Raw genomic sequence first — 72,089 nt, forward strand, 5'->3', positions numbered from 1 at the left:
GTTATTTCTTATCACTTTCTTTGTTGCAGTTATTTCTTTTCACTTTCATTGTTGCAGATATTTCTTACACTTTGTTGTAGTTTCTTGTCAGTTTCTTTGTCGTGATTGCTCGTTGCATGTTTCTGTATTGTTTTTGTTCAAGTTCAGTGCTAATTTGTTTACTGAAGAGGCTTCTAAGAAATCTGAGATTATCCGGTGACTTATATGTTTTTGTGAGGAATTTGCCAGTCGACACAGCTGCAGCGTATTTTGTGAAAAGGACTGTCTGAAATGTCTTCTGACTGAGGCCACAGGAGAGTGAAGTGTGCTGACTATCCATAAAAGAGTGATATATAAAACAAACAAAAAAAAAAACAGACTTTGTTCAGGTTGTAAATAATTGTTTTCATTTGAAGACTCTGTTTCAAGGTGATGACTTTTTGTGTTCTAAATGTTTTGCCAGGATAACAAAAATGATAGTATTCGAACAAGGTGAAGCCTTCCATGGTGCATATGATGCAGATTTTGCATCAATAGAGGAAGAATTAAATACCCTGAATCAGTCAACTACATAGGTAGGTGTTAGTCCTATTAAAAACTGTGGTCAGTGAAGTCGAATCGTAAGCTCTATGTGTGAAGTAAGCGCAGAGAAATTACTAAAGCTATGGATGAATACACTACAACAAAACTGACCACACTCTTCAAAGTAGAAATTCCATCTTCAGAAGAAAATGAACTGAAGCACTCTTGCACCTCTTGCCAGGAATTTTTCCCAAATATCAATTCAGATGTTGAATATTGTGCATCCTACAGTGAAAAGGTGCATCTTTTAACTATTATTCCAGAGACATTTTCGAAGAAAACAGTTTTGAACCATGTTCCATCAGTATTTCCTAGCAGATGGCGGCTAGTGTTAAAGTAAATCGTGTATCTCCGCAAAAAAAAAGTAAAATTCGATGGAAAAAAGAAATCGTGTATGAGTTGTAAGGACGAGATATCAAAGCTAAATGAATGTATAAAAAGTCTACAATTCATAATCGGTACTCTAAAACAGGATATAAAAGAACTTCAATCGGGAAAATATGGGAAGCAAGAAGACACGGCCTCCACAGGAAAATGGGAATCAGTGACCAAAGAAAACTCTATCCAGGAAGATAAATCTCAAAGAAGCAGTGTAACTTTAATACAAAAAAACAGTGTGCAAAAATCGAGTGTAGTAAATCATGGAATACAGCCATCTGAAGAAAAACTGTTGCAAGGAACTGAAAGTAAACAAAAACGTGTGCAAACAAACAACTCTAGCATGGTAGCAGAAAAGCATGTAAACAGATCAAACTTTCCTCGAAATCGCGAACTTCCAAACATACCGGTAGTGAAAAGTAAACTGTCAAATTCTCAAAGAAAGTTATTGACTGATTCTAATATCATGTGCAAAAACATATTCAGTGTGCTATCAGAAAAAATGAACAGACAAAGTGAAGCAAATATACAAACGAAAGTTTCGGAACCGAAAACAGTCAACGTAAAAAACAAGATGCTGGCATTATTTATTTATTTTCTGATAGTCATGGAAAAGGACTGGCAAAGATCATGAACGAAAAACTAATAAATGAAAGTGTTATTGGATTTGTGAAGCCTGGTGCTCCACTGCGAGAAGTTACTCAGCATATTGACACACACAGTAACCATGGAAGTTGTAACTCTTGCATTATTTTAGCTGGTGCAAACGATGTCTACAAGAACGAGGCAAAATTCGCTTTGCAATCTTTAAGGGAAACATTGGCAACAGTTATGGACATGAAAGTTTTAGTAATAAGCATCCCTATAAGACATGACCTCATCAAAACATGGTGTGTGAATGCAGAAATCGAAGCAACTAACCGAAAGTTCGAGAAAATATGTAAGCTCTTCAGCAATGTGACATATATTAATGCAGACAGTCAAAAAAGAGAAGATTTCACTACCCATGGATTGCACAGAAACATGAAAGGGAATGTAGCACTGTGCGATACAATCATGGAATAATTAAACCAAAATCAGCCAGGCTTATTGCAGCCTCCAATTGTAGCAGCAGCAGCAATGGAATCACCAATTTCAAATGAAGAGCATATTACTCCAATGACTTCAGGAATTGTTGAAGCGGCAAGAAGAGGATCCTCATCTAGCCTAGTTGCAGTTCCTCAAATTACAACTCCAAAAATTACAGCAGAAACGCCATCACACTACAAGTCAACTCGCCCAACACGAAACAGGAAAGAACCATAACGTTTTTTATGGCAAGTGATTCCAGAGAAATGTTGATTTCATCTTCTAAAACATCGCTCTGGAAAGAAAACTTCAATTGTAAAAGTGTTAGAAATGATATGTCATGTGCAGCTGTCGAACATAAGGGTAGGGCAAAACAACCTAGTAAATAAGTCATCGTTGAAATTAATGCTCCTGCACCAAAATGTACAATCCTTATCAAATAAAGTTAGTGAGATAGAAATATTGTTATCAGATGAACTAAAAGAAGTGTCTGTTATATGTGTTAGTGAGCACTGGTTATCCGAAAATATGTTACATCACACAAAGATAGAGGGCTTTACCCTTTCATCTTTTTTTTGTAGGAAAACCTCCATGCATGGAGGAACATGCATATATGTTAGAGAGGACATCAAACACGAAAATTTAAAGTTCACTAACCAGAGCAAAACTTCGAAATTTCTGCTACACAACTGACAAATTTAAATATAATTGTTATTTGCATATATAGAAGCCCAGATGGAAACGTAACTACTTTCATTGAAAATCTTGAGAAGGCACTTAACAGTATAAAAATAGTTAGTAAAACAACCATCATATGTGGTGACTTTAATATAGATTTCAACAAGAACTCAAAAGACAGATTAAACCTTGAGGCCTTATTAAAAACCTACAATATACATACAACTATCAAATCCCCCACCAGAGTCACCAAATCGTCAAGCAGTGCTATAGATCAGATACTAATAAATACAGATAAATATTTATACAAATCTGGAAATATGAATACAGGTTTCAGTGATCATTATGCACAGTTTATTGAATTCCCAGTAGAGACTGCAGGAAATACTGAACAACAAATGACAAGAAACGGTAGAAATTTTAGCAAGCACAACCTAGAACACTTCAGGCACTTACTGAAAAAAGAAACATGGAATGATATAGACAACTATGAGGACATATGTAAAAAGTTTGACATGTTCATGGAAATATTCTCCCATTATTTCAATATTTCTTTTCCAGTTGAAAACCAAATGTTAAAAACTAAAAAAAGAAATGTTACATGGCTGACGAAAGGCATTAAAATATCATGTGCTGAAAAGAGGAGACTTTATGAAATCTCAAAAACACAAAATGTTACAGAAGAATTTCTGGTGCATTTCAAGAATTATAAGAGAGTGCTTCACAAAGTCATAAAAGAAGCTAAAAAAACAACAAATGATCACCATATAAAAATGGCCAGGAACAAAATGAAAGCCATGTGGAAGATAGTCAGAGAACAAGTAGGAAATGAGACCTCCCAAAATGTAAATCTCCGGGTAATCCAAGATGGCAAAAAATTACAAATCCAGAAGAAGTAGCCAATGCTTTTAATACATACTTTGCAAATATTAGTGAAAAATTACTATCTGACATCAAATCTTCAAATAAAAATCCTGCTACAACACCATCAAATCAAAATAGAAACGGCAACTCCCTATTTCTTACTCCAACCAACCCTAAGGAAATTATACTATCGATTAGAGAGTTAAAACAAAATTTTCAACAGGTGTGGATGAGATTCCAGATTATGTCATTAAAAATGTGGGGGACCTCATTGCGATACCATTAGCCCACATTTTCAACAGTTCATTAACAAATGGAGTCTTTCCTTCCTGCTTAAAGACAGTGAAACTAAAACCACTGTTCAAAAAGGGTAAGAAAGAAGACATAGCCAATTATAGACCTATTGCCTTGCTATCTACATTTTCGAAAATACTAGAAAAATTTTTTTATAAGAGGTTGCTAGATTTTCTAGAAAAGTGCAAAATATTATCCACAACCCAACATGGCTTCCGGAAAGGCCAATCAACAGAAACAGCACTATATGAATTTCTGGGTGAAGTACTCGAAAAAATTGATAGAGGGCAAAAAGTAACTGGCATATGCCTTGATCTGTCTAAGTCTTTTGACATCATAGACCACACTCTATTGCTGCAGAAGCTTGAAAGAATTGGTATCGGAGGTATGCCTAACAGCTGGCTTAGATCATTCTTACTGACCGCAAGCAAGTGGTAGAAATACATTTTCACAAAGAAAATAAATCAACAAGACACTATTCTGATTATAAAGCAGTAAAATATGGAGTACCGCAGGGCTCGGTACTGGGCCCCATCCTATTTTTGATATATATAAATGACCTAACATCAACCAACCAGTACCATAGCACTATCCAGTTTGCAGATGACACAAGAATATTAGTCAGCGGGAAGACTGCAGAGATACTACAGACAAGACTGTCTGAGGCATTAACAAATGTTGTAAACTGGTTCAACCAAAACAAACTAATAATAAATAAAAGCAAAACAGTAGCATTAAATTTTCATAATGTCAAGAGAAACATTGAAGAGGATATAAGAATTCAGATGTCAGACACAGATATTGCAAGTGTGCCTAATACAAAATTTCTGAGGGTCTGGCTACAGGATAATCTTAGATGGGAAACTCACATTGACAACATATGAAAGAAGCTAAGTACCATGTGTTATTTAATGAGAGTGCTAGAAAACTGCTGTCATAAGGACTGTCTAATGACAGTTTACTATTCTAATATACATTCTGTCCTAAAATATGGGATCACTTTTTGGGGTAACTCGCCATCCTGCCTAAAACTCTTCAGGATGCAAAAAAGAATAGTGAGAATCATGGCTGGAATAAAAAGTAACAAACCATGTAGACCATTATTTAAAAGGATGAGGATTCTTCCCCTTCCATGTATTTTCCTATTTGAAAGTGCAATGTTTATAAAGAAATATACAATAACAAATCCTAGTATCCTCCCCAAAAATGAAAATGTTCATCATCATAATACAAGACAGAAAACTGACTTTCATGTACTCCATACAAAAACCAGTTTGTGCCCAAAAGGAAGATTACACAATGGAAAAATTATCTACAATAACTTGCCAAGAGAAATTAAAGTAAAGACTGATGTAAAAAATTTTAAAGCAGCATTAAAAGAATATCTGTTGACACATTGCTTTTATAGTGTGGAAGAGTTCCTCCAAAATCCTAGAGAGTCTAAGTGATGATTATGCAAATACTGTAACCATTAATGTTGGCCTATAAATACATTCAGATGTAATTCTCAAGTTTCTAATGGGGTTCAAGTATAAGTTGTATACCGACTTGCCCAGTATATGAAGTAAAATTCTGTGAATGTAATTCTCTAGTGTACATGTCAATTCATAGTGTAGAAGAGTTCCTCAAAAATCCTTAGAACTTAAGTGAGGATCATGCAAATACTGTAATCGTTAATATTGGCTTATACATGTATTCAGTTGTAAACTTCAAGTTTGTAATGTGGTTTAATTATAACTTACACATTGACTTTCCCAGTGTATGAAGTGCTGTAAAATTTTGTGAACATAATTTTCTAGTTTCTAAAGTGTTTTAATTGTAAGATATACTTTGACCTGTCCAATATCTGATGTGCTGTACTGTACATGTAAGATTTACTGGACTAATAAATACAACACAATACAATATTAAAAGTACATGGTAGACAACTCAAGAAATGTGAGGTCTGTCAAAGGAGTCCCTATTATGGTCACCCTGTAGAAGCAGCTTGTATTGTTATGTTAGATGCTGATGATGTTTACTATAGTGTTAAGACATTTTGTAAGAAATACACACCCAAAAGTGAACAATCTGTCAACGGAACTGGAAGAACTAGAGAATTTATTGAAACTTGTTTCTGCAAGAAAGAAAAGAATTATTTTCATTAGATACATTGTGGCGGTGCAGATCATCTAACATATATCCATCATACCTAATGGAAATAAAAATAGGACAGCTTAATAACATGAGAAGACCCAGCATATCACATGAAACTAGGAAAGTGACAGAAGAGTTTAATTTATATGTATTGTGTTTCCAAGAACAGCAGTCTAAGGCAAGAATGGTCCCCAGTATGCCAATAACTGCCCAGATAATCAGGTAATGGCAATGTACCATCACGGCAATAATAGTATTTAACAAGGCAATTACAGTGATGAAAATAACACAGTATTAGTTCAGAACATTGTGGAAATATTTGCTGGAAAGGAGAGTTGCATCCTGGTTTCTGTGCGTTTTAAATTTAGTGATTAGATAGATGAGGTTGTGCTAAGACAAAGATATTAAACACCTATGATGAATTAAGCTCTTCTTTATGCCACTGATTAAACACAAAGTAAATATTGTGGTATAGCTGCTTGATGGATGACACTTGGAAGGGAACTAGAAGAAGCTATCTTGGAACTCAGCCTACAGGTATTGAAAGAACCTTGCAGTCTACCAACCTATGATGGGAGAATCAGAGCAACATCAAACACAGACATCACTCCAACAAATATGCTTGCAGCATGCCATTAAAAATGCCGGAAAGTTGAAAGTGGAATAACATCAAGTGATCCAAATATCATATACTGCTCCATCACTGGAAGGAAAATCCAAGACATCACAGAAAAAAATGTGCTTAAGGCCCAAATACAACATCGAGGAGGCTAACTGGGAGAAAATGAGAAGGGTGAGTCCAGGAAGTCCATCATTGAGTGATAATACAGATGTTAAAGTGCAAGTAACCGACAGTGGCTATACATAGAGCAATGGAGGCATCAATACCTATCAGAAGAGGTACTTCTAGAGGAGTACCTTGCATGTGGACCGAAGTGCTACAGAAGACGTGGGAAGAAGAGCCAGGAAGATATACTATTGTTGCATGACACAAGAAGAAAGAATTCAAAGACTGCTTTGATACATGCATGTTAAACGTTTTAAGTAAAAGCTATGAAGGAAGAGGGGAAAAAAACAGAACAATGGAAAGAATTCGTGGACACTTACTAAGAAACTGATCCCTGGGGAATGCTGTATGGAATAATCTAAGAGAAAATGCTATTACCAATAGTCTTTGTCCTCTTTGATTCCACAATGTTGTGCACAATGGCCATAGATTAATTAAGGAAGGATAGGAACACAGCAATCAGTCACAGTCCCACGTTCTTCTTCTTTTTTTTTTTTTGCTTATCAAGAATTCAGCTATAAATAGCCATCTTCAGTGCTAAAATACAAGTAAATATAACTATAAGTAAAACACTGTGTTATCCAATAGCAATGATCCATTCTAGATAACTAACCATTAGTGTGAGTTACCATCCAGCAAGTTTGCAGCTGTACATGTCGTCATATGACTTTCGTGGTGTATAGGCTGATGGTTTTATATTAATTATTTAGTGTATCACTTAACTACTATGATATGAGTGACTCTGCTATATTTTAGATTTTGACAAAATTCAAATCTGTACGGAACTATATTTTATCAAGACCATCTTCAAAGGAATTTTTAATTTATTTTTTATTTTTAATGTGATGTAGCAGTTCTGTTTTAGACTGTTGTATGAACCCTTTAATGATCTTTTGCATAAGATTTGGTGGATTGCTTCACCATTAATACATGAATGAACACATTGCAATTCAGCATTTCTTGAAGCATGTTAAAAGTGATAGGCAAATATACATGCTGGTTTTATTAAATAAAACAAGGGTTTTAAACTACTATATTGGAATGAAGCTAGGTTAGTTATTTTTATAATATAGAGGATGGTACTTATACTACACGATGCAGACTGAGGTGGCTGTACCTGTTGTTGTAAACAGTAACCACAGTTTCCATTTTCCTATATGCCAGTGAAGTCAATTCATAGGTCAACCTTCTCTGGGATGTATGTATTATGCTCACACAATGGATATTGTCGATCTTCAAAAACCATTCAGAACAAAGCATTAACTTGCACCATGAACACCGAATTAAGAATGGAGTGCCACAGTGATCACAAAGGTACGCATCATCAAGATCGAAGGCAAACTCCTTGAGAATTACAAATCTTACAGATGTTTAGCTAGAGATCCAGTCTTAAAGAATTCATATAGAATCATATTGGTGTAACGGGCTGATGAGAGCTGTGGAATGTGATGGTATCCAACCAAATCAGAAAAAGTCTGCTCTGGAGCTTATCATGAAAGTGGCTAACCTTTAAGGCCTTGCTGCAGACAGTGCAATAATATATTTTATAGACCAGAAAAAAAAATCCAGACGCTGAATTTTTCCAGTGGTTCCATGTGGTATGAGCTGCAAAGTCACACACTTTTTGGGAGGGATAGTTTGCTCAAAAAGAGTATGATTTTTATATGCATACCAGAAATCAAGCAAAACTAAGTTGTTTTGACCAGCTGTTGGCCAGAAGCAGGATTGAATTGTAACTCAAGTTATTAGTTAGTTGACAAGAACGGATCATTGCTATTGGATAACGTGGTGTTTTACTTACTGTTTTATGTAAATCAGTTCTGATTCTGTAATTTACTTGTATTTTAGCAGTAAGGTAGCTATTTATTGCTTGATTCTGGATATACAAGAATAATAAAAAACTAGTGAGATTGTGACTGATTGCTGTGTTCTTATCCCTTCTTAACAGTCTTGTCCATGCTTGAAACAAACTTTAGGACAGTGACATAAAGTTCAGAACAGTCAGCTGCTGTGCTAATGGAAACACTGCTTTTGACAATGAAGGAAAAGACAAGAAAGAAGATTAGTGTAAATTATGAACGATGTTATGTGCAGTAAATTATGAACAATGTTATGTGCAGAAACAATAAGCTTGTGTATCCTTCTGTACAAGAAGAAATTAGGCAGATAATATTAAGACTGAAAAATAAAAAAATAAAAATGTGTAGAACATGATGTAACCCCTGCTAAAGAACACACACAGTGTCATTCATTCAGGAACAAATTCTTCATAATATTGGTTGCATACAAATAAGCATGTGAAGCAAATTATTTTCGTTCACCGAGCACATTTGATGAAATCCACACTTGCACATCCACCCTGTAGATTGCAGAATGATATCTTGTGTCCAAAACAGAACTTAGTCAAAGTTTCAAAAGGTCTGGATTCATCAGGGAGTTTAGCCATTTTCCACCCATAAAAGTGAGAATTATAGAAACATGGAGAACAAAACTGCTTGTATGTGAGGGATTGCAGCTTAAGAAGATTGTTCCTTTGTTGCAGACTAATCTGTTCCAAAGAATCACGAGCAGTGTTGGATATATTATGAATCATATGCTTGTACATTCTGAAGAAATGAAGATCAAGAGATTGACAAATGGAAATTGTGTTTGCAGGAACTATGTGAATTGTGATTTTGTCTTCTGGTAGGTTACTTTGTGCGTGCAGATCATAAAGAACACTAGCATCTTTATGGGTCCTCTAAGAATCCAGTGTTAGCAGATGTTTCTCTTCACTGACTTTTTCCACTACCCCTTTTTGTATAAATGTCTTGAACAGTTCTTTGGTTATTTTGCTGGAGAAGTGAGGGTGGGTGATTAAATTTTATTGCTGGGAACATGTACTGATGTGTATGAGTGCTCAAGAAACGAGACTCTTGAAGGACAATAAACAGCTTTGGAGCAAGTTTACCCATCTGTGAAAGCAATAGAATAACTGTGTATGTATTGCTTGTCACATGAACAGACTGTACAACCCCTGTAATATCCTTAGAACCTCTAGTTGAAAGAGTGGAGCCAACAGACATCTCCTTGTTGAATTCACTTTTGTTGGTGTTGCAGATATTTGCATCTGTGTTGGTTGTCATGAGCGCATGAGTTGTTTCTTGCCAATCCTCTACCGTTTTCTGGATGATGTTTCTGTTGTGGTACATTTTCACTGTAGCTAAAGATCTGACTTTATGGCATACAATATTGTTTTTATGCTTTCAATGCAGCAACCAACTGCGACTGGCATCTAATCTTGGGAAATTTACTTCTCGCTTTTGCTTTTGCCCACAATTTGATGTCTGGTGGTGGTGTTTGCAGGTTTCCATCATATGCATTGTACTATGCGTGTTCTTTTCCTTCACAGACATTAACTTTCCTCTTTCCCACTGCTGTTTCCATTCATACAACATACACACAGTGCAGCTCATCTAGTGCAAAATCTGCTTTTCATTGCAGACATCATATGATGCGCAAATATTTGGCTTCAGCTGCTTTTTGATGTTGAGCCAATATCTGAGCATTTTGATTTTCTCCTTCTATGGTATTTCATCATTTCCTTCACTTAAGGACCCCTCTGGTGAAGATATTGAAGATGTTGACTCTAGTCCATTTACTTGGTCACAAACGAATGATTCCAGTCCACCTGGTGTGCACTCATTGATATCCAATGTTTCCTCTCCAATGAAACTCAATGCATTCCATTGATCAATTATGTCCAGTAGGAATGCTACACACTTTCTCTGATCTTCAGTTCTTTCTATTGTTGTAAGTACACACCAGTCACTATGCAACAGTTTGACAAGAATGTCAATAACGTTCTACAGATTCATGTAGCACAACAGCAGTACCTGCAGAGTGCAGACTGGAAAGCAACTGCAGACCCATTTGTCTGTGTGTGCACAAACATGAGACTCTGGTCACAACACGCACTTCTAACATATGCGGTGCTGCCATCTGCAGTCAATTATTATTATTATTGTTATTATTATTACTGTCACAATTATGAAAAGGAAAGTAGCTACCCACCATATAGCAGAGATGCTGAGTCGCAGATAGGCACAACAAAAAGACTGTCACAGACTGTCACAAATAAAGTTTCAGCCAGTAAGGCCTCTGTCAACAACAGACCACACACACACACACACACACACACACACACACACACACACAGAGAGATGCAACTCACACACACATAAGTGTCGTTTCAGTTGCCTGAGACTGCAGTCATATGTCTGAGTTGCATTTGTGTGTGTGTCTGTGTGTGTGTGTGTGTGTGTGTGTGTTTTGTCTATTGTTGACAAAGGCCTTACTGGCCGAAAGCTTTATCAATGACAGTGTCTCTCTCTCTCTCTATCTCTCTCTCTCTCTCTCTCTCTCTCTTTTTTCCCCCACCTGCGACTCAGCATCTCCGCTATATGGTGAGCAGCAACTTTCCTTTTCATAATTGTTACATTCCACCCTGGATTTTCCATTGTTTTATTATTATTGTCATTATTTTATTATTATTGCTATTAATACTTCTGCATGTGTGATGCAATTGTTTCTTTTTTTCTATTGTCACATTGCCTATGTTTATTCTGTGTTTATTCTTTCAATCAGTTGTAACATATGGTATTATTTTTTGGGGAAATTCAAGCAATATGTAGCGCATACTAAAGTTACAGCAAAGAATAATAAGGAACATGTGTACTGCCCATCCAAGGACATCATGTTGCCCACTATTTGAAAAACAACAGTTATTAACAGTTCCCTCCTAATACATCTATGACACTATCATCTTTCTACACAGCAATTTAGAGTTATTCGAGACAAACTGTTTCAATCACACGTATAACACAAGAAACAAAGACAATTTTATGCTTCCCGCTCATCGCTTGTACCTATATGCGCAGTCTCCTCAGTATATGGCAATGAAAATTCATAACAAGCTAAAAGGAAATAATGTTCTGAGTATGAACCTAGAGACACTGAAAACAAATATGTATGATATACTTGTCAAACGCCGCTACTACACTGTTGAGGAGTTCATGAAGGATGAACCGAACATTTTAGCAGGATAAATTTACATATAGTCTTGTGTGTAACTGTTGCTGTGCTTCACAAAAGGGAGAAAAAGAAAAATAAAAGTTTATATTAATGTTAAAATTCTTTGTACCAATTAGGCCGAAGTTGTGTTATCCATTTTTTGACGTGGCTCCTGTACACTAATCATATGATTAGAAATTGTATGTTATGAGATGAATAAAACACTATTCACTATTCATATGTGTTAGCTGCTTCATCATGAGTGATGTGTGTTCTCTCACACATGTCTGACAGAACACCACACCTGTTTATACAAATGTACTCTATAGGTTTGTTACTGTCAACTAATGAAGCAAAGACAGACTGCCAAAAGAACATCTCTACAAACTCTGAAAAGTATTTTTACATGCCAGGAAAATGTTTTTCCATATAACAGTTTCACATGTAAACAGTTTAAAAAAATAGTATACATTTTAAAAAACAGTCATTAATGGGGTTTTGAAACCAGGACCCTTGGTACAAGAACCTAATGCTCTACCAACTCACCCACGGAAGCCACACAAGTTAACCACTCACAGATTTGGTTGACCTATGCTGTGATGGTTCTGGTGTTACTTTAAATGAACGTTTACACCCGTTCTGCTGGGCGACTGCACATGCTACGAACCAAGTCAGAGTTTTGGTTGATACTCTATCAACATGCAATGTTTTGTATGGGTCTGACATATGGAGGTTTGGGAGTGAGCCCAAAATGATTGAGTTCAAACGGTGCTTCACAACCCATACCATCTGGATTTCCCTACCCCCCTCCCCTCCCCCTCCACCAGCTTTCCTGTATTAAGCAGATGAGAGCTATCCTTAGAACATCTCCCTTTCTCCCGTGATCCTCCTGGCTTCCATCTCCTCTAACCCACTGCACCCACAGCCTCTACTTAACAAATCATCTTCCTCTGGCTTGTCATTTTCCTTCCGATCCACACCTTAACATCATCATTGGGCACTGCATGAATTAACCGGCTTCGGTGCCTATGTGTGCAATCCTCTCCAGTACACGTGCTGCCTCCCTGTTCTATATTCCTACCCTGTCCCCAACTGCCTACCTCCAAGCGATCAGCTACCTCTCTCTAACACCTCCTCCTACTTTCACCTTCTTTCTTTCTCTACCCACACCACTCAACACAACCCGCCACTCCAGTCCACCTGCAGAACTGAGACCCCAGCATTGTATTTCAGCCAGCACTATGTAGCTGCAGTGTGTGTGTGTGTGTGTGTGTTGTAACACCTCCGATTTATGTATCTCGACTCGATCCGGATCTGATAGCAGCCCAAATAAATATTAATTAATGTGACCGTGTACCTAATGGGGCTGGCAATCTGATTTGACTGCTACGGAGTTGTTACATTCCATTTTGTCCTTCTCAAATGCTGTAATAATGAAATGTCTGGTGACAAGAAGAACGCCAACACAGCTTCACTAATCAAGAACCTATATTCGTCTCAAAAACACACAAAAAAGAAGGAGACAGCCACTGCCTTCATCATACATATTTAATAACGGCTAATCTCAGCACAGGCCTCCTCGCTATTCATTATCGTCACACGCAAATTCAATCACTGCAATCCAAATGATGCCGGCGCGGTAGACGCGAAACCAAAAATATCGGCACAGAAATATCACTGATCACTCTCGTAATTGTACTTCTTCACTTTCCCTTATTATTCTAACACAAAGGGGTTAAACCGTGGCGATGGCCACTCCCTTTGTCGGTAAGCCTTGCATTACATCAACAGGCCTCCACACGGCTCGGCCCGCAACCTGGGAACTGACTCAACTCTACACTCGCTCTCGCAACATGACACACTATCGATTGTTTGCCCTGTCGACCTGTGCCGAGTGCAAACTTATAGTAAGGGCCTACGGACCCCTTACATCCCCGCCCTCGAAAACTTCTTTGGAGCCACTGGCATAAAAGAATCGGCAAGGGAATTAGACATTGCTACATCTGAACAAAACACATAGTGTAAATAATTAATGAAATTACAATTCACCAAATAATCCCTCGACTCCGGTAGTGGACTGCCTCCACAATAATATTCTACAAAAGGTTATTACACCTCAAAAACATGGCATTGTCCAAATTACAATTTTTTTATATCAAACAGCAATAGTCCTCTATAGTCCAATATTGAATGAAACACACAACATACAATCAAAAATTATTACTTGAACACATGACATATGAATTATTATACTACAAATTAGTTGTTACAGGTTTTATACCCATTCTCAGGTAATCGTCGATATGAAATACGCAATTCTAATTATAATACATCAGAAAACACAATGTAAATAACCATTTTCCTTTTTCAAATGTCCGTTTAACAACTAAATGTTCTAAACATGTCCTACCCAACTACATCAAGGAACTTGAACACTCTCATTTCAGACATTTGGGCTAATCGAGTTCCCCTTCCTCATCTGGGTTATCCCTGTTCTCGTGTGAGTAGTACCTTTTTATGTTTTCCACATGTTCCTTACCATGCACTCTCTTTGTCCGTGCATATTCCAACTCCACAGTGTTAGGATGACCAATTTTTGTAATTCTGTATGATCCCTTATAAACGTGGTTGAATTTATGTATTTCAGAGTTTATTATCTTTGATTTTGCATGAACCTTTACTAGTACCAAGTCTCCCACTTGGTAAGTTATCGGTTTCACTAGCTTGTGGTGTCTTTCCTGTCTTTTTGTAGCCTTCTCTTTCATACTTAATTCCACTAGCTCCAATTTCCTTTCCCAAGTCAATGAACTTCCTGGTGGGTAGACTACCAACTCACAAAAAATACTGTCGGGTTCTTGATTGAGCAATACTTCACATGATGCAAACCCTGTAGAATCATGTGGGAGGTGATTCCTGACCCTCTCAAATTCTTCCAGATATTCTTTCCATGAACCATGCTTCCTATGACAGTATGTTCGGCATAAACGGTTCAATTCCTTCATTGTTCGTTCTGCAGGGTTAGAAGCTGGCCTATACCTAGAAATGGCAATTTGCTCTATTCTGTACTCATTTAGCATCTCTGTCCACTCCTTTGACCTAAATTGTGACCCATTATCACTCAAAATTCGCTTAGGAATACACACCTTTTGAAAATAGTCTTTCTTAAAATGGTTAGTGATGGCTCTACTAGTAGCTTTCTTCAACGGGTAAAATTTTATGTACTTGGAAACCAGTTCTTCCACTACTAAGATTTGTGTGTAATTCCCTCGCGAGGCAGGAAGTGGCCCAAAGAGATCCACTGCAACTATGTCCTTAATTGCTGTTGGTACAATTGGATGCATATATCCTTTGTGCTGTACTGTAGTCGTTTTAGATTTTTGAGAGGTGTCACATGTACTCAGTATCTTACGTATATGCCTTCCCATGTTGTTGAATGCACAATCTAACTTCAACTTTTCCAGACACTTCTTCGGTCCATAATGCGCATTACTATAGTGCGTATACCAAATTAATTTTTCTACCACATGCTCAGGCACACAGAGTTTCCGGTTCTCCTCACTTTCCTTGTTTCTTTTATAAAGTATCCCATTATGAATATAATAAAATGTGCGAATCCTTTCCTCTCCTGCATACCTGTATTTGTTTTTAATTGTCTTTAATTTCTCGTCCTCATTCTGTTCCCTGCGCACATTCTTTAGGAATTTCCTTATGAATTCTTCATACTGTACTCCCTTCATCAGGTTAATTCTAACTCCTTCTCCTTCTGGCCTGTCCACCAACATTCCTCTCGAGTCAGCTGGTAATCTTGACAAAGCATCAGGTATTATATGTGTTGCTCCTGGTTCATAAATTATCTCGAAGTCATAGTCCTGTAATGCCAGGGCCCACCGCGTTAGTCTGCTATGCCTCAACTTGCTTGTGGTCAGAAATGTAAGGGCCTTATGGTCAGTCACTACTTTCACATGTCTTCCGGCCAAATAATACCGGAAACGTTTAAACCCCCACACAATTGCCAATGCCTCCCTTTCAGTAATTGAATATTTCCTCTCCCAAGCATTTAAACTTCTGCTACCGAACGCTATTGTTCTTACACTGTCACCATTTCCGCTCCTCTCCATTTGGTACAAATGTATTCCTAGCCCATAGTCAGAGCTGTCTGCTCCTAAATAAAAATCCTTGGAAAAATCCGGGTGGTACAATATGTCTGCACTATATAGTGCTTCCTTGATATTCTCAAACTCGGTTTGGCACTCTGCACTCCAATGCCACGGCATCCTCACCTTGGTCAATTCCCTGATACTCGGGGCATTAAGTACAGATCCTTTGACAAATTTTCTATAAAACTCACAAACCCCAAAGAATGCTCACAACTGTTTCTTACTACGGGGGGTTGGAAAATTTCTAATAGCCTCCATTTTACTAGGATCAGGATAGATACCATCCTCAGATATTATATGGCCCAAGAATTTTATCTTTGATTTGCCAAATTCCGACTTGTTCAGGTTTACAGTTACCCCTGCGGTCTCAAAAGTTGCCAAGATTGCATCCAATCTATTCAAATGTTCTTCCCATGATTCGCTTGCTATCAAGAGGTCATCCACGTAGACGGTGACCTTTTTTAGTAATTCCTCGCCTAGTATCTTATCCATCGCTGTTATGAATTCAGACACTGACACATTAAGCCCAAATGGCAACACTCTAAATTGATAGCACCTCCCTCCATAAGTAAATGCTGTATACTGGCGGGACTCTGTGGCCAATGGGGGTGGTGATTAGTGTTTAACGTCCCGTCGACAACGAGGTCATTAGAGACGGAGCACAAACTCGGGTTACGGAAGGATGTGGTAGGAAATCGGCCGTGCCCTGTCAAAGGAACCATCTCAGCATTTGCCTGAAACGATTTAGGGAAATCATGGAAAACCTAAATCAGGATGGCCGGAGACGGGATTGAACCGTCGTCCTCCCGAATGCGAGTCCAGTGTGCTAACCACTGCGCCACCTCACTCGGTCTGTGGCCAATGGTATTTGCCAGTAACCAGCAGTTCAGTCGATACTACTAAGCACCTTTTTCTCCTCGGAATTTTTGAATCAGTTCTTCTATAGTCTCAGGTTTGTCCCGCTCCGGCTCGATGATTTTGTTCACTGTCCGTGCATCCAAAACTATCCTCACCTTTCCATCCTTCTTATCAACAACAAATAGGGGGTTGTTATATTGACTGCTGGCCCTTTCTATAACACCAAGGTCCATCATCCTCTGTATCTCTTCATCTACTGCTCTTCGTTTCGCCTGGGGAATGGAGTACTGTTTTATATTGAACGGCTTATGGTTCTTTATCTTTAGCTTACACTCCACCCCTTTCATGATACCTGGCCGTTGGGAAAATACCTTACAACGCCTTTATAATACTGTGGCTAATTTCCTCTTAGTCCCCTCATCTAGGTGTGTCATCTCCTCCAACTTTTTACTGATCTCATCTTCTTTATGTCTATCCTCTCGTGCTAATCCCTCAAGGTATATCAACACTTCTTCTTCTAGTTCCTCTTCCCCGTATCCCATGGTGGGTTCCTCTTCATGACACAAATTTATCCTTCTGAATTCCTCCTCTTCTTCGATTGCACTCCCCTCAGCAAACTTTAATCTCTTCTCTTCTCCCTTTCTTCCTTTGCCCTTGATAGTACCTTCATCAAAACTTACTACTGCATCAACTTCATTCAACCAATCTATCCCTAAAATAATTGATGTGTTCAATCCAGCCACAACCAAAAATGTTGCTTCGTATTCTTCTCCCTCTATCTCAAAGGTAATCAACACTTGTTCTTTAATAGCTTTACTCCTTGCCCCCAACGCATTCACAATTCTCACTCCACTCACCGGGAAACTAGGCAAGCTAATGTTTGCTTTTAGTACCTGTTCATATAACCTCTTGGATACTGCACATGCTTCACTTCCTGTATCGACTAATGCCTCGATATTCAGTCCACATAGCTTGATTCTTATCATGGGTAGTATGGGTTCTTTGGGAATCCTACTTCTTTCCTCCAGTAGATCTTCTCTCAGATCTCCACCATTGTCGTGTCTTAGTAGGTTTACTCTGGTCCTTGTAGCTCTCACTCCTGACCGGACCTCATCTGGAGTGTCACTCAGTTTTCCGGTCTCTCCACCTCTTCTATATGCACTATGTCATTCTTTCGCCTATCCCTTCCCCTCTCATGATCTCTTGGTTCTTCACTCCTTCTCCAATCATTTCTCCATTGCCGTTCACCACCATGGTTCCTGTACCTATGGCCACCACCTCTTCCTCTATAATTAGACGAATTACCAAAATGATTCCTTTGGTCACTCCTTCCCTCTCGGTTTTGATCATTAGCTTGACTGTGTTCCTGTGATCGAACAGATTCCAACTGTTCCAGTATCTCCATTAAGACCTCCCTATCTTTAATTAGGCTCCCAGATACGGTTTCTTGCATTCTCTGATTCAATTTTCTTTTTATCGCAGATATCATTACGTCATCACTCAGGGGTTGTTCCAAGGTCTCGTTCAATTCCCACAAATGTTCGGCAAACTCTCTCAACGTTCCTCTCCATGTACTAAGTGACTTGCGGCGTAGTAGGTCCTCAATTGCTGCACACTGATGACTTTTGGACCAATATTTCTTCAAGAATTCCCCTTCAAACTGATCAAAACTAGTAGCCCCTTCCTTCTTCCTGACTCCCCAAGTGAAGGCCTCACCTTCCATCCTATCTATTGCAAATTGAATCTTGTCTGCGTCTTTAAAATGTGCTGGGAAAACTCCTTTTAACCATTTCATAAATATCATTGGGTGCAACCCTCCTTTCGGTCTAAATTTCTGCCCTGTATTATTTTGGATGTACCGATTATCACTGCTCATCAAGGTAACGACTCTACCTTCCCCAACGGTTAAAGTGGCACTGCTAATTCGTTTATCAATTTCTTCGGTTTTGCTCTCCAATTGTTGCACTCCCTGTTGTAATTGCCTGACCTCCATTGCAACCCTCTTGTTATCCTCTTCTCGTTGCACGGCTATAGCATTTCTCAGATTGACAGCCAGTTGGTTTTGCCTATCTCCTATCCCCTTAACCGCATCATTGCATTGTTTCTGCATCTGCGTCACCTCGGCGATTCGATGATTGCAATTTGTCTCCACTCTGTTGGTTCTTTCTCCCAATTCGGCTTTCGTTTCTTCAATATCGTCCTCTATCTTTTTTGTTAACTTTCCCTCCATCTCCTCCACGTCTCCCTGGACTTGGTCTATGCTCTTCTGTAGTTTCCTCTCTCTCTCGTCGATGTCCATCTTCAGTCGTTCTTGTAACTCCTGCATTTCCTTCTTCAGATTACATTCCATCTTCATTTGCGATGTTTTAATCTCTTGTAAACCTTTCTCTAATGATGCGTTAGTTTCTTGTAAACCTTTCTCTAACGATTTGCAGAATCTTTCTTCCCTCTCTCTAGTTTCTTTTAGCAAGGCTGCCAACATCGACCGCATATCTGCATCCTCTGAAACTGGCTTATCTCTCGTCGTTTGTCCCGGTGTCTCGGGATAACTAGTTGAATGTGCTACTGGGCTATCCAATGACAATCCATAACTACTGATTCCTGAATCATCTCTGTCTTCCTGTCCTATACCTTTCCTTTCAACTACTGCCTCACAAACCTGCTTATCTTCAGTAGACATGTTTGGTTTATTTTTAATGCACAGGCAAGTAATATAAAATAACCTCTAGTAACCCAAAACACTCGTAATTACCACGAAACTAATCAAACAGTAACTGCAGTATCTTCAGTTAATCCCAAATTGACACAATATGCATGAGCACTGAACATAATGACTCTCAAAACCTAACAACTTCAAATATCAATTCTCAGAAATACACAGTTTATGTAAAATGTTTTAAATAAGATAAATCACACCACTCATAAAATCTATAAATGTAAAATCCCCAAAAACAATGAGCATATCTGTATAATTACCATTTAGACTGCGCAACATGCATCAATAAGTATGCTATATTTCAGAATATGTTTCGCAAACTTTTCGGGAATCACTGTAATTGGGCACTTTTCCTAATGTGCAACTCAGTTTACAATTGTTTATTTACCGCGAAGACTGCACACTACAATTTAATGTTATGCCAACCAGTCGTCTTCACTCACCAACTGACGTTACCACGAGTCGCGATGTTTTGACGTTTGAAGTGGGCGTGGCGCTGTACTGCCGCCGGAGCTGCGTGAAGTCGCACTGAAGATCTGTGGCGAGTCGTCGTAGTTCTCCGTCAGCCGCTCCGTGGCACTGTAGGTGGGCGTAGTTTGTAGTTCGGCTGCTAGATGCCAGGTCGGCGCTCAGTGTCTCGAAGTCGCGCTGCTCGCTGTGGCGGGACGTCGTAGTTCTCAGCTGGCCGCTTCGTGCCGCTGCAGGCGGGCGTAGTTGTAGTTCGGCCGCTAGCTGCCGGGTCGGCGCTCGGTGTAGTGCGTCTGTGCTTGAACTACTCGTTGCACAGGTAGTTGGGATGACGTGTGAAATCACCTCGCAGATCGAAGCTCTTTGGCGCAGCTGCTACACGGGTCTGCGTGACGTCACTCAACAATTGCGTCGCCACAATAAATTGTCGTCTGCATAATAGTTTATGGGTCCACATGAATTTGCCCGATTTTCACTATTCAAAAAGCAATTTCGGTCACAATATTACCACTAAACACTTCTATAAAGCTTTCGTGATGAATTCTTAGTTCGTTTGCTGTAGTAATGTTCACACGTGTCTTTCTTTGGTGTTCACTTTTCACAGTTTTTCATGCGGATTTACGCGTTTGCACATTATAACACAGTTTATCGACACTATTATTCTTATCTAATATGGTAAGAAAAAAAAGTTTATTCACAATCGTAAGATGCTATTACTTTGTATTGTTCAAAATGCACTGTTTCTTGTCGTGATTCTAAAGTTTATGCTCTGTCTCGATCCAACATTGAAAAATATTTTCTCGCGTTAAGCAAGGTAAAATTACCTATTGTTCTTTACGATTCGTCTGAAAATTTCACTTGTCCTTTCACGGTAAGCCAAGGGTGTAACACCTCCGAATTATGTATCTCGACCCAATCCAGATCAGATAGCAGCCCAAATAAATATTAATTAATGTGACCGTGTACCTAATGGGGCTGGCAATCGGATTTGACTGCTACGGAGTTGTTACATTCCATTTTGCCCTTCTCAAATGCTGTAATAATGAAATGTCTGGTACCAAGAAGAACAACAACACAGCTTCACTAATCAAGAACCTGTATTCGTCTCAAAAACACAAAAGGAAGGAGACAGCCACTGCCTTCGTCATACATATTTAATTACGGGTAATCTCAGCACAGGCTTCTTCGTTATTCATAATCGTCACACACTAAATACAATCACTGCAATCCAACACTGCAATCCAACACTGCAATCCAAATGATGCCGGCGCGGTACACGCGAAACCACAAATATCGGCACAGAAATATCACTGATCACTCTAGTAATTATACTTATTCACTTTCCCCGTATTATTCTAACACAAAGGGGTTAAACCGCGGCGATGGCCACTCCCTTTGTCGGTAAAGCCTTGCATTATACCAACAGGCCTCCACACGGCTCGGCTCGCAACCTGGGAACTGACTCAACTCTACACTCGCTCTCGCAACACGACACACTATCGATTGTTTGCCCTATCGACCTGTGCCGAGTGCAAACTTATAGTAAGGGCCTACGGACCCCTTACAGTGTGTGTGTGTGTGTGTGTGTGTGTGTGTGTGTGTGTGTGTGCCCATGCACGCACATGCATATGTGCATCCGTGTGCTCGTGCATGCAGGCATGTTTGCTTGCTTATGTGTTTGTTCTCTATCTTGTTAAAGGGTTTGTCTGAAGGCCAGCAAGTTTTTATTGTTTTTTATGTGCCTGTCAACGACTCAATTCTTCTACTAATTGGTGAGTGGTCTCCTTTATTCCTAAATTATTTACCTTCTATCAGTACTGCCCTTACCATCTTTGCTTATTTTACAAATCATCTGAGTAGTTGTACTCTGTGGCTACTAATCCTTGTTATTTTTGGGGTAAATAGTTTAAATGCTAAACTAAGCACCAGTTCTTAAATACTGAGTTAACTAATAGTGATTGAAAATGCCTTAGATTGTTACTCTATTGCTTAACTATATTACTTCATTTTTAAACTCATACACAATACAAATCAATTTATGTGACTTATTTTATTTCGTATTCTGAACTAAAGTTGCTATATATTTTATTTCATATCCTGTCTCTAATATTGCAGTATCTGAAGACTCAACAGGCTGCTGATGACTTAAGAAGACAAATGGAAGTAAAAGAAACAGAAAGCAACCATATTCACAGTCAAGTTAGCATGGAAATATCACTTGTGCAGGTTTCTGAGCTCTAACATCAACAAACTTTAGATAATTTAAACTACCTAAATATACTTAGCTGTTTAGTAAGTATGATAACTTCACTTATGTCTTTCAGAATCAATTTCAAGAACAACTGCAGTTATTGTCATCAATACCAGATGCAGTCAACAAACTACAGCTTCAAGTGCAGGAAGAAGAGCAGCAGTGGTGTATGGCCGAATTTCGACGCAGGGAGCTGATGCACGAGCTTTATGATGCTAAACAGCAGGTTAGTATTTTCCTGTAAGCGTTCGGTTTCAGTAATGCAGTTGTAACATTCCCTGGCCTTGTACTAAACGTGAAAACAAAAATATTAATTGGAATTGCTTCAGAATGCTTGCAAAAATTTTGCAGTGTTAGTGTCTTCAAGCAGCAATGTTACTTTGTATAGAACAATATTTATGGTAACTTGTACGTCATGTTGTTTATCAAATTAAGTGGCATTCTGCTTGCCACTTTTGACTGGTTAATCTTTAAATAAAAACTCATACACTTCAGATAAGTTTGTTTGCTGACTTAAGTATCTTTCTGACTGTTTTTCTATGAAATAAAAACTATGAATACATGTACTTTACTGGTAGCAGTTCTAAACTTCCATGTACTGTACTCCAATTGATTGCTTTATAACTTACTGGTTCGGTAAGTGCAGCCACCCGAGCAGAAATATTTTTTAACAATGTGAACCAGCACATATATTATTGACAGTAAAATTGTAACTTAGTTATAATTACAAATAGTAATTAAAAAATTATCCAAATAAACCATGGCATACTTATTTCACTATAATTTCCATATCTGTAAACAATAAACTGCATTCCTACACATCAAAACTCACATCATAAGTGTCTTTCAAAATTAAAATTATGATGTCTTTATTATGGATATGCTTCCTTTTTGCTATCATTTATATCCTAACTCCTTATTATATATTGTCATATCGTGTGTACCGGTATTACTCTACTTCAAATTACAAAAAAAGACTAAGAATATAGCATTTATTTATATCATGAACAATGATTTCTGTTCAAAAAAAATTGGCGAAGATATTAATAATTAACTTTCCATATCACATAATGAATAATAATCAGAGCCATCAAAAAATAAGAATATTTTCATGAACGTTTTCATGCACTACAAGAAGTACAATGGATCGTTTCTTCAATACATGTATCATGTAGCACTATAAATGAATCTTAATCTATTACAGAAGACAGTGCAACAAAGGAACAGGGTACAAATTTGACAAAGATTGAGAATGCTTGCACAGTTTCATCTGATATGCAAACATTTGTTTCCATAGATTTTGCTGATATTTTCTTTTTCTGTACATGTGTACCCAGTAATCCACCGTAACACCTGTAATAATGCAAACATAACATGCCACCATCATTTTCTTTCTACTGATTCCATTTGTGGCCCATAAACAACACATTTGACTGTCACTTTGCTCCATATAAGTGCAAATTTCTTTAATTGTACTGTCATAGGGGTTATGTGAGACTAATGTGGAGGAAGTAATATGTTACTGTACGTGTCTTTCAACATCCACAATCAGATTTTAAAGGGTAAGTCTTCCTGTGCTATGAAATGGCTTTCTCACAAAGTGGATTCTGCTGAATATTTATAATGCTCTGGCACAGGTTAAAATGAAATAAACTTATAATGAATCATGCAACCCTTCACTAAATCAATCCCTTTTTCTTCGGTTAATCAAACTGTCAGGTGTCTCAGAGTGATGAAAAACACTCAAGAATCACCTGGATGTCAGTTTTATAATTAACTTAACTTCATGGATTGATTACTAAAAATAACATGAACTTCTTCCATGGCAAGACAGATGCAGTGAAATGGCTTATAAATAATAGTGTGTCAAGTACTGAGAACTTCGATTATTTTCTAAGAAGTTTTCTGTAGGTATTCAATGAATCATTCCCACCTAGGATCTGGTACCAAAAAGTTAAAGGTAAACTAAACTGGATTACTCCAGGCTTAAAGATACCTAGTGCTTGAAAACAAGAGCTACATAAAGAAATGAAACATAATAAAAACCCTGAATTTGTTAACTTGGTGAGATGTCATGAAGTTGTATTTAAAAGTGCTGTTAAAGCTGCCAAAAGAATGTCAGATGGTAAGTTCATTGTAGGACATAAGAATAAATCTAAAGCACTATGGTCTGTGATTAAATCAGAATTAGGTACGACAGTTAACCTCCAGGAAATCTCAAAAATCAAACAAAACAACCGTACTATTTCAAACCCTGCTCATAAATGGCTCAATGTTTTAATATGTTTCTCATAAATGTAACAACATGTGATGTAAATGTGACTACTTATCAAAACAGTGTGATTTCTTTGGCCTGGGCCAGAATGCCCCCCCATGAACCATGGACCTTGCCGTTGGTGGGGAGGCTTGCGTGCCTCAGCGATACAGATAGCAGTACCGTAGGTGCAACCACAACGGAGGGGTATCTGTTGAGAGGCCAGACAAATGTGTGGTTCCTGAAGAGGGGCAGCAGCCTTTTCAGTAGTTGCAAGGGCAACAGTCTGGATGATTGACTGATCTGGCCTTGTAACAATAACCAAAACGGCCTTGCTGTGCTGGTACTGCGAACGGCTGAAAGCAAGGGGAAACTACAGCCGTATTTTTTCCGGAGGGCATGCAGCTTTACTGTATGATTAAATGATGATGGCGTCCTCTTGGGTAAAATATTCCGGAGGTAAAATAGTCCCCCATTCGGATCTCCGGGCGGGGACTACTCAAGAGGATGTCGTTATCAGGAGAAAGAAAACTGGCGTTCTATGGATCGGAGCGTGGAATGTGAGATCCCTTAATCGGGCAGGTAGGTTAGAAAATTTAAAAAGGGAAATGGATAGGTTGAAGTTAGATATAATGGGAATTAGTGAAGTTTGGTGGCAGGAGGAACAAGACTTCTGGTCAGGTGACTACAGGGTTATAAACACAAAATCAAATAGGGGTAATGCAGGAGTAGGTTTAATAATGAATAGGAAAATAGGAATGCAGGAAAGTTACTACAAACAGCATTGTGAACGCATTATTGTGGCCAAGATAGATACGAAGCCCACACCTACTACAGTAGTACAAGTTTATATGACAACTAGCTCTGCAGATGACGAAGAAATTGAAGAAATGTATGATGAAATAAAAGAAATTATTCAGATTGTGAAGGGAGACGAAAATTTAATAGTCATGGGTGACTGGAATTCGAGTGTAGGAAAAGGGAGAGAAGGAAACATAGTAGGTGAATATGGATTGGGGCTAAGAAATGAAAGAGGAAGCCGCCTGGTAGAATTTTGCACAGAGCACAACATAATCATAGCTAACACTTGGTTTAAGAATCATGAAAGAAGGTTGTATACATGGAAGAACCCTGGAGATACTAAAAGGTATCAGATAGATTATATAATGGTACGACAGAGATTTAGGAACCAGGTTTTAAATTGTAAGACATTTCCAGGGGCAGATGTGGACTCTAACCACAATCTATTGGTTATGACCTGTAGATTAAAACTGAAGAAACTGCAAAAAGGTGGGAATTTAAGGAGATGGGACCTGGATAAACAGAAAGAACCAGAGGTTGTACAGAGTTTCAGGGAGAGCATAAGGGAACAATTGACAGGAATGGGGGAAAGAAATACAGTAGAATGGGTAGCTTTGAGGGATGAAGTAGCGAAGGCAGCAGAGTATCAAGTAGGTAAAAAGACGAGGGCTAGTAGAAATCCTTGGGTAACAGAAGAAATATTGAATTTAATTGATCAAAGGCGAAAATATAAAAATGCAGTAAATGAAGCAGGCAAAAAGGAATACAAACGTCTCAAAAATGAGATCGACAGGAAGTGCAAAATGGCTAAGCAGGGACGGCTAGAGGACAAAGGTAAGGATGTAGAGGCCTATCTCACTAGGGGTAAGTTAGATACTGCCTACAGGAAAATTAAAGAGACCTTTGGAGATAAGAGAACGACTTGTATGAATATCAAGAGCTCAGATGGAAACCCAGTTCTAAGCAAAGAAGGGAAAGCAGAAAGGTGGAAGGAGTATATAGAGGGTCTATACAAGGGCGATGTACATGAGGACAATATTATGGAAATGGAAGAGGATGTAGATGAAGATGAAATGGGAGATATGATACTGCATGAAGAGTTTGACAGAGCACTGAAAGACCTGAGTCGAAACAAGGCCCCGGGAGTAGATAACATTCCATTGGAACTACTGACGGCCTTGGGAGAGCCAGTCCTGATAAAACTCTACCATCTGGTGAGCAAGATGTATGAAACAGGTGAAATACCCTCAGACTTCAAGAAGAATATAATAATTCCAATCCCAAAGAAATCAGGTGTTGACAGATGTGAAAATTACCGAACTATCAGTTTAATAAGTCACAGCTGCAAAATACTAACACGAATTCTTTACAGACGAATGGAAAAACTAGTAGAAGCCAACCTCGGGGAAGATCAGTTTGGATTCTGTAGAAACACTGGAACACGTGAGGCAGTACTGACCTTACAACTTATCTCAGAAGAAAGATTAAGGAAAGGCAAACCTACGTTTCTAGCATTTGTAGACTTAGAGAAAGCTTTTGACAATGTTGACTGGAACACTCTCTTTCAAATTCTAAAGGTGGCAGGGGTAAAATACAGGGATTGAAAGGCTACTTACAATTTGTACAGAAACCAGATGGCAGTTATAAGAGTCGAGGGACATGAAAGAGAAGCAGTGGTTGGGAAGGGAGTAAGACAGGGTTGTAGCCTCTCCCCGATGTTGTTCAATCTGTATATTGAGCAAGCAGTAAAGGAAACAAAAGAAAAATTCGGAGTAGGTATTAAAATTCATGGAGAAGAAATAAAAACTTTGAGTTTCGCCGATGACATTGTAATTCTGTCAGAGACAGCAAAGGACTTGGAAGAGCAGTTGAAAGGAATGGGCAGTCTCTTGAAAGGAGGATATAAGATTAACATCAACAAAAGCAAAACAAGGATAATGGAATGTAGTCAAATTAAATCGGGTGATGCTGAGGGAATTAGATTAGGAAATGAGACACTTAAAGTAGTAAAGGAGTTTTGCTATTTGGGGAGCAAAATAACTGATGATGGTCGAAGTAGAGAGGATATAAAATGTAGACTGGCAATGGCAAGGAAAGCGTTTCTGAAGAAGAGCAATTTGTTAACATCGAGTATAGATTTAAGTGTCAGGAAGTCATTTCTGAAAGTATTTGTATGGAGTGTAGCCATGTATGGAAGTGAAACATGGACGATAACCAGTTTGGACAAGAAGAGAATAGAAGCTTTCGAAATGTGGTGCTACAGAAGAATGCTGAAGATTAGATGGGTAGATCACATAACTAATGAGGAAGTATTGAATAGGATTGGGGAGAAGAGAAGTTTGTGGCACAACTTGACCAGAAGAAGGGATCGGTTGGTAGGACATGTTCTGAGACATCAAGGGATCACCAATTTAGTATTGGAGGGCAGCGTGGAGGGTAAAAATCGTAGAGGGAGACCAAGAGATGAATACACTAAGCAGATTCAGAAGGGTGTAGGTTGCAGTAGGTACTGGGAGATGAAAAAGCTTGCACAGGATAGAGTAGCATGGAGAGCTGAATCAAACCAGTCTCAGGACTGAAGACCACAACAACAACAACAACAACGGACCAGAATGGCGACCCCTTGTGACATTTAGTAAAGTCTCAGCCGAAGATGTAAAAAATACTATTTGGTCATTAAAAAACTAAAATGCTGCAGGGTGGGATCAAATACCCACCAAAGTAATTAAATTTGTATATGGTACAATAGCATACCCTCTGTCCTTCATAATATATCAATCATTTGAGCAAGCCAACTTCCCTGATGTGATTAAGTATGCAGAGGTAAAACCACTACACCAAAAAGGATCAAGAGAGGATATGGGAAGTTTCTGCCCCATCTCTATCCTCCCAGTGCAATCCAAAGTGTTTGAAAAAATAGCTGCAGTCCAGATAACAAATTTTATTGTGAGACATAGTGTTATTGTTAAAAACCGATATGGGTTCCAAAAAGTGAAAAGCACGATGAGTGCTATAACGAATTCAGTGAAAAAACCTGCTCATCACTGGACAGAAGCAACAAAGTAGCAGGTATCTTCTGCAACCTTACAAAGGCATTCGATTCTATGAATCAATCTATGCTGCTTCATAAAGTAGACAGGTATGGCTTCAGACATAATGCTCTGCAGTGGCTCATGTCTTATATCAGGGTTTGTACGACCCGGGAGAACAGGAAGATCCGGGAAAAACCCGGGAACTTTTTCATCCGGTAGAAAACCGGAAAAAACCCGGGATATTTTTAGAATTCCGGGAATTTTTCATTGTTTTAGTTTTCAGTTAAATTTTTTACTTTTGACTGGTAAGAACAGATACTCTAAGAAAGGATATTACTGTATCTCGCTACTGCAGAATAATACTTCAACAATAAAACATAAACTTGAGAAAAAAACGAAAATAACTTAAATTGCAAAGCAAATGCGCCATATACAACAACGACACACAGTGCTCATGCAAGTGTCTGCCAATTGAAAATGTGTCAAATGATTTAGGAAGACTATGCAGTGCTTCATAAGAACAAATTGCCTCCAATGAGCGTGAGGTCGTAACTGTTTACAGTTGATTTGTTTTAGCAGATATGGGCGGGCTCATGCGCATGCGCAGTTGAGTCACGTTTGAGTAGTAGATTCTCCCGCTTCTGGCAACAGGAATGTGGCTGTTGGCTGTGCAAGCAGTCGCAACAAGCAGCTAGATGCTACCGGGAAAAGGGGGCGCCAAATTCATATTCTTGAGGAAAAAAACTTGTTTCACAAAGCATCTAGCAACCAGCGCACGTTTGCCTATTGATTATTCATATGATTTTGAAGTGCTTCCCTGTTGGTATTTGAACACATTTTAAGTTGATTTCTGAGTGAATCATAAGTTGACTTTTGGATGTATGCATAGTGTACGTGATGTCTCTGTCAGGAGAATCCTCGTCGCATTTAGAAATAAACTTTCCGCAGACAAAAGGGGACGGGGCTATACGAGCTGAGGGAGTAAAGCCAAACTGATGAATGCCAATCGCTGCCTGATTATGTGGTTGATTGGGTTTTGCAAATGATCAGCATTGTTATAATTACTAGCGAAATCCATAGCTTCAGACCACCAGAATGGAAATAAACAACTGACAGGAATAACAGGTGAGAAAGATTATGTATTATCTTCTCGGTGTATCCAAGTAAACGAAATTTTGACAGAAAATTTTTGGCCAGATCGCTACACTAGTAAGGACCAGTAATACAGTCCCTGGATAGCAGCCACGTAAGTTCTATTCTGGAAGTAACGCGGAAAACGTGTTGTTCGAACATGTAATAACGCCTAACCGGAAAATAATCGCGGGACAAATAAACCTGTGATTCTGGCAGGCTTTGTGAAGATAGCACAGTAAGCTGGTTTCAAACTTGTTTCCAGATGTAAAGTTCAAGTATATAAGCTTGATCAAAGCTGGAATATTAAGGCCTGTTAGTTGGATTCAAGCTTGAAACAAACATCAAAGTTGGCAGAGTTCAAGCTATATTTCAAGCTTGACTTATCAAGTTTGGCTCCAGCTGTATCTACACACGTGGAATACAGCCTGGTATTTACAGCTTGTTTTAAGCTATATAATTATTAATCTGAATTTATTGAACCTAATTAAATAAATATCAGAATGGAAATGGTGTGAAAAAATTATCAAGACATTTATGTTTAAAAATTTTTATTTTCAAAGTGTTTAAAATTGTTTTATTTCAAAATTTAATTATTCTGACGCCCCTCCGGCCCCAGCACATGGACCAGAGCAGGATCAAATTTCGCTAACTTCTGCTGGTATAATGATCCTGTAACAGGTAAAAGAAAATGTTAGCCACACCTAAACATAACAAATGTAAAAAGTTGAAACTGATCAACCTAAATACGAAAAGTAATGTTACGCTTATTATGAATATGCTTAACTTTTGCCAAGCATGAGTCACAAGAAATTTTGTGTCCATCACCACAGAAAGAATTAACAGCTTCAACAAAATCTCTCAAAACTGATGGCGTAATAACAGACTGCAACTCTGATTTTACTGTTGCCCCAACTTTAAGACGTCTTTGACTTGAATTTTTTGAGCATGTTTACTTTGTGCAAGTGTGTCATACTAACGGGAAGAAATTTCATATTACCGCAATTGAAGAGCAGTCAAAGTTACGTAAATATAAAAGACTGACACCTATGTAGTGACTGGTTCTTGATGTACTTTTTCCCGTTCACCATGTCATTACTATTTGTATTCACAAAGAAACTTTTCGCACTTCACGATTATTCATTCATGGTGTGACACATGCGAGTACATACAAGTAAACAAATGTAATAGGGCGATATATATAAAAAGGCGAAATTTTAAAAATAACATTAAGTTTTAATTTATTGGTGCCACATACTAGAGAGCTAGTTTAAAATGATCTCTTTTTGCTGAACAACTTGTAATATGTATTCTTAGCTGGTAATCCATTTCACTTTCATCCAGGCTCAATTTTTCTATGTAAAAGAATATGATATTTCTTTATGTTACGTAATAGTATTTAACATTTGTAATATTAACGTACCACTAGAGAAAAATGCACCAACATACCTGTAATACACTATATATCCTCTTCAGACCTGGTGTAGCAGTAAGGCACGAGACGCCACACACTTACCGAACTATTTTCCAGTTTAAAACAAACTTCACAACAGTCAACAATCATTAACGCATGTCACAAAGGTTAAATGGCCGTAAACCGAGCAGAGTCAGTGCAAGGCTTATAAACGCTTGTCGCGCTTCCCGTGGACATCTATGGAAGCTATGCTGCTTGCGCATCTGCTGTACAGCCTTCCAGGGAAATTACAGTTTATTTCGAGCTTGGGAAAATTATTTTAATTCAAGCTAAATTTTTACAGCTTGATGTAAACTGTGTAACAGGTTGATTTTTCAATCTTGAATTTTCAACTGAACCTAAACTCAATATCCACCCTGAAACAAGCTGTGTAACAGGTTGATTTTTCAATCTTGAATTTTCAACTGAACCTAAACTCAATATCCACCTTGAAATAAGCTTGAGTGCTAGCAGGGTAATCGGCGAACTAATTTTGACAGTGGAAACAGTAGCTACAGAATTGGTGATGACGAGAGTGTTTGTTAGAACGAGGAAGAAGAAGAAACGGGGACATCACACAAATTATTGAAGAATAAGACGATCCCAAATTTATATAAAAATTTCATAATACTACTTTTCGATCTCATGCTTGAGAAGCTGGTGCATATGAATGAAATGTGAAACTATGTCCTAACATAAAGCTTTTTGCTTGTAGTAGGCCCAATAGGCATTTGATATTGGTACTTATTGGATTATATTCTGTCGTGTTATAAAAATTGATATTTGTGTCAAAACAGTCTCGTATATTTGTTGTGTTACAAAATTGCTGCCATATTAGAAAGGCCTATTTTGTTTTATCTAGCAGACAGTGACAAAATAGATGTAATCAGATCTAGAAACCACACCAGTCTTGGGTATTATTTGTATTCACAGCTTTTTCAGTATTAGATAACGACATTTCGATTTTTCATGTAGCAAAACGTTTGACAAACTTTGATGAGGTAATAGATTCTTTCGCAGAAAGGAAAGCACGCCATGTAAAGCTGTAGCAAGATTAGAGACAAGAAAAAAATGCTGGGAGCTAAGGTTTGAAGAAATGTGTAATTTCCTGCTTATCTCTTGTCAGTATTGGTTTTATATATCCTATATTTGATTTTATGTCACACAAAACAGCAAGTTATTAACTAATAGGCAATAAAGAGTTCAGATTTTCTGAAGAGTTCTTGTTCTCTCGATTACAAATAATCCCATCCACTATTAATTGCGAGATTTTTTTTAAAGAGCGGCGGGCTGTAAAACCAGCCGACTGGGAGCAGGAGAGGCACCACAGGACATTTCAATTTCCACTCTCCTGAATATTGTTTGGACGTGCGCTAGAAAAATGGTTTATGAAGAGGTGTGGTGGCACTGCACTTTGGCTTACTTAAGACCAAATAATATGTCTTAAATTTCCTTGAATACATATGTTTTATGTTTCAGACTTTTCAGAAAGATGTGCACTACAAGGTGAACATATTTTGAAAATTCGATTTTTTTTAGTATTGACCCGGTTTCCAAACATTGTAGATCCCGTACTGATGCGCAGAGCAGTCTGAGTTATAGTGGGTAGTCTCCACGTGACCCGTGTTTACATTTAATGATTTTACTGTTTCCCCTTCGTTTACTCTCACATCAAATGAAAACAAAATGGATATCTGTGGCCGGGAGCTATCAAGTGAATTAAAACAAATCAAATAATTACAGAAGGCTGAAATACGTCATTAGTTTCAGATTTTATTTTATTTCCACCTTTCTGACAGTCAAGCATTAATCGCCTTGCGGAACAATGAAGTTATTTTTGTCTGCTAAAGAAATTTGACTTATGTTAACCTTTTCCACAGAAGCAGTCAATGTATTTGAAACGAAATGTTTAATTCCACAGCACTGGCTAGTTTCAACTGTCCGCTTCTTTTCAGGTGCATGTTTTCATTTTCTAGCACATATGGCATTATATCATAATAAAGAACCAAACGTGATATAATACAGTTCTGGTGCTCCAAGAAAATTTACATCCAGAAAACCGCACTGAAAAGCTTAATATCAGGTCGAGGTCTACTTCATTGGGAATCTGGACATACCAATGTGCCCTTTAAGTATGCACTTTAAATGTGCACAATTTAATACGGTTCACAAAATTCCGATGCTCTTGCAGTATCCTCTGATGTCTTCTTTCTTTTATGACATAATTTATGAGCTTTCAATGTTTTACATGTACGTACATACGGGCTTCCTGCGTCATGGTAGCTACCCAAGCACGGTGTCGCCTGTTATCTGCGCTCTCTGGCAACTGCTGAAACAAACCTGTTTCTAACAGGTCGCAGTAAAATATTGTGAATGGTGGTTTGAAAAGCGGTACTTTCAAAGTAAATGTCCTTTTACGTAAGTAGAGCTATGTGCAAGAATGTACCATGAATTTATTAAATCACAGAGCGTTTGACTCTCATTTAAAAATCAGCTCTTTGATGACGAGCCATTTAGAAGAATTTTGAACCCTGAAGATCAGACATTTATGATATCATTAAAAATTTTACTGGCACATTTGTGTGATATATTTTAAAGTGCCCACGCGCAAGAAAGATCAACAGTATATGCGAAAGCTTAGCTTCTCTTGCAGCTTGAGCCCAATATTATATGTGAAAGCTTTTCTTTTCTTGAAGCAACACTATGTATATTAATTTAAACCATTAACTTTCCGCCGGCCTTTGTGGCTGAGCGGTTCTAGGCGCTTCAGTCTGGAACCGCGCAGCCGCAACGGTCGCAGGTTCGAATCCTGCCTCAGGCATGGATGTGTGTGATGTCCTTAGGTTAGTTAGGTTTAAGTAGTTTTAAGTTCTAGGGGACTGATGACCTCAGAAGTTAAGTCCCATAGTGCTCAGAGCCATTTGAACCATTAACTTTCCCTGTTTGTGCGTTCATGCCTGACTACATCACATGTCCTATGCTCTGAACATCCGCTGTCGTCGGCTGTCGAGACCACGTGACATGAGCTACGAATGGCTTACAAAAGCGCATTGAAATCTCAATTTCAATGATTCGGAAAGTAACATGCGGTGTCTGGTGGAATTCCAATGTATGCTTTCATAATACGAAAACACGCAGCGTACATGTTGCTGCACAACAAAGATATTTCCAAAACGTGTCTTTTTCCCCGAGTTTCGTTTTCTAAAGTGCCAGGAAATTGTACGCCTGTGTATAAAACCATAACCATCCAAAGGATTGATAAGGGAAAATATACTGTCACCCAGGAGAAAGTGTATTTTTAACTGTGAAATCTGGAATTTTTTTTTCCTTGTCCACTTATACACCCTGTATATCACAAACAGGAAGCAAAGGGTAATCACAACATCTAACACCACTAATTATGCATCTTCGTGGGATACAATATCACAAGGAGTCCCTGAAGGCTCAATCTTAGGGCCAGTATTGTTTCTCTTTTACATAAATGATTTACCTCTTAATATCAATGCCCAGCCAGTCATGTTTGCTGATGATAAGTCAGCACTCCTTGAAAAACTAAATGAGGAGGAAATTTCGGATGATGCTATAAACACACTAAGCAACCTAGATACATGGTTTCAACAAAATGGCCTTAAACTTAATATTTCAAATAACTTGTTTACACAATTTAGAACCAAACAATAAAAAATCAGTGACATCAGTATTGTACATAAAAATCAAGTTATGGATGAAGCTCAGTCCATTAAATTCTTGGGATTAAACTGGGAATAAAATCTAAGCCAGCAAACACGTATAGATTATTTAACTACAAAATTAAGCAGTCTTTCCTTTGCAATGGATATTCTATCTGGTAAAACAGACATAAGCTGCAGAAAAGTGGTGTACCACAGCTACTTTGAATCCATAATTAGATATGGTTTAATTTCTTGGGGAAATTCGAGCTACATTTCATGAATCATGCTACTTCAAAAAAGAATTGTTAGACAAATGTGTGCTGCCCCTCAAATAACATCCTGCCACCCATTATTCAAGAACCTAAAAATATTACCTATCCCTGCATTGAACGTATTTGAAATTATCTTTTTTTACATAGTAATCCTGAGCTAATGGAAGAAAACCATTTCAAACATATGTATAACACTAGATACAAAGAAAATTTCATGCTTCCACATCACTTAAAACTCTACCAACAGACACCCCAGTACATGGGAATCAAAATTTACTATAAACTCAAGGGTAGGGGTGAACAGAGCATGGAGATAGGTTCACTGAAGAGAAAACTATATGATCGCCTGGTGGAAAAATGCTACTATTCAATTAAGGAATTTATGAAGGATGAAATCATCATTTGAATAGTGTGACTGTTTAATATTATAGCATTTTGTATAATACTGTATACATATATAAAGATAATGTACTGTTACATCATAAGAAAAACAATTTAATAATAATACTATGGCTATCATGTGAATAATGTGACTGTTTAATATTATAGCATTGTGTATAATATTGTATTCATATACAAAGATAATCTAATGTTACATCACAAGAAAATCAATTTAATAACATTACTATGTCCAATGTCATCCTGTACTGGTAAAAAGTAGTGTTAGGGAATTATGTGATTATGTATATCATAAAGCCAAAATTGACATGTCTCTTGTAGAGCATGATCTGTAAAGGGATGTTTTGAGACAAATAATATAGTATACAAATACAAAGCTATTCCTCAGTATTCTTCCTGTGAATCTGAGTCTTGCACATTCCATCCCCACAATTCAATGTATGTGGCTGTTCTGCCTTCTGTAACTACAGATAGATGTTTCAAATCAAACAAAATATGTGCTGCCCTTAAACATGTATAAAAATCGTTGCTTGATTTTGTCAGGTACAAGAAGATAGCATCACTGTATGTCTTCAGGTACATGAATAATGTACAATTTAGAATAACCTTTGAGAACTACGGCTATCAACTCACATTTGTGCATTATGATGTTTATGGCTCCTCTGCCCCTGCCGCTCCTCCCTCCTCCTTTGCCCCTTACCAAAGATATAGCCATATCTTTACTGAGAAAATTTGTAAACTTACAGTTACTTTTGTGGTCTTCAGTATTAAGACTGTTTTGATACATAGCTGTCCATGTTAGTCTATGCTGTGAAGTCTCTTTCATATTTGCTTAACTGTTGCAATTTGCATCCACTTGAGTCTGCTTGCTCTAATCAGCCTGTGTCTCTCTTCCTGTACATCACACTACCCCCTGTACTCTCCTCCACTGTAAGTTGATGCCTCAGGGTGTGTCCAATCAACTGGTTCCTTCTTTTAGTGAAGTTATGTTATAAGTATCTTTTCTCCCCAGTTTGATTCAGAACCTCTTCATTAGTTATCAAATCTATCCATGTAACCTTCAACATTCTTCTGTAGAACCACATTCTGAATATTTCTATTTTCTACTTGTATTTAATGTTTATTATGTATGTTTCATTTCATTATAAGGTTCATGAATGTTGTTATTTACATTTACTTGTTGGATTTTAGATTGCTCATATTTTCAAAACCCAAATAAATTCATCTCACAAGCAAATACTATCAACTCGACCTCATATTTTAAAAAGGACAAACCACATTTGCAAGATATCAGCCCCATCAATTGATCCCATGCAAAAATTTTGACCATAATTTGGATAGTAAGCAGTTATGACCTTCTGAAAGCATAACTTTTAAATTGTGTAACTCTAGCCCACTGCAGCTGCTTAATGCCCAAGTGCGAAGTATTGTACAATGGAATGACAGCCACAGCACTCTTATTCTTTTTCAAGAAAACACGTTATTCTACATGAAAAGTAGTAAATAATTAATGTATGTAATATGTAAATCTTCTGCACATATATTTTCAATATTACTTTAAAAAATTTTCTCGTATTGATTCCGCAGTTCTCTCCCTCTCTGTATATATATACTCAAAATCAAAATGAATAAACCTAAGCAACAGAAGAATTGAAGTTAACGAATTTCAATCTACAATTTAATCTTGTCATTTGTGTTGAGGAATAACATATCTCCTGCAAATCAACTTCACATTAATGGTGCCAGCTTCAAAATCCAACAAAAATAATGCACAACAGTGATGTTAATAATAAAATAGCACTACACTATGTATTTAGTGATACACTCCTTCATTTCAGTCACTTATGTTTCATGTGTGAATCACTACATAAAAATGTTCAAAGTAAAGAGATCTTTCGAACTAGGTGCAGGTTGGACACTGTGCATTTTGACATAATAAACAAAGCATGTTACCAATATCAACAAAGTATTTCACAAACCTCTTCCTCACACCACTGTACAGCACTTTGCATTCAAGCACTAAGCAGTTTTGCAGTGGGGTGGATTGAGTGACAAACATCCAATGTGTGCGAAAATTTAAAAGATGTAGTTTTGGAAGGTCATAACTGCATGCTGCCAGAGTTATGGCACAAATTTTTAAGTGGGATTGGTTGCTGAGGCTGATATCATGGAAATGTGCATTTTTTGTCCTTAAAATATGAGGCCAAGTTTTTGATGTTTCCTCGTCAGCCAGCTAAGAAGTTGAATAATTTATCTATATATAATCTCTGTTTTGATCAAGCTCACTTCTATTCAGTATGTAAAGCACTGGATCAAAAATTAATTTCGAAAATACTGTTGCAGGTGCACTTGTATCATTTAACTCAATTATTCACCACATTGCACCAAAGAGATAACACATATAGTTCCAAAAAGCACAATAAATAAAATCCTTTATTCACCTAAAAATATACTCCAACATTTCAAAAAAACATCACTCTCTGTTATAAATATTCTGTGTAAACTTCCTCTGACTTTGTACCTCACAAAATTAAAGTGTATCATTAAAAAAAATTATCATTATTATATCAATTAGCAGTCCATTACTCTCAGATATTATTTAACCTCACATCAAAGAGCATCACCAACTTCTGCTCAAAATTAACATACATTAACATCGAAGTTAATCAAACAGATTCTCCTCCTCCCTCTCTCTCTATCCATTTCCTTCCTCTGTCCATCGACTCCTCCCCCTCTGTCTGTCCCCTCCTCCTCTTCCCTTTCTCTGTTCATTTCCACCTCCCATCTCTCTTTCCAGCTCTTCCTCCCCTGCTCTCTTCTGCCCCTCTCTTCCTCCCCCTGTCTCTGTCCATCTGCCACTATCTCCTTTCTCTATTCATCACCCCCCCCCCCCCAAAAAAAAAAAAAAAAAATCTGTTGCCAATCCCTTCCTCCACCTCACTCTCACTGTCTGCCCAATTCCTCCGCCCATCTTTTGTCTCAACGTCCCAGTAAGAGGCTGGCAGCTCTTACCCCATCCCCCCTCCCCAGTATTTCTTTCAATATTATAACTGGTATATGTACCACGTTTGGTAGCAACTGTTCCAGGAGTTTAGGACGTGTTAAATATATTTCACATACATTTAATATTTTCCACAGTATTTGTACCCTTATTTCACCTGTATCTCTAGCGAATTTCACTCTCCAGTTTCATTTTCATACAGCTCAATTTTTATGGTCCTATGTCTCCTGAACTACATGTCATACAATGATATAACTTCGCAGATACATCGAGGTGTATATGTGGCTACCATCTGTGAAATTTGTTGTGAGTAGAGTTAATAGTTATGAGGTAACAAATCAAAACATCATGTGTAATGCAGCAATTTTTCATGCGGCTCAATGTTTATGACATCATAGCAGGTGGTTATAATTAAAGTGTAGCTACACATGGAGATAAAGTGTGGGCTGCAATTATTGTATGATGCCAAAAGTTGGTAGAGATGCTAATATGTTAATGCAGAATCAATTTACACTGAAAAAAAGTAATTCCAATTTTAACTACCAGCTGCAAATCTGGCTCTGTACAGCCCTTTGTCAACATCTCTGGTGCTCTTATTGAACAAAATCATTACACCTGTCTCACTTTTTTACCATTTCTGCCTTTGTCCCATTCCTAATCCATTATAGATGAAAACATTGCATTCACAGCTCCAGATTTGCTCCTAGTGACCAAAATTGGAACTAACTTTTTCCCAGAGTAAATCAGTTCAACATTAACTCATTAGAATATCTACCAAGTTTCACTGACATATGATTATTACAGCCTATGCTGGACCTCTGTGAGTAGCTGCACTTTCATTATAACCACCTGGTATAGGAATGTGGTTCAGCTGTTCCTGCCCAAGGTGTTACTGGGTGATGAAGTGATTTCTACATCTACTTCTACATGACTACTCTGCAATTCACATTTAAGTGCTTGGCAGAGGGTTCATTGAACCACGATCATACTATCTCTCTACCATTCCACTCCCGAACAGCACGCAGGAAAAACGAACACCTAAACCTTTCTGTTCGAGCTCTGATTTCTCTTATTTTATTTTGATGATCATTCCTGCCTATGTAGGTTGGGCTCAACAAAATATTTTCGCATTCGGAAGAGAAAGTTGGTGACTGAAATTTCGTAAATAGATCTCACCTCGACGAAAAATGTCTTTGCAACTCGCAACTCGCGTATCATATCTGCCACACTCTCTCCCCTATTACGTGATAATACAAAACGAGCTGCCCTTTTTTGCACTCTTTCGATGTCCTCCGTCAATCCCACCTGGTAAGGATCCCACACTGTGCAGCAATATTCTAACAGAGGACGAACGAGTGTAGTGTAAGCTGTCTCTTTAGTGGACTTGTTGCATCTTCTAAGTGTCCTGCCAATGAAATGCAACCTTTGGCTTGCCTTCCCCACAATATTGTCTATGTGGTCTTTCCAACTGAAGTTGTTTGTAATTTTAACACCCAGGTACTTAGTTGAATTGACAGCCTTGAGAATTGTACTATTTATCGAGTAATCAAATTCCAATGGATTTCTTTTGGAACTCATGTGCATCACCTCACACTTTTCGTTATTTAGCGTCAACTGCCACCTGCCACACCATACAGCAATCTTTTTTAAATCGCTTTGCAACCGATACTGGTCTTCGATTGACCTTACTAGACGGTAAATTACAGCATCATCTGCAAACAACCTAAGAGAACTGCTCAGATTGTCACCCAGGTCATTTATATAGATCAGGAACAGCAGAGGTCCCAGGACGCTTCCCTGGGGAACACCTGATATCACTTCAGTTTTACTTGATGATTTGCCATCTATTACTACAAACTGTGACCTTCCTGACAGGAAATCACGAATCCAGTCGCACAACTGAGATGATACCCCATAGGCCCGCAGCTTGATTAGAAGTCGCTTGTGAGGAACGGTGTCAAAAGCTTTCCGGAAATCCAGAAATACGGAATCAACCCGAGATCCCCTGTCGATAGCGGCCATTATTTCGTGCGAATAAAGAGCTAGCTGCGTTGCACAAGAATGATGTTTTCTGAAACCATGCTGATTACGTATCAATAGATTGTTCCCTTCAAGGTGATTCATAATGTTTGAATACAGTATATGCTCCAAAACCCTACTGCAAACCGATGTCAATGATATAGGTCTGTAGTTCGATGGATTACTCCTACTACCCTTCTTAAACACTAGTGCGACCTGCGCAATTTTCCAATCTGTAGGTACAGATCTATCGCTGAGCGAGCAGTTGTATATAATTGGTAAGTCGGGAGCTATTGTATCAGCGTAATCTGAAAGCAACCTAATCGGTATACAATCTGGACCTGAAGACTTGCCCGTATCAAGCGATTTGAGTTGCTTCGGAACCCCTAAGGTATCTACTTCTAAGAAACTCATGCTAGCAGCTGTTCATGTTTCAAATTCTGGAATATTCCATTCGTCTTCCTTGGTGAAGGAATTTCGGAAAACTCCGTTCAATAACTCCGCTTTAGCGGCACAGTCGTCGGTAACAGTACCATCGGCACTGCGCAGTGAAGGTATTGACTGCGTCTTGCCGCTTGTGTACTTTACATACGACCAGAATTTCTTCGGATTTTGTACCAAATTTCGAGACAATGTTTCATTGTGGAACCTATTAAAGGCATCTCGCATTGAAGTCCATGCCAAATTTCACGCGTCTGTAAATTTTAGCAAATCTTCAGGATTTCGTGTTCTTCTGAACTTCGCATGCTTTTTCCGTTGCCTCTGCAACAGCGTTCGGACCTGATTTGTGTACCATGGGGGATCAGTTCCATATCTTACCAATTTATGAGGTATGAATCTCTCAATTGCTGTTGCTACTGTATCATTGAATTTGAGCCACATCTCGTCTATATTTGCATAGTCAGTTTGGAAGGAATGGAGATTGTCTCTTAGGAAGGCTTCTAGTGACACTTTATCCACTTTTTTAAATAAAATTATTTTGCATTTGTTTCTGGTGGATTTGGAAGAAACGGTATTGAGCCTAGCTACAACGACCCTGTGAACTCCTTTGTAGTTGGTTCTTGGGGATGGTGAGAGGATTGTAAGTGTGTGGGGAAATGACATAGGAGACTTGTTTGCAGATGGAGTCTGGAGGTAATGCCTGCCTGCGAAGGCCTCGTTGAGACCTTCAGGCAAGGGAGTTCTTCTCACTGCAGGTATGCAAAGCACCACTATCCAGCCCCTATCCTACCCACAGTTCTTCCTCCATGTCAACTGCTTGTAGCTCACAGACCCTGCATAGCTGACATTTTCAATTTGCCACATTCCCCAAAAACTCCCTATCAACACTCCACCAAATCCATAGCTGAAACATTTCTGTAACACTGTTGTTAACCTTTCCACCAAAGCCCACAAAAGTTTCAGTCCTATCGAAAGGCCTCACTTTTAGCCCTACACCCAAATTTATCCATGTTGGACTGGTCTATGACCTACTTTCTTTCTCTCAATCCCTGCAATGGAAACATTTCTTTGCTACCAATCTCTCCAATCAAAGCCAACCTAATTCCAGTCTTGAACTCTCTCTCCCATTCATACCACCATCCAACCATGATCCATCCCTCCCACCTATCCACCCCCTTGTCACTTTCCAGGAATCCCTTACCTCCAACTTGGCCTTACCATATTCAGAATACCAATCTTTCAGCAGTGGAAGAAAGGATAGGTATATACAATCCCAAAACAACTGCATTTTGACAGCTGTCATCCCTTCCATGCCAAAAGATCTCTCCCATACAGCCTAGCCACCCGAGGATGCCATATCTGCAGCGACAAGCCTCCCAGTATGCTGAGGGTCTCACTAAGGCCTTCACAGAAGGCACTATGCCCTAGACCTAATCCACAGACAGGTCTCCTGCCATTTCACGTACAACCTCAACCCTCCTATGACCCGCAAGTAGCAGCTACAAAAGAGTAGCCCCTTCGCATGCAATACCACCCTGGTCTGGAACAACTGAACCACATCCTTCCTCAGGGCTTCAATTATCTGTCATCATGCCCTGAAATGAGGGACATCCTACCCAAGATGCTTCCCACCCCTCCTAAAGTAGTTTTCTGTCACCTACCCAACATCCAGAATATCCTTGTCCATCCCTATGCCAATCCCAACCACTTGCCACTGGAATCATATGCTCGTGAAGAAGCAAGTGGAAGACTTGCACAATTCATCCACCCAGCACTTCTTATTCCAGTACTGTCACAGGTTTATCCTACCTCTTTAGAGGCCGGGTCACCGGTGAAAGCAGCCATGTCATACACCAGTTCTGCTACAATCATTGCACGGCCTTTTATATTCTTATTACTACCAACTAGCTGTGAACAGGATGAATGGTTATTACCAAACTGTGGCCAGGAAAAAAGTGGACCACCCTGTGGCACAATATGCAGCTGAACATAACATGGTTTATTTCAATGTCTGCTTCACAACCGGACCATCTTGTTTCTCCCCTCCACCACCAGCATTTCTGAACTGTACAAATGGGAATTATCCATACAACACATTCTTTGCTCCCTAAATTATTACAGCCTCAGACTATGGTAACCTACTGCCCCATACCATCTACACAATAGTTTCTGTCCCCTCTGTCCTATCACCTCCTTCTTGTTGTCGTTCCCTCACCCTCTTTGTTTACTGATCTCTGCCAATGCACCCACCCATCTTTCTCCTTCCCTGTTACTCTCTTATTATACTCCCTGTGCCCCTCCCTCCCCCCTCCTCACCTCCATGCCCCACAGTCTCTCGATGCTGTGTCTGTTGGCACTCTAGTTGCTGCACATTCTGCCAGACAGTGCCGTTCTCTCCCCCCACTTGTATCCTGCTATCCCTTCCCCTTCCCCACTCCCTTCAGATTCCTACTTCTATGTGACAGTTGCATTCCAGTCCAAGCTTCTGAGATGGTGGCCATGTGTCCATAAGATGTGCTTGCTTGTTTGATTGAATGTGTGTATTTCCTTCTCTGAAGGAGGTTTTGGCTGAAAGCTAAATATGTAACTGTCTTTCCATTGTGCCTGTCTGCAACTCAATGTGTCATCTGTATGGTGAACAGAAATCTATCTTTTTCTTATATTGTTGATATTCCAACCTGGAGTTTCCATTGTTTCATTGTTTGATAATTTTTTCCCCATGATTCATTAATTTCATTGCAAATTTTCATCTTGCGAATTGGGATAAACTCTTTTGGACAAGATTGCTATTTTTTTTAAAGTGAGTCAGTAAATAACTCTTCTCCAACATTATCCAAACTGTGCACCAAACACTCCTACTGCTAACTTCCAGATTTGCAACTGAAGGTTAGAGAATTCACATACGGTTTTGTTCCGTACATTTTCAGTGACTCAGTGTGAGAATCATTAGTACATATAGTAGATTCTGACATTTCATTTGCAACTTACTTTTGAACTTTCCTCTGACAACTTAATGAATAACAAGGAACCATCTTCCTCCTCATCCAAAGAAACCATCTTTCAATCCAACAAAATTTACCAACATTTTCATTTTCATTTCTCTTAATTTCACAGTCATCAATAACATCAATTACATTACAAATACTAATTACATCTTCATCTACTACATGTTTCTCACCCTGCTCTCGTTCCACTACTTCACTCTCAGAAAATATCTCATTTCAGTTATCATCACTAGTCTATTAAAATTTTTCCCCGTATTGACATTGTGAATTTTTTTCCAGGTCTCCTTCCTGCAACTCATAATTAAAAATTTTTGTTCTTCTTTTATTGTGGTCTTTAACCCAGTCTTGCCAGAAATTACTCCAAAACTCTTGATCCACACTAATTTTATTAATTTGGTGTCCTTGTGTATTTACCCTTCTCTTGTAGCAACCATTCTGTGTTTGATATCAGTGGCCATTATTGGTCCATAAATTAAATTTATTACTCTTCGCTCTCATATTGTGGACATTCAACAGTGTTACCATAAGTTTACCAGCTTAGTAATTTTAGTGCCCTGACAGAAATGCTGAGGTTGATGTTGACTATGAATCCAGTTTCTATTACTTTGTTCATATTCCCTGTCACATTGTCTCCCTCTTATATCAAATTCTCTTGGTGGACCCATTTTGTGGTTTCTGTGATTATTACCTCCATTTCTCCCACGATAATTATTATTTTCTCAGCTCCCATTGTAAACAACCCATACATTGTCATTTCTATAAAAAGCTCTATACAACTTACCTACCTATTTAAGGAACTGTACAACCAATTTGTCAGGCCCATACACTAACTCTCATTGAACATTCTCAGGTAACCTTCTCATCAGTTCATCAATTTGTGTCAGTTTATCAAAAAGTTGTTTAGATGAACAATGCTAACCTTTGTCCTCCGTAACCTGGTCCATTGAGGAATTTGCTTTTCATTGTAGCATTTTCTGACTTTGGTCAACATTTATTAAAGAAGCACTTTTAAAAATCTTGATATGTTAAATCCCATGTTCAAGTCTTATTTCCCCAAGATAGTGCCTTTACATCCAAATGTCCTTTTGCAAATTAACTCTAACAGTCAGGTCTGGAATGAAATTGCCTTTATATTATTTCAATAAATGAACAGGATGCAACCTGTCATCCCCAGTAAAACTTTTAATTGACGTATTAGACAAAACAAAACGTTACAACCTATGTTAAACAAATTTTTGCTGCTACACCTTCATGTAAATGATGTCACTGTTTTTGAACCTCAAGCAAATTATTCTCCAAGTGTGACACACTATTCTTACATTCACTGTCTCTGTCAAAAATGGTCTTTTAACACTAACAGCTTTTTCATTTATGTTACAAAATTTCAGCAGTATGATTGTTTGTTTGAGTTATTTTCCTGCCTATAATCTCACTGTTTCTAGCTATTCCACTTCCTAAACCATTTTTAGACTCAGTACTAATATCATCATGTCATTCATAAATTGTTCTGATAATGGTTTGTCTGTTGCCTCTACTGAGTATTCCATATTCTGATTTTGAAGTCCTAAACCTTAATCATCCTCCTCAAATAATGCCTGAACTGAACCATTTATCTCTCTTCTTAGGACCATTTTCAAAGTTTTAACAATAATAGAAGTCTACAAAATTATGTTTCACATGCAAAGGAGAGTTATAACTAATAATTTTTTGTCACTGCACTCTACCTGATAAGATAATTAGATAAGAAAGCTGAAATAATGTAATTAACTTCCACTGTTGTGTTTCAGTTGCATCCTCTTTCTTATTCAGTCCTATTGTTCACAGATGTTAATTGCCTTTCCATTTTGTGTCCATTCTGTTGACTTTTGCATTCATTATAATTTTTTTCACTTTTAGGTTATCTGTAGAATACGTCAGTGATTAATATTTGTTCGTACAAAATTGATATCCCAGGATGAGGTATCCGTGTTTAATGTGCTGATTCAATACTGTATATACAATTATTTGTTCATGGAATGGATGTTTCTCATTGTTCTGAATGGAATTGCATTGAAGGTTACATTCACTTTGCTGACATATAGTTTTAACTGATTACCTTGAAGATGGCTTTTTTGTATTCCTTTAGAGGTGTGAGAAAGCCACAGGTTTGCTTTGTACAAACAAAACCCACTGATAGAAGGATTCTGATAGTCTGGTGAATCTCTGCCTACTAAATGTAATAAATATCTGCACTTTGAGTAATTGTATTTTAATTCTTCAAACATCGGAATAATAAAATGTAATAATCATTAGCTTCTAAGAGCTATCAGTTAAAACTATATGTCTGTTTTCTATCTTGTCCAAGATGGGAAGTCAGTCACTTTTCTCATCTTTATTCAATGTTTTTAACAGTGTCACATTTTTAAGCTTTTGTCCCTTGCCTTTTTTGCTGCTTTAGGAAAAATAAATTATTTACTTTTGTTTCCCAGTTCCTGTATACTGTTTGTTCATTAACGATTTGGGATGCCCCAGTAATCAAAGTAGATAAAATCTAAGCTGAAATTTGAGATAGATTGTGGCCTTTTTATATTTTGCACTACTTTTATTAGTGTCAAATATTCCTCTACTAGTTGATAAAACCAGCTTTGCCTGGGTATTCAATCTGCCAGTTTTCTTTTAGAAACAAAAACAACAATTAATTGTGTTTGTAGTGTAATATGAGAAAAATTTCATTTCCATGTTTTTATGAAAACGCCTTTGAAATTATGAAACAGTCATGCAAAAAATATGCATAATGTACAAATGTATTAAGTGCAGTACCCAAATTAAGAAACATAGTATGCAAAATACAATTTCTCTGTAATATTTATTTCCGTATGCTGGGCACAACTGCTTCACGTGTGCACAGCACAATTTTGTAAACATCTCTATGACAACACCTCTTCATAATGCTATAGATATCTATTGTTTTTCCCAATAGCCATTTGCACTTCACAGTTGAAACCTCTCAAAAGCACTGCCAGATGTCAGGGATTTCCTTAAGTTGACTTGACTGTAGGAGTGTTTTAGTAGCAGACAACAGATGTATTAAAACTTCATGCTTGATGCAGCATTTTTTCATGCATCTCAGTGTCAATGACATCATATTGCTTGAACTATGATATATTTATGTGGGTAATTCAGTAGCACATGTAGATACTGCCTCCGAAATGTGTTGTGAATAGAGTTAATAACTAAGAAGTAATAAATTTAAACGTCATGCACAATGTGGAAATTTTTTACCCACCTCAGTGTTCGTGATGACATATCTCCTGAACTATGCATGATATAATTTTGTAGGTGCATTTAGTGGCATTTGTGGATATTTTCTATGATATTTATTGTGAATAGAGTTAGTAACACAGAAATAACAAATTTAAATGTCATGCATGATGTAGCATTTTTTTACAAATCTAATTGTTGATGGCAGGCAGGTGGTTTTTTTCCCAACAGCAATTATTGCCTGACTGTAAGGGGTATGTATACCAAGTTTGGTTGAAATTGGTCTACTGTTTTAGGAGGAGATGTGGAACATATACACATATGCACATCCATTTTTATAACGTGTGGGTTACAACTGCTTCTATTTTTGTTCCAGATTCTAATTTTTCTGTAGTAACAAAACTGCTGTAGTGATACTTCATTTGATTTTGAAAATAGACTTTTTGAGATGGGAAAATGCAAGTTCCTTAGTGACTGGCTTGAAAAGATATAGTTTTAAATGCAGAGCTACTGCACAGGAAAAATTTAGTCAAAGAGAAATGTTTTGCAGTGTGTGTTCTTGCTCTATTAATTTTGAGACAAAAGGTTTTCAGGCAGCTTTTAACCAATCAAGTCCAATAAAAATTAAGTGTAACTTTCAAATTAAATGTGGACCACATCAGTTACATTTAGAACTCCCAGATCAGACTTAACCTTTAAGATCAGTATGTGCATCAACAATACATACATTAAAAATCAAGGATAGTTCCACCACTGTTGAATTGATTTGCTCAATGAATTCATTGATTACCAAGTACCCTATGGATTCATCAAATGATACTATAACATTCTTAAGATGATGTTCCGTTGGTAGTGTTCCTGAAAAGCTTTCACTCTGATCTCTGAAAATGAGGTACCTAATAACTGATGGACAGTACCATACTTCCAGAAACATATATTAGAAGAAACATGTTCATCATGTTACATATTGAGTTATGGTGAAGCAGCCAATTTTAAAGCTAAAAAAGCATACCAGCAAAGTGAATGATGAAACGTTACATCAGAAATTATATGAAGCACTTTCTGAAGCCAACTTGTCCCTAAATAAATGCCTTATGCTGGGATTAGACAAACCTAATCTAAATAAAAAATGTTTAGCCCTTTAGATAGTGATGTCCAGGAGGCCCGAGGTAGAGAACTTATAAGCATTGGAGCGTGCAACATCCAATCAATGCTTAATGCCAGTGTAAAGGCTACAGAGTTTGTAAGTGAAGAAGCACTTGAATTTCTAATCAATATTTACCGTTATTTTGACAGTTGGCCTGTTCACTGGGAAGAATTTGAAGGAGTTCAGTCTTTGGTTTAACATTCCACATCACAAGTTGTATAGGCATACAGCCAAAAGGTGGCTTGCTTTAGGACCTTCAGCCAACAGGATTTTGGAACAGTGGGATGGTATTCAGTACTACTTTCTTAAGCATTTACCTCTAAAAAAATTCTTTTGCAGTCCAAATCCTACAACATCATTGTGAATGCTTTAATAAAACCCTCAGTGAAAGCAGAACTTAATTTCTTAATTTCTTTCTGAAATTCTCCATAATGAGCTCTTGACACTGGACAGTCTGTTTCCTCTTGAACAATGAGTTATTAGCAGGCAAGTAACAGAAAAGCTTAGTAAACTGGAAGAGTGTGACAAGGTGTGGTTTCTGAATAATGCCCCAAAACATTATGTCACAGCTTGCAAACAAGTGATGGAAGAGACATGCCTATCAAGAGTGCCATTGAAAAGTTTTAGGTTTTTAGATCCCAAAGAAAGAACAAAGAGCAGAAGTTACAGTGAGATTTTAAAGACTGAAAAAATGATGACACCTGATGTCCAGTAATATTACTTATTAAATGAATGAAATGTTCTACAGTTTGAAAAAGATGATAACAAAGGTTTTGACAATTACTGGGACAGCAGCACATCTCAAAAAGAGACTCACCTTTCATAGAGTTAAAGTAGCCAAATGTTATAAAACTTGTTGTGCCACAGAAATGCAAACATAGAGACAAGGTATTCCATTTTGAAGCACATATTAGGAGAAATAAGGCATTGAAGACTGAAAGATTTTTAAATTGTGGTTTGACTGTGTGGGATGCTTTTTTTTCTCTGTCCATTGACTCACAGATCGTTAGGTATGGACAGCAAGCTTTTGCAAATTATACTGCTTACAAGGAAGACTGTGAAAGGAAAAGGAACTGGAGTTAGAAGGAAAACAAAAAGAGGAACAAAACTAAAGTCATCTTGAAGAGGAGATTTGAAAGATGAAGGATGTGAAAAATTCAGTTGACAATGAGGCAGTTGCTCTCAAAGGAAAAAACCGGCAACTATCTATCGAGATATGAGAACGTTTCTCTCAAGCTTCATCTAAACTGAAGGAAGCACTTAGAGAAAATGATTTAAAGGAGGCAAAATTGACACAGAGTATGTTTGAGGGTGCACAAATCATGAAACTGGAAGAAAGAGTGCAAAAAGTGGAGGTGGAAACCATTCAAAAAAATATTGATACAAGGAAGTATAGTATGATTCCTCTATTTCTGCCAAGATTCCAAAAAAACAGTAATATAAAAATATTTTGTTGATGTTTTCCTAATATTGAGGTGTAGAATGTCAATAGTTGTAAAGATATGATTTATATTTTGTTTGTAAATTACAGCTACCAATTACAAATACTAAATTACCAGTGTACCTCCATATAATAATAAATTTGTGTGAAGGCAAAAATGGCCATACCCCACCCAGGCTCTTAATAGAGACATTTGTTATGGTCGTAACTGTGCTTTTTGGCATGGGTTATCAAAAATGGAAACAAGGCATTTGTGCCATATCCGTTTAATGAAATAATTTGTCACCTTTTAATCACTTGTATAAAATACTTTTATCACCTTTCAATCATCTTTTTCAAATATTTTGTCACCTTTCTCAACTCCATTACTCACGACTTCCTGCAAGTATTCACAAAGAAGAAATGCAAAGCTAACATTTGAAGCAAACGGGTTTGAATCATTGTCAAAGACATTATCTGACAGCTATTTAGCAAAACTTGGTAGATTATAAGTAAGATTTTTGTGTTAAATCCTCAAAAGTTGGTGGGGAGGCTTGCGTGCCTCAACGATACAGATAACCGTACTGTCGGTGCAACCACAACAGAGAGGTATCAGTTGAGAGGCCAGACAAATGTGTGAATCCTGAAGAGGGGCAGCAGCCTTTTCAGTAGTTGCAGGGGCAGCAGTCTGGATGATTGACTGATCTGACCTTGTAACACTAACCAGACTGGTCTTGCTGTGCTGGTACTGCGAACGGCTGAAAGCAAGGGGAAACTACAGCCATACTTTTTCCCGAGGGCATGCAGCTTTACTGTATGGTTAAATGATGATGGCGTCCTCTTGGGTAAAATATTCTGGAGGTAAAATAGTCCCCTATTCGGATTTCCGGGCAGGGACTACTCAGGAGGACGTTGTTATCAGCAGAAAGATAACTGCCATTCTATGGGTCAGAGTGTGGAATGTCAGGTCCCTTAATTGGGCAGGTAGGTTAGAAAATTTTAAAAGGGAAATGGATAGGTTAAAGTTAGATATAGTGGGAATTAGTGAAGTTCAGTGGCAGGAGGAACAAGACTTCTGGTCAGGTGAATACAGGGCTATAAATACAAAATCAAATAGGGTTAATGCAGGGGTGGGTATAATAATAATAATAATAATAATCATTATCATTTAAGACTGATTATGCCTTTCAGCGTTCAGTCTGGAGCATAGCCCCCCTTATACAATTCCTCCATGATCCCCTATTCAGTGCTAACATTGGTGCCGCTTCTGATGTTAAACCTATTACTTCAAAATCATTCTTAACCGAATCCAGGTACCTTCTCCTCGGTCTGCCCCGACTCCTCCTACCCTCTACTGCTGAATCCATGAGTCTCTTGGGTAACCTTGCTTCTCCCATGCGTGTAACATGACCCCACCATCTAAGCCTGTTCGCCCTGACTGCTACATCTGTAGAGTTCATTCCCAGTTTTTCTTTGATTTCCTCATTGTGGACACCCTCCTGCCATTGTTCCCATCTACTAGTACCTGCAATCATTCTAGCTACTTTCATATCCGTAACCTCAACCTTGTTGATAAGGTAACCTGAATCCACCCAGCTTTCGCTCCCATACAACAAAGTTGGACAAAAGATTGAATGGTGCACAGATAACTTAGTCTTGGTACTGACTTCCTTCTTGCAGAAGAGAGTAGATCGTAGCTGAGCGCTCACTGCATTAGCTTTGCTACACCTTGCTTCCAGTTCTTTCACTGTGTTGCCATCCTGTGAGAATATGCATCCTAAGTATTTGAAACCGTCCACCTGTTCTAACTTTGTTCCTCCTATTTGGCACTCAATCCATTTATATTTCTTTCCCACTGACATTACTTTCGTTTTGGAGATGCTAATCTTCATACCATAGTCCTTACATTTCTGATCTAGCTCTGAAATATTACTTTGCAAACTTTCAATCGAATCTGCCATCACAACTAAGTCATCCGCATATGCAAGACTGCTTATTTTGTGTTCACATATCTTAATCTCACCCAGCCAGTCTATTGTTTTCAACATATGATCCATAAATAATATGAACAACAGTGGAGACAGGTTGCAGCCTTGTCTTACCCCTGAAACTACTCTGAACCATGAGCTCAATTTACCGTCAACTCTAACTGCTGCCTGACTATCCATGTAAAGACCTTTAATTGCTTGCAAAAGTTTGCCTCCTATTCCATAATCTTGTAGAACAGACAATAACTTCCTCCTAGGAACCCGGTCATATGCCTTTTCTAGATCTATAAAGCATAGATACAATTCCCTGTTCCACTCATAACACTTCTCCATTATTTGCCATAAGCTAAAGATCTGGTCCTGACAACCTCTAAGAGGCCTAAACCCACACTAATTTTCATCCAATTGGTCCTCAACTAATACTCGCACTTTCCTTTCAACAATACCTGAGAAGATTTTACCCACAACGCTGATCAAAGAGATACCTCTGTAGTTGTTACAATCTTTTCTGTTTCCATGTTAAAAGATTGGTGTGATTACTGCTTTTGTCCAGTCTGATGGAACCTGTCCCGACTCCCAGGCCATTTCAATTATCCTGTGTAGCCATTTAAGACCTGACATTCCACTGTATTTGATGAGTTCCGACTTAATTTCATCCACCCCAGCCGCTTTATTGCACTGCAATCTATTGACCATTTTCTCCACTTCCTCAAATGTGATCCTATTTCCATCATCATTCCTATCCCATTCTACCTCGAAATCTGAAACATTACTGATCACATTTTCACCTACATTGAGCAACTCTTCAAAATATTCCCTCCATCTGCCCAAGGCATCCACAGGATTCACCAGCAGTTTTCCTGACCTGTCCAAAATACTTGTCATATCCTTCTTACCTCCCTTTCGAAGACTGCTAATTACACTCCAGAATGGTTTTCCAGCAGCTTGACCCATAGTCTCCAACTTGTTTCCAAAATCTTCCCAAGATTTCTTCTTGGATGCTGCAATTATCTGTTTGACTTTGTTTCTTTCTTCAACGTAACTTTCTCTGTCTACCTGGGTTCTAGTATGTAGCCATTTTTGATACACCTTCTTTTTCCTTTTACAGGCTGCCTTGACTGTATCATTCCACCAAGCTGTTTGCTTCATCCTACTTTTACACACTACTGTTCCAAGACATTCTTTAGCCACTTCTAGTACTGTGTACCCTCACTGAAAATGGCTGAAAAACCATCTATGATGAAAAAGGTATTGCTCTTTCGTCTGGTTTCTTTAATCCTATGTTTTCCTAGGAAATAAGGGCAAAGCTGTAATTACTATTAGGGCAGATTTGGTCCTCAAGGTTTCTCTCTTCAAATTGAGAAATTCACCTGTCATATGAAACTAAAAAGGACATTGATTCCTCCATCTGTTTATATGAGCATAATAACAGATTGTAATGAACCTCACATTTTGGATGCAGCCATATGTTATCTCATATTAACTTCGAGAAAAAATACAGTGTTGCTTTACATTACATAAAGCAACAATCCTGTGGCCTACAATCATACACAAATAGTGCACTACAACTCATTTATTTACAATGATGTCACAATTTACAAATATTTAAAAAGTTTCACTTTTTGTTAATTTTTGTACATAATTTTTCCTTAATGACTATTCACTGTAACAGTAAATACAGTAGCCAAAAATAAGCACTGATTCTTTGAAAGATTTGCAAAGAATCACTTTCACATCATTTTCTGCACTCTGGTCGCACCTGATCAAAGTGTTCCATTGAAAAGAAATTTGAGAGGCTGAATTGTACCTGCAGAGCAATATAAGTTCTCTGCTTCAAGACTTATTAAAATGGGCCTTCGTGGTACATCTAGCAGCTCTAATTCCATACCTCAGACCAGCCTTGCATCAATTCAATTGTCTGCCTCCTGTCCCATCAAAAGTAGGACTACCTGTGAAAGCAGTCATGTGATCTACAAACTAAGCTGCAATCACTGAGCTGTTTTCTATATGGACATGACAACTAAAAAACTGTCTGTCCCCTAAATGGTCACTGACAAATTGTGACCAAGAGACAGCTGGACCATCCAATTGCTAAACATGCTTCCAACACAACATGCTTCACTTCAATGATTGCTTCCTCCACCATTTGGATCATTTCTATAAACACCAGCTTTTTTTAATTGTGTGGGTTGGAACTTTCCTTGTGACATATTCTACATTGCCGTAACCCCCCCCCCCCCCCCTCCAACTGGCATCAATCTTTGCTAGTCCCTGACCTCCATTTACCTATCCCCTTCCCTGCTCCCACATCAGTACAACATAGACTTCCATTCCACCAATGCACTTAGTAGTCTTTTGTCCCTTCAATATCTCTCCTCCCATCCCCCCAAACCTCCTGACTGCATCTAGCAGCCCTACCCTGTCACTAGTATGTCCCTGCACACTGCCACAAACTGTACTATACATTCTCCACCCTACCATGCTATCCCTTCCACCTCCCCACCCCATGCCTCCACCTTGCCCTCACCACCTGATTGCTACAGTTACAACTCAGTTCAGCCATAGTGACCAGAGACAGTGGTCATATGTGTGGGTAGTTCTTTGGTGAATGTGTTGTGTGCTTTCTACTTCAGAAGACCTTTTGGCTGAAAGCTAAAATGCATAGCAGTCTCTTTTTGTGTCTGTCTGCAACTCAACAGCTCCTCTATGTGGTGAGTAGTTATATGTCCATTTCATAATATTGTCACTAGTATCGGTGTATTTTAATTATGTGTTCTGGTGTCAGCAATTTTTTACTCACATTTTTTATAATCTACATTTTTTTAGCTAAATAATGTCCTCACTGAGAACTTTTACAGTGGTGTTACTCTTTTCTTTATAGTATGTATGCATGATATCTCATTTTGTACTGTATCAATAAGTGTGTGCTCCGTGTGTTTACTAAAACATGTTCAGTTGGCAGTTGGTCTATGGAAACTGCGTCTGTTCACCACCTCACCACTGTTGCCTTGTCCAGTGGAAATGTTTGGTATGGTTCAATATGGGCATTTGTATCTTATACTTGTGTCATCAGCAGCAATTGCAGTATATGAATAGTCCTTTTCTACTTTTCAAATATCATAATCAGCAACAGAAATAGTTTGCGTATCATACATCATGTTTTATCTTATTTTACATTCTCATGTTTTACTTTCCCTAGCCTGAGAATGAATTATCCATGGCTCATTCTTTCTTTTGTAATTATTTTCCTGTCCCTGTAGTAATTATCTGTCCAGTCACTTTCTGTGTTCTATTCTCTGGCCCTCTGTAGACATTCATCCACATTTGCTTATTTTCCGTTAATAAGTTCTGAAAGCTGAATTTTTCTCTGTTTTGGAGGTCTTCATCTATTATACTCATCTGATCTAAGTTTTCCTTCATATTATTGATTCAAATATTTTTCTACTTTTAGTCACTGGAATTATGCAAAATTTGTTTGGTTATTCCACATACTCCAGTTTGTTTCACGTCAAGTGGAATGGATACATTCAGTAGTTGTTACTATAGCCGAGTTGTGTAAGAAGATCTCTGATAGCTGGCAGCACTCTTGCAAGCATTCAACTGTGAAATGTAAACAGCTCCACTTGAAAACTATAGTAGTCTGTGGAATTGCAACAACACTGAGACATTCCCATAGAGTCATTTACAAAACTACGTTATGTGAAGGGTTAAGGTAAGCACACAAAGCTGCCATACCCATCAAACCATAACTGTTAGGGATCTACTAACCCCAACTCGACTATAGACTTCATATATGGCAATGGGACACTGTCTTTTAAGGTGGAAACATTTTAAAACTGAAGACCAGAGAGTAATGTTGGAAACTGCACAAATGGATCAGAGGAAAGATTAGAATGAAAGACATAATTGTGACCTTGATGAGGCTCATAGCCAGACAAATAGATGGTATATGGACTAATTAAGTTCTTTACTGGATTCCAAAAACTAAAAAGGATCAAGATAACAATGAAATAGAAATCAGGCATTTGATACTTGAAACACTGGTGCACATAGCTGTGTAGACAGCACTGTTTGTAGTCACATTAAAATTTGGGACCATTAGCTTCAATATTTCATGATTCCTGTATCAACTATTACCAGAGAACTGAATCTTCTGTCAAGCAGAGCTCTCTCTCATTAGCATGGCCGGCCAGTGTGGCCGAGCAGTTCTAGGCGCTTCAGTCTGGAACCGCATGACCGCAACGGTCGCAGGTTCGAATCCTGCCTCGGGCATGGATGTGTGTGATGTCTTTAGGTTAGTTAGGTTTAAGTAGTTCTAAGTTCTAGGGGACTGATGACCTCAGCTGTTAAGTCCCATAGCGCTCAGAGCCATTTGAACCATTTATTAGCATGAGAGACTTTACCCCATGTTTTTTTTTTTGTTCCTGTTCAATTTTATTTTGATTTATCATTGGAGAAAACAGTAAGATATATGAGTTCTGTTCAAAAAATTCTGGAACTATGTCCACAGAATTTTTCTGCACTTACCTTTTGCTTATTGTGCATGGTCTCCTTCGAAATTCTCTCCTTTACATTTGATACATTGCTCTCGACATCGTTTCCATTTCTGGAAGCATTCTTGGTATGCCTCTTGCTGGATAGTGTGAAGCACTGTCTTCAATTTTTCTTTTATCTCATCTGTCATTGCAAATCTATGTCCATTAAAGGTGGTTTTCAGTTTTGGATATGAAAAGAAGTCTGCAGTGGCCATCTCTGGAGAGTACAGAGGATGTCTGGGGAGTAAAGAGGATGACGCATCACAGTGATTTTGTTTTTTGTGCAATAGTCACACACTAACAGAGATGAATATGCAGGTGCATTATCTTGATGCAAGAGACATGAATTTTCTCACTACATTTACATTAATTGTCTCACCACATTTCAGGCTGTCTCCATCTCACATTTTCTTGCAGGCATCACAATATGTCCCAGTTTGACCCAGTGGCAAGAATTCACGTTGAACTAACCTTCAAAGTCAAAGAAAACTATCAGCATAGCTTTGGCATTTGACCTTACCTGACAAGCTATTTTTGGTCTTGGAGAACCTTTCCCAAACTATTGTGAAGATTGAACCTTGGTCTCAACATCATAACCATAATCACCAGTTATGATTCTTTCAAGGAACATCTCGTTCTCATTTGTGTGATCCAAAAGCTCTTCACAGATTGCAAGGTGGAGGCCTTTCTGTCTTTGACTCATGAGCCATGGTATGAAAATGGTGGCCACGATGCATTCCAAGATGCTTTGTCAGGATTTCATGACATGATTCAACTGAAATGTTACATTCTTCTGCAATCTATTGGACAGTCAGTCCTCAAGTGGCACACACAATTTTGTTGATGTTCCTGACATGAGTGTCATCGGTAGATGTCGAAGGGCATCCTGAACGAGGGTCAACTCTTAACTTTCATCTGGCCATTTTTAAACTGAACTTCTATATGGCCATTTTCAAACTGTGTGAACCATATGTAACACCGAGTATGGCTTAAGCACTCATCACTGTAGTTTTCATGCATCGTTTGGTGTCTCTCTGTAAAGGTTTTCTACAGTGTCACACAAAATTTAATGCAGACATATTACTACTCTAACTCTGCCATCTCGAAATTCACAAACTGTGTAACACAATGTTCCCCTCAGTACTGCACTGAACAATGTCTAACAGACATACAACAATGAAACTTCTGCCAGTTACACATTAAATGCTGGTGTGTGCAGGGATACCTACCACATTTTGCTCCAAAACACCATTGGCATGAAATTTCGAATGTTCCAGAAGTTTTTGAACAGAACAGATATACAAAACTACATTTCAGAAAATATTAAATTTATATTCTGCGTCATTAATATTCAGTGTTCATATTTTAATGGGTAAATATTAACACAGACACAAAACAAAGCATTACGTCACAGGTCAGTAACAGTTAATAGATGAGATCCTGCAATAAAATTTGTGTGTAAAGAATTGAACATTTTGATTAACAGTCTGTACTACTATCCATTTCACTTAAATGAAGATTAAAGTACAACAAGCACACTATATATTGCCTACCAGCTTAAATGTATGAATTATGTAAACTTCATTCATTCTTACTGTTGCAGATGGATTGCTATACAAAAGAAATAAATGAAATTCAAGTAAGGCTACAGCAAAGTAAAGATGAGCAGAAGGAGTTACATAAACAACTAAAGAATTGTGAGAAGGAAAACGAGGAGTTACAAAATGAAGTCTCAGCATTAAAGTAATGTTATTTTTCAGTTTTTGTTTCCATTGTTGTGCAACCCCGATGAATAAGGACTTTTAAGAGATGGAAATTATTTATTTTTTATTTTTAGATGTTTCTTGTTTATATGGTCCATCTCCAGCACTTCTCTTGTACTTGAATGTATTTCTTGTATTACTTCTGCCATTTATTGTTCAGAAACTATTTGTTTTAATGCTTTTTAGAATTTTGCTGCATTTATCTAATGCCATTCAGAGACTGGATACTTTAATATACAGCATGTACATTAAGTCTGGGAACACTTTCAATTATTTATTGCGCTAGAACCAAACATTGTACAGATATTATACATATGTCATTTTGAAGAGAAACCCTGAAAGTTTTTTTTTCATGTATACCACCACAGCATAGTTTGGTAATTTGCCAATAGTCAGCACTAGTCGCAAACATGGTGAGTTCAGGTGTGGAGTGAGCTTTCTGTGTGTTGGAGTTCAACAAAAACAAGTGTGCTACAGCTGTTCAATGGATGTTTAGAACCAAGTATGGTAAGAAGCCACCAACAAGGAAGGCAATTTATGACTGGCACAACAAATTCGTTACGATGGGTTACTTGTGCCCAGCAAAGAGAAGTGGATGTCCCAGTGTGAGTGAAGTGAATGTGGAGGGCATATGAGAACATTTATAGGGAATCCAAAGAAATTGATGTCACTCATAGTTCGAATATCAAATGTTTGTAAAAAATACTTTTAGAGTTCCTCTTCAAAATGCAATACGTATGGCATCTGTACAATGTTTAGTTTTTGTGCAATAAATAATTGAAAGTGTTCCTGGACTTTCTGTACACTCTGTTTATTAACAATAGAGAGTTAACAGTGTAAATTAGAATTTGAGCACATCTTATTTTACAATAGAAACTCATATATGTATAAAAATTAAAACATACACAAAACAAAACTTTATTATTAATTTAATTTACTAGGTGTCGACACCAGATTTCACTTTCTGTAGCAATGTCTGAGTTTTGATCAAACATAAAAAAAGACTTGTGTACTTTTTGGTTTCACCGTATACATAGTAAGTACATTTCTCATGATTTTGTCTTAGTGCTACTATTTCTTTCAGTTTATTGTCCCAAAATATTCCTTAGCAATGTACAAACATGCTGTTTTCATGTACTCTCTTAGTTTTGTTTCGAAGATTGGTAGTGTTTTACATTTTTTTAAATGGCCTGACAGTCATTGTATAATAAGCATCCAGCTGTAGCAGGGTCTTTATCAACCAGCTATAGTTGGACGTTGTTGGTGTGATAATTGTGTTTGGCTCCTGTGCTTTAGTTGTTGAATTCTCCATGTAGCCTCAATGATCAGTTTAATTTGAGATACATGATAATTTCCCAGACATTCATAGAGGGAACTATCAAAATTTTAAAATATTTCCACAGTACTGTTTACCTTGTATTTTAATTCTACACATTCGTCCAGGGAAACATCGAAATTTTTTAAAAAAATTCACAATATTGTTTACCTTGTATTTTAATTCTACACTTTGTTGTCTGTTTTCTGCAAACAATTTTATAGACTGGTTGCATTCTACCTGATACCATATCTATGCAGTTTATCTAACAGTATAGTGTAGCATACACAATCAAAGGCTTTTGACCGGTCCAGGAATATGTTACAAAATTTTAATTTTCTTCTAATGCTCTGATTATGTGTGTCTTGAAGCTTGTTTCTGCTGTTTTTGCAGACTTCCCTTTTCTAAATCTGTGGTGTGCTTCAACCAGGGTGTTCTTTTTTCTGTGAATTTTATAAATCTCTTGTTAATAGTGATTTAATCTGTGAGAAGGTGGGTCAAATCATTATAGGCCTGTATTTACTTGGATGCCTTCACCACCAACTTCATAATTTGGTTCTACTAGGCGCTTCAGTCTGGAACCGCGTGACCGCTACGGTCGCAGGTTCGAATCCTGCCTCGGGCATGGATGTGTGTGATGTCCTTAGGTTAGTTAGGTTTAATTAGTTCTAAGTTCTAGGCGACTGATGACCTCAGAAGTTAAGTCGCATAGTGCTCAGAGCCATTTTTAATTTGGTTCTACTTTTCTCTTTTTTAGACATGGTGGGGACAGTTACCATTACCAGTTTACTAGGAATATCTGAGGCATTGCCAGATAGTGTGATGAGTGTTTGATTACTTTTGCAGATATTCTATTTATGTCATCTGTATTTTTCTTTGAATGGTCTGATTATATTTGTAATTTATGTTTCATTTGTTGGAAAAAAGAATAGGCATATTGGAAAAAAGAATAGGCATATTGTTATTTCTGGTACAGTTGTACCCTTTTTACCCCCTTTTCTTCCCATCAGTCTTCTGACTGGTTTGATGCGGCCCGCCACAAATTCCTCTCCTGTGATAACCTCTTCTTCTCATAGTAGCACTTGCAACCTACGTCCTTTATTATTTGATGCATATATTCCAATCTCTGTTTTCCTCTGCAGTTTTTGACTTCTACAACTCCCTCTAGTACTGTGGAAGTCATTCCCTGATGTCTTAACAGATGTCCTATCATCCTGTCCCTTCTCCTTATCAGTGTTTTCCCCATATTCCTTTCCTCTCCGATTCTGCACAGAACTTCCTCATTCCTTACCTTAGCAGTCCACCTAATTTTCAACATTCGTCTATAGCACCACATCTCAAATGCTTCGATTCTCTTCTGTTCCAGTTTTCCCACATCCATGTTTCACTACTATACAATGCTGTACTCCAGACATACATTCTCAGAAATTTCTTCCTCAAATTAAGGATGATATTCGAAATTAGTAGACTTCTCTTGGCTGGGAATCTCCTTTTTGCCATTGCTAGTCTGCTTTTGATGTCCTCCTTGCTCTGTCCATCACTCGTTATTTTACTGCCTAGGTAGAAGAATTCCTTAACTTCATCTACTTTGTGACCATCGATCCTAATGTTAAGTTTCTCACTGTTCTTATTTCTACTACCTCTCATTACCTTCATCCTTCACAGCATTTCACTCACAAATAAATAGAATATTATTATTGGAAAATATCACTCGAGCTGCTGCCGATTTATGTCACAGATTTAGATTTATGTCACAGCATGCATTACCCACTATTTACTCTCAATCCATACTCTATACTTATTAGACTGTTCATTCCATTCAGCAGATCATGTAATTCTTCTTAACTTTCACCAAACACTTTTTCCAGGTCAACAAATCCTATGAACATGTCTTGGTTTTTCTTTAGTCTTGCTTCCATTATTAACCACAATGTCAGAATAGCCTCTTACCTTTTCTCTTACCTTTCCTAAAGCCAAACTGATAGTTATCTAGCGCATCCTCAATTTTCCTTTCCATTCTTCTGCATATTATTCTTGTCAGCAACTTGGATGCATGAGATGTTAAGCTGATTGTGTGATAATTCTTGCACCTGTCAGCTTTTGCCATCTTTGGAATTGTGTGGTTGATGTTTTTCCAAAAGTCAGATAGTCATACATTCTACACACCAACATGAATAGTCATTTTGTTGCCACTAACCCCAATGATTTTAGAAATTATGAGGAAATGTTACCTATCCCTTCTGCCTTATTTGATCTTAAGTCCTCCAAAGCTCTTTTAAATTCTGATTCTAATACCGGGTACCCTATCTCTTCTAAATCAACTCTTGTTTCTTCTTCTATCATATCAGCCAAATCTTCTCCCTCATAGAGGCTTTCAATGTATTCCTTCCACCTATCTGCTCTCTTGTCTGCATTTAACAGTGTAATTCCCGTTGCACTCTTAATGTTATCACCTTTGCTTTTAATGTCAACGATGGTTGTTTTGGTTTTCCTATATGCCAACCATCATTGCTTTTTCGATTTCTTCACATTTTTCATGCATCCATTTCATCTTAGTTTTCCTCAGTGACTTGTATTTCTGAATTCCCGAGTCTCCTGGAACATTTTTGTACTTCCTCCTTTCATCAATCAATTGAAGTATTTCTTCTGTCACCCATGGTTTCTTCCCAGTTACCTTCTTGGTACCAATGTTTTCCCAACTTCTGTTATCACCCTTTTTAGGGATGTCTATTCCTCTTCAACTGCACTGCCTACTGAGCTATTCCTTATTGCTGTATCTATAGCCTTAGAGAACTTCAAGCATATCTCATCATTCCTTAGTGCTTCCATATCCCATTTCTTTGCGTATTGATTCTTCTCGACTAATGTCTTAAACTTTAGCCTACTCTTCATCACTACTATGTTGTGATCTGAGTTTATTTCAGCTCCTAGGTATGCCATACAATCTAGTATCTGATTTCAGAATCTCTGTCTGACCCTGATGTAATCTAACTAAAATCTTCCCATATCATGTGGCTTTTCCAAGTATACATCCTCTGCTTGTGATTCTTGAACAGAGCATCACTATTACTAGCTAAAGTTTATTACAGAACTCAATCTTTCTCCTCTCTCATTCCTTGTCCCAAGCCCATATTCTCCTGTAACCTTTTCTTCTACTCCCTTCCCCTACAACTGCATTCCAGTACCCCATGACTATGAGATTTTCATCTCCATTTACATACTGTATTATCTTCTCAATATCCTCATACACTTTCTCTATCTCTTCATCTCCAGCTTACGACGTCAGCATGTATACCTGATCTATCATTGTCAGTGTTGGTTTTCTGTCAATTCTGATAAGAGCAACCCTATCATTGAACTGTTCACAGTAACACACTCTGTGCCCTACCTTCCTATTCATAACAAATTCTACTCACATTACACGATTTTCTGCTGCTGTTGATATTACCCTATACTCATCTGACCAGACATCCTTGTCTTCTTTCCACTTTACCTTACTGACCCCTAGTATATCTAGATTGGGCTTTGGCATTTCCATTTTCAGATTATCTAGTTTCCCTACCAGATTCAAACTTCTGACATACCATGCCCCGACTCATAGAATGCTATTATTTTCTTGATTATTCAATCTTTTTCCCATAGTAACCTCCCCCTTGGCAGTCCCTTCCCAGAGATTCGAATGGGGTTTATTCCTGAATCTTTTACTAAAGGAGAGATCATCATGACACTTCAATGACAGGCCACATGTCCTGTGGATACACATTACGTGTCTTCAATGCAAAGGTTTCCATTGCCTTCTGCATCCTCATGCCGTTGATCATTGCTGATTCTTCCGTCTTTAGGGGCAGCTTCCCACCCCTAGGACAAGAGAGTACCCTGGACCTCTGTCCTCTCCTACGCCCTCTTTGACAAGGCCGTTGGCAGAATGAGGGTGATTTCTTATGCTGGAAGTCTTTGGCTACCAATGTTGATTATTAATCAAAATTTAAGCCATGGCGGGATTCGAACCCGGGTCCAAAGACATTTTGATTATGAGTCAAAGATGCTACCCCAAGACCACAGGGGCCTTTTTCCTTATGCTTCATTTTGTTTCATTTGTTTCTGGGCTATTTATATGTAGCTTTGTATTATATGTTTTTACAATATTATGGAAACATTTTTGTACAGCCACTCTGCTTCAGTATGTTTATATTTAGATCACCAGATACTGTTGAATATGGAAATTATTTAATAGCTTTGTCAAGTAGTACTTCAAGTTCTGTTGGGAAAGCTTTTATCCTCGAGCTTTGAGGCCAATATATCCCTAAAACTAGACATTTGCTCTCCTCAAAATTTGTTTGTACTTTGATTTTTTAAATACATATATGATCTGGCAGACAGGGTGAGCAGCAATCTGCACCTGTTTGCTGATAGTGCTGCAGTGTATAAGGAGGTGAAAATTTCTAGTTGGTGTGATGAATGGCAGGGAGCTCCAAATGTAGAAAAAAATGTAAGTTAATGCAGATTAGTAGGGAGAAAAGTCCCATAATGTTTGAACACAGCATTAGTACTGTGCTGATTGACAGCTACAGTGATTGAATATTTAGGAATAATGTTGCAAAGCAATATGAAATGGAACATGGTTGTAAGGATTGTTTAAGGAAAGACAAATGGTCAATTTAAGTTTATTGAAGGAATTTTTGGAAAGAGTAGTTTGTATGTAGAGGAAACCATGTATAGATCATTAGTGTGACCCATTCTTGAGTACTGCTCAAGTGTTTGGAATCCCTCTAAGCTTGGATTAAAGGAAGGCATCGAAGCAATTCAGAGGTGGGCTGCTAGGATCGTTACTGGTAGGTTTGAACAACATGCATGTATGATGGAGATGCTTTGATAGCTCAAATGGGAAACGCTACTTGGAAGGTGACATTCTTTTTGAGGAACACTACTGAGAACATTTAGAGAACCAGCATTTGAATCTGATTGCATAGCGGATTCTACTGCTGCCAAGGTACATTTCACATAAGAACACAAGAGAGAAGGTAAGAGGAATTATGGCTAGTACAGAGGCATATAGACAGTTTTTTTCCCTCGCCCTATTTTGAGTGAAACAGATAAGGAAATGACTAGTAGTGGTACAGGGTACCCTCTGTCATGCGCTGTGCAGTTGCTTGTGGAATATTTATGTAGACACAGATGTAAATGTGATGTGATCTCTCAGGTTTCCTTGGCATGATTTACTAATGGTGTGCTTCCAGGTGTTCTGCTGAGTATTTTGATGACTGACTCCGTCATCTCTCAGGTGCTGCAAGTTTTGCTGTTACGTGTACTTGCTTTCTGTACTTGACCAGACTGTGAACTGTTGTTGGTTTGCACTGCTGTTTATAGCTGAGTTCCACTCACAGTACTTGCCGTGCCATGTGATGTTCAGTCCTAAAGACTCTGGTTCACAGAGCTCAAATACTTTCATAAAAGGAGAGCTTTACTGAAGAATTACAACACCAACAAATTGTGTTCCATAGTAATGTATACTTAGCTTTTACTGTGGTGGGACACTAGACACTTAAGAAGAAAGACAAGTGAATGTCAGAATGTATTATTTATGTTTCTGCCACTTGTATTTCCAAAAAAATATATAACTGAAAGACAGTTCTGAAGATAGCATAGCAAGCTCACACCATTAATTTCTCAATTATATGCCTTCAGTGTCATCCAGATAGCATAGCAAGCTCACACTGTCAATTTCTCGATTATACATTTTCAGTGTCATCCTTAACTTTTTTCAGAAATGTGCATAGCCTATGATATAAGCTGGTGAAGTTTGAAATATTGCTTATCTCCCTAAATTATGTGCATGCCACGTATACATGACAGACTTCATATGCAGCAATATCAATGTTTCTTTTTCTTTACGTGTTTTTCTGAAACCAGATATGTAGTCACTCAAAGAAATAGTTCCTTTTTTTGTTTTCAATTAGGTACTTACTTCATCCTGGACATTAACCTCACTATTTATGTTTCAGTATAAGACCAGTACATGGGCAGAATACTTGTAAATGATTGTTTTTATCATTTAGTGGAAGATTATTTAGAGAAGAAGAATGGTTTCTGTGTTTAAGGATGAAATTGACATCCAGAATTTGTCTGTAGGTTCAGAAGAGCACAAGTATAATACATGGAAAGTAAAATACAAGAAAAGTCACATACTACGCTCAAAATGTGTCAATGGACCTCGTGAAGACAATAAAAATAAATGCTTGTTGTGCATTTACAACAGTGAAGTAGAGCTTCCACATTTACCTGACATGGTGTTCCTCAACAATGTGATGGTGCTGCAGAATGATAATGGTTGTGGAATAGAGTTCAATGCTTTGGATGCTCTGTGAAGAGTCAGTAATGGAAATTTATCTGTGAAAGTTGCCTGTTCTGAGGAATGAAAGGAATCAAGACAGGAGCATACTCAGATCGTCTAACTGAGCAAACAATGCAGTCAGAATCATGAACACCTAAAATACAGATTGAGACTAAGACTGAGGATGAGAAGCCAAAATTACTTATCTACCTTGTGCTGGCCCAGTATCTGGAGAGTTTGGTAGACTCATAGGGAAACAGGTCATCCAGTGTATTTCTTCCTCATCAAGTGAACTAAAAAGTTTACTTTATAATGTTGAAGATGATCTAGGTGTCCAACATGCGTGTGATCACAGCCCATGCAAATGTGGCATGTCATATGTAAGGCAGACTGTCAAAACAGCCCAGGAAAGATGCAAGAAATAACAGTTACATGCTCAAATAACACAACCAACAACCAACCAAATCAGCAAAGCAAAATTTGAGAAGACCAGTATGGTGGTGCAAATGCCAAGTTTCTGGGACATCATAATTAAGGATTTTAACAGAATAAAGTAGTAAGAAATTTTAATAAATGGGGACAAAGGTTTCAGGTTAAACAAGGCTTGGGGGTCTGGCATTCAATTTATTACGGTGGCCAGCATCACATCCACTAGAGTTGGAAGTGCTGAGAGCATTTGTGTTTCTCAGAATATCAGTGTGAGTTCTAGAAAAGAAAAGAGCATCAGAGGGCATAGTGTCTTATCAGGAACTGAAATCAGCTACAAATAGCACTGCAAAACTAACAATAGTTCACAGTCTAGTTGTGAGTCCAGGCAGCCAGTACACATAACAGCAAAACTTGCAGCACCTGAAAAAGATGGCTGGGTTGCTCATTGAATTATTGTGCATAAAATGGAAACAACTCGGCAGAAGACCCAGAACAAACCATTAATTTATTTCATTTTCATTTCATGATCAGTCTTTATGAAACATATTTGGAACCTCAGCAGCAAGTAATATTTCTGTCTCTCCCTGCCCCCCCTCCCTTTTTTTTACAATGCTATCTTCAGAACTGTCTTTCAGTTACTTTTTTTAAATACAAGTGGCAGAAACATAAATAATACATTCTGACACTCACTTATCTTTCTTCTTAAGTATCTAGTGTCCCACCATAGTGAAAGCTAAGTAAACATTACTATGGAACACTATTTGTAGGTGTTGTAATTTTTCAGTGAAGCTCTACTTTTATGAAAGTATTTGAGCTCTGTGAACCAGAGCCTTTAGGACTGAGCATCAAAGGGCATGGCAAGTGCTGTGATTGGAACTCAACTGTAAACAGCAGTGCAAGACCGACAACAGTTCACAGTCTGGTCAAGTCCAGACAGCAAGTACACATAACAGCAAAACTCACAGCACCTGAGAGATGACTGAGTCATTCATCGAAATACTGTGCATACCATGGAAACAACAACTCAGCAGAACACCTGGAAGCACACCATTAGTCAGTCATGCCAAGGAAAGCTGAGAGATCACATCACATTTACATCTGCATCTATTTTATCAATGACAGCACATTTTGGTGGAACAGTACAAGATAAGTACTATTGTTTTATGCTTAGTTGTTATTGTTGTTTGTCCCCACTCAGACCTGAATTTTCATGTTTAAAAGGAAGCAAGCAGGATGCAAAGATGATGTGACTTACCAAACAAAAGCGCTGGCAGGTCGATAGACACACAAACAAACACACAAAATTCAAGCTTTCGCAACCAACGGTTGCCTCATCAGGAAAGAGGGAAGGAGAGGGAAAGACGAAAGGATGTGGGTTTTAAGGGAGAGGGTAAGGAGTCATTCCAATCCCGGGAGTGGAAAGACTTATCTTAGGGGGAAAAAAGGACAGGTATACACTCGCACACACACACACATATCCATCTGCACATACACAGACACAAGCAGACATTAATATAAAAAAAAAAACAAAGATGATGTGACTTACCAAACGAAAGTGCTGGCAGGTCGATAGACACACAAACATACACACAAAATTCAAGCTTTCGCAACCAACCGTTGCTTCATCAGGAAAGAGGGAAGGAGAGGGAAAGACGAAAGGATGTGGGTTTTAAGGGAGAGGGTAAGGAGTCATTCCAATCCCGAGAGCGGAAAGACTTACCTTAGGGGGAAAAAAGGACAGGTATACACTCGCACACACACACACACATATCCATCCGCACATACACAGACACAAGCAGACATTTGTAAAGGCAAAGAGTTTGTGCAGAGATGTCAGTCGAGGTGGAAGTACAGAGGCAAAGATGTTCTTGAAAGACAGGTGAGGTATGAGTGGCGGCAACTTGAAATTAGCGGAGGTTGAGGCCTGACGGATAACGAGAGGAGAGGATATACTGAAGGGCAAGTTCCCATCTCCAGAGTTCTGACAGGTTGGTGTTAGTGGGAAGTATCCAGATAACCCGGACGGTGTAACACTGTCCCAAGATGTGCTGACCGTGCACCAAGGCATGTTTAGCCACAGGGTGATCCTCATTACCAACAAACACTGTTTGCCTGTGTCCATTCATGCGAATGGACAGTTTGTTGCTGGTCATTCCCACATAGAAAGCTTCACAGCGTAGACAGGTCAGTTGCTAAATCATGTGGGTGCTTTCACACGTGGCTCTGCCTTTGATCGTGTACACCTTCCGGGTTACAGGACTGGAGTAGGTGGTGATGGGAGGGTGCATGGGACAGGTTTTACACTGGGGGCAGTTACAAGGGTAGGAGCCAGAGGGTAGGGAAGGTGGTTTGGGGATTTCATAGGGATGAACTAAGAGGTTACGAAGGTTAGGTGGACGGCGGAAAGACACTCTTGGTGGAGTGGGGAGGATTTCATGAAGGATGGATCTCATTTCAGGGCAGGATTTGAGAAAGTCGTATCCCTGCTGGAGAGCCACATTCAGAGTCTGATCCAGTCCCGGAAAGTATCCTGCCACAAGTGGGGCACTTTTGTGGTTCTTCTGTGCGAGGTTCTAGGTTTGAGGGGATGAGGAAGTGGCTCTGGTTATTTGCTTCTGTACCAGGTCGGGAAAGTGGTTGCAGGATGCGAAGGCTGTTTTCAGGTTGTTGGTGTAATGGTTCAGGGATTCGGGACTGGAGCAGATTCGTGTGCCACGAAGACCTAGGCTGTAGGGAAGGCACCGTTTGATGTGGAATGGGTGGCAGCTGTCATAATGGAGGTACTGTTGCTTGTTGGTGGGTTTGATGTGGACGGACGTGTGAAGCTGGCCATTGGACAGATGGAGGTCAACGTCAAGGAAAGTGGCATGGGATTTGGAGTAGGACCAGGTGAATCTGATGGAACCAAAGGAGTTGAGGTTGGAGAGGAAAGTCTGGAGTTCTTCTTCACTGTGAGTCCAGAACATGAAGATGTCATCAATAAATCTGTACCAAACTTGGGTTTGCAGGCCTGGGTAATCAATTAGCTTCCTCTAAGCGACCCATGAATAGGTTGGCGTACGAGGGGCCATCTTGGTACCCATGGCTGTTCCCTTTAATTGTTGGTATGCCTGGCCTTCAAAAGTGAAGATGTTGTGGGTCAGGATGAAGCTGGATAAGGTAATGAGGAAAGAGGTTTTAGGTAGGGTGGCACGTGATTGGCGTGAAAGGAAGTGCTCCATCGCAGCGAGGCCCTGGACGTGCGGAATATTTGTGTATAAGGAAGTGGCATCAATGGTTACAAGGATGGTTTCCGGGGGTAACAGATTGGGTAAGGAATCCAGGCGTTCGAGAAAGTGGTTGGTGTCTTTGATGAAGGATGGGAGACTGCATGTAATGGGTTGAAGGTGTTGATCTACGTAGGCAGAGATACGTTCTGTGGGGGCTTGGTAACCAGCTACAATGGGGCAGCCGGGATGATTGGGTTTGTGAATTTTAGGAAGAAGGTAGAAGGTAGGGGTGCGGGGTGTCGGTGGGGTCAGGCCAACTGCAAATTAGAACAGCATGCCACCCTCCACCTCAAAAAACTATCCAATCTCCTGGTTTCCCACCTCCGGAAAGGCAACTCACTCACCCTTCACAACCTTTCCAGCAAACCTCAACCTCCTCTCATTGCACACCAACCCAGTCTCTCCTATCTACTCAATCTCCCACTTCCAGCTCCACTCCCTCCAAAACCTCAAAATTCCAATCAACACAATCTGGAACCACAACACCCTAATTCAGTAGTTAACCTTTCCTCCAAACGTCTCTCCCAATCCGAAAAGTCTGTCCTATCCAAAGGCCTCACCTTCAGCCTCACTCCCAGATTCAACCAAACAGCCCTCGACAATTTACTGTCCTACACTTGTACTCTCTGCTGGAAATATCACTTTGCCATGAAGAAAAATGATCCTAATCCTACTTCTAATGATCCAACTCCCCAAGATACTATCCAAATTGAACCCTGCCTGGAACAGTTCCGTCCTCCGTCACAGCGGGACCCACCTCCTCTTCCTCAAAATCACCCTCTCCAAACCGTCCAGGAATTTCTTACTTCCAGCCTTGCCTCTCAATCCTTCTTAAAAAACCTTAATCCTACTCCCAACATCACCACTGCTGAAGCCCAGGCCATCCGTGATCTGAAGGCTGACCGATCCATCGTCATTCTTCCGGCGGACAAGGGTTCCACGACTGTGGTACTTGATCGTAGGGAGTATGTGGCTGAGGGACTGCGCCAGCTTTCAGACAACACTACTTACAAAGTTTACCAAGGTAATCCCATTCCTGATGTCCACGCGAAGCTTCAAGGAATCCTCAGAACCTTAGGCCCCCTACAAAACCTTTCACCTGACCCCATCAACCTCCTGACCCCACCAACACCCCGCACCCCTACCTTCTACCTTCTTCCCAAAATTCACAAACCCAATCATCCCGGCCATCCCATTGTAGCTGGTTACCAAGCCCCCACAGAACGTATCTCTGCCTATGTAGATCAACACCTTCAACCCATTACATGCAGTCTCCCATCCTTCATCAAAGACACCAACCACTTTCTCAAATGCCTGGAATCCTTACCCAGTCTGTTATCCCCGGAAACCATCCTTGTAACCATTGATGCCACTTCCTTATACACAAATATTCCGCACGTCCAGGGCCTCGCTGCGATGGAGCACTTCCTTTCACGCCGATCACCTGCCACCCTACCTAAAACCTCTTTCCTCATTACCTTAGCCAGCTTCATCCTGACACAAACTTCTTCACTTTCGAAGGCCAGACATACCAACAACTAAAGGGAACAGCCATGAGTACCAGGATGGCCCCCTCGTACGCCAACCTATTCATGGGTCACTTAGAGGAAGCCTTCTTGGTTACCCAGGCCTGCCAACCAAAAGTTCGGTACAGATTTATTGATGACATTTTCATGATCTGGACTCACAGTGAAGAAGAACTCCAGAATTTCCTCTCCAACCTCAACTTCTTTGGTTCCATCAGATTCCCCTGGTCCTACTCCAAATCCCATGCCACTTTCCTTGACATTGACCTCCACCTGTCCAATGGCCAGCTTCACACGTCCGTCCACATCAAACCCAACAACAAGCAACAGTACTTCCATTATGACAGCTGCCACCCATTCCACATCAAACGGTCCCTTCCCTACAGCCTAGGTCTTCGTGGCAAACAAATCTGCTACAGTCCGGAATCCCTGAACCATTACACCAACAACCTGAAAACAGCTTTCGCATCTCGCAACTACCCTCCCGACCTGGTACAGAAGCAAATAACCAGAGCCTCTTCCTCATCTCCTCAAACCCGGAACCTCCCACAGAAGAACCCCAAAAGTGCCCCACTTGTGACAGGATACTTTCCGGGACTGGATCAGACTCTGAATGTGGCTCTCCAGCAGGGATACGACTTCCTCATATCCTGCCCTGAAATGAGATCCATTCTTCATGAAACCCTCCCCACTCCACCAAGAATGTCTTTCCGCCATCCACCTAACCTTCGTAACCTCTTAGTTCATCCCTATGAAATCCCCAAACCACCTTCCCTACCGTCTGGCTCCTACCCTTGTAACCGCCCCCGGTGTAAAACCTGTCCCACGCACCCTCCCACCACCACCTACTCCAGTCCTGTAACCTGGAAGGTGTACACGATCAAAGGCAGAGCCACGTGTGAAAGCACCCACGTGATTTACCAACTGACCTGCCTACACTGTGAAGCTTTCTATGTGGGAACGACCAGCAACAAACTGTCCATTCGCATGAATGGACACAGGCAGACAGTGTTTGTTGGTAATGAGGATCACCCTGTGGCTAAACATGCCTTGGTGCACGACTAGCACATCTTGGCACAGTGTTACACCGTCTGGGTTATCTGGATACTTCCCACTAACACCAACCTGTCAGAACTTCGGAGATGGGAACCTGCCCTTCAGTATATCCTCTCTTCTCGTTATCCACCAGGCCTCAATCTCCGCTAATTTCTAATTTCAATTTGCCGCCGCCAATACCTCACCTGTATTTCAACAACATCTTTGCCTCTGTACTTCTGCCTCGACTGACATCTCTGCCCAAACTCTTTGCCTTTACAAATGTCTGCTTGTGTCTGTGTATGTGCGGATGGATATGTGTGTGTGTGCGAGTGTATACCTGT

The 72,089-nt window shown here is 38.8% G+C and overlaps 2 protein-coding genes across 2 annotated transcripts; one reads left to right on the forward strand and one right to left on the reverse strand.

Moving 5' to 3' along the window:
- Positions 1 to 17,216: 17,216 nt before the first annotated feature.
- Positions 17,217 to 17,819, reverse strand: LOC126474224 (uncharacterized). Its single transcript, XM_050101688.1, has one exon. The coding sequence runs from the start codon at positions 17,817 to 17,819 to the stop codon at positions 17,217 to 17,219; it is 603 nt and encodes a 200-aa protein (XP_049957645.1).
- Positions 17,820 to 17,826: 7 nt separating this feature from the next.
- On the forward strand, positions 17,827 to 58,680 carry LOC126474225 (coiled-coil domain-containing protein 18-like). The gene is made up of 6 exons (XM_050101690.1): positions 17,827 to 17,913; positions 22,133 to 22,243; positions 22,342 to 22,494; positions 57,681 to 57,820; positions 58,027 to 58,083; positions 58,665 to 58,680. The coding sequence occupies exons 1-6, from the start codon at positions 17,827 to 17,829 to the stop codon at positions 58,678 to 58,680; spliced, it is 564 nt and encodes a 187-aa protein (XP_049957647.1).
- Positions 58,681 to 72,089: the final 13,409 nt, after the last annotated feature.

This window comes from Schistocerca serialis, chromosome 4, assembly GCF_023864345.2.
Source record: "Schistocerca serialis cubense isolate TAMUIC-IGC-003099 chromosome 4, iqSchSeri2.2, whole genome shotgun sequence".
Classification (NCBI taxonomy): Eukaryota; Metazoa; Arthropoda; class Insecta; order Orthoptera; family Acrididae; genus Schistocerca; species Schistocerca serialis.

What these genes read in the sequence shown, in the direction of transcription:
- LOC126474224 (XM_050101688.1), bottom strand. Translation starts at nt 17,819, where the DNA reads ATGATAAGAATCAAGCTATGTGGACTGAATATCGAGGCATTAGTCGAT.
- LOC126474225 (XM_050101690.1), top strand. Translation starts at nt 17,827, where the DNA reads ATGGGTTCTTTGGGAATCCTACTTCTTTCCTCCAGTAGATCTTCTCTC. An exon ending in TGGAAATATCACTTGTGCAG is followed by an intron (nt 22,244 to 22,341) that starts GTTTCTGAGCTC and finishes TATGTCTTTCAG; the next exon opens with AATCAATTTCAAGAACAACT. An exon ending in AATGAAGTCTCAGCATTAAA is followed by an intron (nt 57,821 to 58,026) that starts GTAATGTTATTT and finishes AATGCTTTTTAG; the next exon opens with AATTTTGCTGCATTTATCTA.